Genomic DNA, 71625 nt, shown 5'->3' on the forward strand with positions numbered 1-71625 from the left:
TGTATAAACAAACCATTGCCTCTACAGGACAAACCATTGTCTCTGAGAGAGTTAACAAAAACCTGTCCAACCGGTTCGCCTTCGACAGATGGCAAATGGAATACAAGCTTATCTTACAACCCAGGACATCTGGGTATTACACTGTGCCCTTACATGCCCTTGCTGTCCACAATTACAGCATTTCGGTGGTGGTCTTAGAACTGCAGCAAGAGCTGCCATTTTGTGCTCTACTGAACCATCTTTTGAGCAAGCAGTAACCATTTCAGGCAATGTGGGCTCCCCAGGTAAGGTGTCAATAATCGTTCTGCAGTCTGGGTTTGCACTTTCTTTCACCAATTCTATACACAATCTATGTCACAAAGGTTCATTATCTACCTGTTTTTCAATAGCTGCAGCAAGCTTTTCCACAAACTGCAAAAATGGTTCTCTCATCCCTTGTTGTATAGTAACATATCTCTGTTTTGGAGCTGCCATTTCCATTGTTTTAATTAAAGCACTCATGCCTATTTGCCGAGCTTGTGTCAAAATTGAAGGATCCCACCTTGCCTGTAAATCTGGGTTAGCAAAAGGCCCAGTGCCCAATAAGGCATCAACACCCACAGCATGACGAGTCGTGTTGAGGCAGCTGCATATTTGTTAAAGCTGTGAGCTCAGCCACTCACCTCCGAGTTTCTTGAAACACACCATACTGTACTGTTTGGAATAAAACTGTAGCAAAATGCATGATATCATAAGGTACAAGCATACTGCATTAATTACATGTATTAATTGCATTACCTCTGAGGAATTAATACCAAACTGAGCCACTTTCAATTGGAGATCTTGCACAACCTTCCAGGCAAAGACATGATGACTGTCATCCTGCCCTATTCCAGGAACTGCATTAAAAACTGGAAAAGCCATAGGATTATCACAGGCAACATTTGCCTTAACACTCTCCTCCTGAGGTACTTTTGGGGCACCAAATCTTTCTATTAGGTCCCAATTTTTTTATTCAGCTGCTTTCTTCCTAAGAAATTCCCAAAACTTCTGAGGCTGTCATGGAAGCACAGTTACTTGACACAGAGGCAAAGTCCATGGGGCAGTAGGGCTAGATTTATTAGAAGCTGAACTGCCAACAGTTCCCTGCCCCACCTCAGGTGTTACTGCGGGTGACTCTTCACTTGATTTCCTGTCACTGTCCAGCAGTGGAGGATACGACCTTGCAACTGTTCATGCAGCTCAGAGGGGGGCGGGGGGCAAATGGCTGGGCTAGAGTGGAGGGGTGTAGGTCTTAGATTCAAAGAAAAACCATAAATTTCTAACCAGGTAGAAGCTTGAGAAAGTGTTGAGAAAGAATGTAAGTTCTTTATCTCTCTTGTTCACATTGTTTATAATTAGGTTTTACTACTGTACGTCATCCACTGCACACCAATAGGGTGACATGTTTTCACTTCAGGACCAATAGAGTTGGTCTGCACAAAGCTCTGTATAAAAGAGTGATGTATTTTGAAATAAATCAGTTATAGTCTCAGCCTTCTGAACAAAGTCTGTTCATTCCCATCCTGCCTCAACAGCGTCAGAGGGGAGCAGGGGGCAGACAGCTGGGTTTGTCTCTCTGCCAAAGACATTTCCGCTAACTGGCGCAGTGGTGCAGTGTATAGAGGCACCGCTGAAAGCTGCTGTGCAGGTGAGATAAAGAGGCTTAGGAGTCTGAGAAGGAGATACTCTGTCAGTCTGCCCAGAAGCCTTAGCAGCTTTCCCAAAAGCTTCAGCATCCAGCCCAGAAGCTCTGGCAACTTTCCTGGAAGCTTTGGTAGCCTGCCTGGTAACTTCCATGGGCACCTGCACTTTCTTCAAGGATGTATGCAACAAGTTCCCCATCAGAGGCCCCATCTGACTCATCCCTCCCATCAGACTCCTTTATCAACCCCAAATCTTCATCCACCTTGTACTCTGCTTGTTCCCGCTGTTTTCCATTCCTTTAATGCCTCAAAAGGCGATCTCCAAGTAACAACTAGATTGACAATAGTTTTATCTCCCGCTCAGGTGACTTCCCACAGCTTGTTCCTGACTTTTTTTCCAACCTTTAACACTAAATGCTGTGTCAGGATCAGTAGCAAAATCCTATGATCTAGCCCACAGCAATATACTACAAAGGGCATAGTCTGAAGTAGTAATTCCCTTATTTCTTAACAAAGCTTTCTATGTAGCCAAAACAGTCTCTTCCTCTTTAGATTTATCTCCCATTATCACTAGTTGGTGCCCCACCTGCTTCCAGGTGTGTTGATAGGAGAAAATCAGGTCAGGACTTGCCTGTGGCTTCCACCCGCCACTCTCAGCTGCACCAGCGCCGCCTCCCCCGCCACTCCCCAGCGGGTCAGGGCTGCCAGTCGCTGGGACCCCGCGTGGCTCCAGACCGACCACGCTGCTCAGGCTGCTGCTCCACGCGGTGGGCACCAGCTGTCACTGGTATATACACTGCATCGTGAGGCGGTCGCCACACAAAGCACAGACCACAGGCGGTCTCAGATGGCAACTCTTTATTATCGAACATGACCTTTTATAAACTTTCTAATTGTTTATACTTCTTCTACCCCAACTGTTGGCCACAAAAAATCAACATAACACCACTGGTGAACAGTAACAGTGACTTTAGTTAACTTTCTGAAAATGCTTTATCCAGCTGCAGTTCTCTCCTTATCTTTCTCCAGTTCTTCTCTCAGCCTCCTTGGTAGCAGCCTTGGAGAGAGCTCTTGATCAGCTTCTTGCCTCTCAGCTTCTTTTTGCTCCTTTAGCTAACAGGCCTGCTGTTAGCCCCTTCCACAGTAATTCATCCATGAGGGGCAGGAAACAAGAATAGGGGGCAGGAAGCAGAATAGGATTAAAAAGCCTAGTGATTAATTAGAATTGGTTAAAATCTGACAGACCTTGAGATGACACCAAAATTCATCATCCTAGAGTGTAGCCTACAGCACACTACTCGCATTTCTATATTCGGGAAACATGTTTTCTTCCTTTTACGCTGTCTTAATTTAAAAGCTGAAAGATTCAAGAGGAATTACTACATCCTCCAATGAGTCCATGAAGTTTCCTCTGAATGATCTCCTTCGTGTTACTGCAGTCTACTATTCAAGTATATAGGGACAACTGTCACAGTAATCTCATTAAAAATGTGTGCTTTGTTAAAATAACCATCACAAAAATCAGTCCTAGTAAGGCAGGTAAGACAGAATCAGTATTGATACTGAAAATCTATTATGAATGCAGAAAAAGGCAGAATCCAAAAACTTCAGAAGTATGTATATAATATACTCATTTAGTTGAAAAAAACTTACACGTTTATTAGAACAAGTTTGGGATTTTTTTTAAATCTCATTTTTTCTACTTTGGATAGCTTTACCTCAGCAGTCCATAAATTATTTTTGCTGTATTAAACTAGTGAAACAAGGATATTTAGTCTAGATTTTTAAATTCCAGAAGGAAGTATTATGCAGTGTTACAAATGAAAAGCTACGTTAGATTCCTAATTTATCAGTAAAATACCTAACTGCAGAATGATATCAGCAAGAAATTCTATTATTTTGGAAGAGCAGGGTAGTATGTTAGAGAACTCTACCTTTCCAGACACTGGAGAAGAAGGAGTAGCACAGGGGCTGGAATAGCTACTGCTTTCTGCAGGTTTTACTGAGGACTGAGCTGATCTGTCATCTGAGGATTGTCCGGAGAGCAAAATGTCTTTTTCTTTGTACTTCTTTGGCTGGTGGAGTGCAGGAGAAGAAGATTTCACTGAAACCCTACAAAGGACATACCTTGAGTTTCACAAGCAGTCACTGAACAATTTACATCGACCTGTCCACCTACAGCATGACCACATGTATTACAGCAACTACAACATCTATTAAACCTAACTAAAAACTCATACTGACCATTCATTGCTTTTTAATGCTACTGTTAAACTTCTTCTGCTACTTCTCAAACATCACAATTCATGGACAATATTCCTGACTGCTCTCTCAAACAGCAGCCCCAGGTATGAAATACTTCTCTTTGGGATTACAATGCAGCATACAACAGTATAACACCTTCCAAATGTACTTCCACTGTTTTCACCTATTACTAGCAGAAACTTAAGTGATACTTGTATACATAAACTGCAACCTACAGTAAGCAGAAGACCTCAGCATCTTACTTTTCAGCATGAGAGGAGTCAGACAATTCTGTTTCTGTTGAGCTTTTTCTGCTGCTGGTTGACTTCCATGTAGATGCCAAAGGAAGTTCTTCACAAGTCACAGGCCTTGGTCTCTGGCCAATTCCTGAAGGCTGCTGCAGACCTGCAGACTGTTCTTCAGCACTCAGAACAGCTGTAATTGCTCTTACAGTTGTTTCATCAACCTGAGACCACAGCTTAGAAGGAGCTCGCATACGACGCAGAAACAAGCTGTGCCACTTCTGCCTGAGCTGCAGCAGCATACCAGCAGCCTGCAATGAATTCCAATTCTGTTAAATACTGATGAAAATTAGATCACACAGGTAAGAGAACCCTGTCTTTTCCCTATCAAGCAACACCTGGCATTCCAATATAAAGAGAGCCCAGAATTGAAGGCAAGACTAAGGTCTTGGGGAAGGGGAATAATCCATATTTAAACTATGATGTTAATTTGCTTTCTTTTCCTTGGGTACAAGGTCATTTTGGAAACATTTCATTTAGCTCTGTACTAAACTTAGCTTTGTATTGTAATTCCACAGACTTTTTTTTTCCTTCTTATCTTTCAAGAAAACTCAATCCTTTCATGCTTTATGCCCTTCCTCTCAAATCAGTCTCTACTCATGCACTCTTCAGTATAGTTGATGGAAAAGAGCTCTAAGTGATATTTTTCTTACATCGACACCTGGTCAAATGTGATGACTAAATTCAGAAGACTATTGTCTAATTCTGCTACCAGAAACGCTTCCATTACGATAAATTTTTAAAAATCACTCTTCTGGACATGACTAGGAGAGAGAGTATTATTATTAGAGTTGGTAAAGTTGTGTGTTTCATGACCCATAAACTGCAGCCACAGCTCCTCAATGACATAAAGACTTCTATTTCAAAGAGGATTTGAAATGTATCCTTCCAAAATCTGACAGCAACTTTCTCTCAGCAACTTCAGCTTCAAGTGCTCCTTTTTTGATCTGATTTTGGTTATCCTCTCAGAGAAAGAAGAACACAATATGCCAATGTGACTGTTCTCTCAGCTCCTGTCCAGATTTTAGCTTATCCCAGCTTGTGCTATGGCCTGATGGAGCACCATGCAGGCAGGACAGGAGGCCAGAAGGAGCAGAAGGGCCCTTATGCTGTCACTGTCACCTGCAGCTTGCTGTCCCTTGCAGTCATCATTTTTTGTCTGCCAGTCTCTTCAGAATCTGCTGACTTGTGGAAAGGGACAAAACTGCCAAGCTCAGATATAAAACATCATATTACCCAGAAAGTTTTTGAAACAGACCCAACAGCATCTGGATTGCTGAGGCTTTCCTGCTCCCTTTTGTGAGAGACAGGACACCCACACCAATATGGAGGAAGAGGGATGAGCACTCTCACTGTTGACTTAGGTGACTATTCTCTTTCTTTCTGCTGACAGGTAAAAGAAGAGAAAGGTATGGGTGACAGGTGATCAAACACTGCAACTTGGATTTTGAATACACAAATTCATGCAACAGACAACTCTGTGCCAAAGGGGATTGAAGCCGTTTAATTCTTAATGAGCTTGTGAAGTAAAGGTTAAATCACAGAGTACCTAGTTCGAGAGACCTAAATGGACCATGACATTCTTGGAGAAAATTCTTGGCTACTCAAATGTTACAAAAACCTTTTCACATCTTTTTACAATTCCTCTACATGAAGCAAACCCAGGAGTAATTTCTTACTTCAGGGTCCAGTTTAAGATGGAGCCATTCATCCAGCTTCAGCAGTGCCAGATCAGCAGACGTCCTATCCTCCATCTCACTGTCGCTGCTATCATTAGATACCCCTCCCCCTGAATTAAAGACAAAAGGTTCATCAGAATTTCCATATTTTTTCTACTATTATTTCTATACAAAAACCCGCATACTACTGTATTACCAGCAATATTTTTCCTTCTAAAATTGACTTTAAATGTAAACATTTGTAAAACTACCTCTTCTTTTCTGCAAATACACTGCAAAGTCTTTGCTCCAGATAGCAGCAATCAAGTAGCCAGACCTGCTGAAGGTCCTACTATGTAAAAACGTGGATTGATATGATGTGACCCAACTCATGTACCTTCACCAGTTTTCACAGGCCACTATACAACTTTTGCCTAAAGCTGTTGGCAAAATCACACATGCCTCTATTTCCTAGTAAAACAGCAGATTTAAAGACCCAGTAAGAAAAAAAAAATATGTATGGCTATTAATTAGGATTCTTTATTTTTCTTAAGTGCAATTCAGTCAGCATGAGTACTACTCTAAGGTTCACAGTTTAAAAGCAAGACAGGAAAGCTTTAGAAATAAGTTGGACTTTTAGTTTGATTCAAACTATGACAACTAGAAGCAGTTATTTTTGCTTCCATTCCAACAGGACTCAATTTAAATGAGAAAAAAAGAAGGAAATGTAAATATATTCTCTATTACTTACAGTTAATAGTACAGTTAACTGAAATTAAAAATTATCAGTAGAACATATCTTGAAAATGTATGTGTTAGCTAGAAGCAACATGACTTGTTTGCCATACTGATTGTTTCTAAATTATTCTGTTTGAATAATCTGGTTCAATGATTCAAATAAAGTAGTCTGCAGAAAGAGAACATGCATACTACACTTCTCAGTACCAATACTACAGTTCTCATTAGATATTGTGGCTGCATTCTTTCCTTACAAACTATACTGCAGTTTCTGAGACCCTACGACTGTGTAATTTATGGACTTGAATAGGTAAGGAATCCCAAAATAGAGAGATTTGTTACAGAACCAACAAACTCTTCCTGAATAGCTACAGGAATTATAACAGCGCTGTTTCCAGAATCAGCCAATATATGTATTAAATATTACTGAAAAATAAGCTCTGCATGTCACACGCTGATGTATACCAATGGAAACATCCCAAATCCAGACTCCAGTGTACCTTGAAAGGATGAAGATGCCTGCAAGGCATTACTTTGCAGTCTGGCTGGTCCACAGAAGAGGGCCACGGTGACAGGTGTCACAACAGAGCAGCACCTGATGTTTGCTGTCTTGTGAGCTCTCGTCATTTCATCATATATAAGCCAGTCTGTGGGGAGGGCCTGGATGGCTGCAGCTTGTCCATTTGCTGGGGCAATCTGTGGAAGAGCAGGTAAAACCAGGCTATTGTACCCTCTACCTGTAATTAATGTAAATTTGAACGTATTTCTCATTTTATCCGGAGACACTGTGGGTGCCTCAACCTGGCAGTGCCCAAGGCCAGGCTGGGTGGAGCTCTGAGCAACCTGGACTAGTGGAAGGTGTCCCTGCCCATGGCAGGGGTTGGAATGAGATAAGCTTTAAGGTCCCTTCCAACACAAACCATTCTATGATTCTGTATTTTGAGAATTAAATACATGTACAATTATATACATATAAAAATATACATGCATGTTGCTATCATGCTGGCATGGTAGTGTGGAGGAAGGTTTTAGAAAGGCCTTGGGAATGGTAAACAGAGGAAAAAGATACATTTATGTATGCCCCATTGTTTTAGAAAGGCCCTGGAAATGAGAAACTGAGGGAAAAGATACATTTATGTATGGTCCATTGTTTCAGGAAAGTCCTGCTTCAGCATTCCTCTCTAAACCCCCTTTCTCCCCACCCCTGAGCAGTTCCCATTGGACCTGGCCCCTGGGGCGGTTCTGATGTGCCTAAGATGAAAACTGTCTCTATTGTTTAGACCTTAACTCTTAATTCTGCTGTATAAAACTGTATCTGGGCAATAGCCCGGGGCTTTTGGTCCCTGCAACCGTTCAGGCAATACAACCTCTCTGGACAAGCATACCATTGGTCTCTCTTGGTCTCTTTATCTCGAATCCTAGCGGCGACTGAGGCAACGCTGCCGCTCGGACCGTGCTAACCCAGCCCTGCCTGGTGAGCCCAGGGCAGCGGGACCGCGGAAAACCCCGGCCCCGAGAGGGGACAGCTAGCCGGAGGGTCCCGGGGGGCCGGGGAGGGACGGGGGACAGCAGCGAGAACCCCCCGAAAGCCGCACATGCACATAAAAAAGTGTGAGAATTCAACCAGATTAATCAATTATCCTACCATGGTAAAACAAAATATGTTGTTTTAAAAAGAAATGTTAAAAATGAGTTTCAGAGAAAAACTTGCTTTTAAGAATAGGGATCATTATATCTTTAAAACAATTTTATAGCAGGGCAGTTTTTTTGCCTTTTTGTCTTTTCCATCTAGAGAAAGGACTAACTGAAACGACAGAAAAATGAATCAACTCCAATTCTATCAGCTGGGTAGAACAGTATTTTCTAAAGCTGTAGTGTTAAATGCCTATACTGCTTTTGAAGTACTGACAAACAGGAAAAGACATTTCTAAAACACGTGACAGATTTTAGTGCCCTTTTTTTTGAACTATGAATTCAAAGTGTCTTTACCTTTTCATATTGAGACTGACCAAAAACAGAGGTAGGATGAAATCGCACTTTCTTCTCCTTTGGTTCCGTCAACACCAGGCTGTCTCTGTCTACATGCACAAGATTGGGATACATCCCAGCCACTAAGGCACCTTTAATTACAGCCCAGTTCTCAGAGTTAGTATTAACATCTCTAATATCAGCTCCTCCTCTGGCTCTCACAAAACCTGACAAATGAAAGAGACAAAACAGTGCCATGTTACCTTGTGTTTGGCTCTCAAAAGGAGTCAGAAACAAAAGGTGAAATAAATGACTTCTTTGTTGCATTTTTCACCACTGCCAACCTTAACAGCACCAAGAAGAAACCATTACACTGAAATCCTTCCTGATAAGGGGTTTCATACTGACACAGAATACCACTATTTTCTACAATATAAAGACATTTCCTATGGGAATAATTCATTAAAACATGAAACGCAGTGGCATGTGGAGATGAAGGTGCTTTCAGTTTGATCAGCCACAATTCCTCATCTGCACCATACCCTGCATGAATGTGTGCATGACAGTGTATTTCAAATTAAGGAAAATTACACCAGTGAACATGATTTTTGTTACAATTTCTATATGCTTGACTTTAAAACAACGTTAAAATTGTTTCCAACTTCTCTACCTGAGGCTCTAAGCTGGCCAAGCACCTGTGTTCTCATTCCTGCAATGATTTCCATTGTGGCTCGGGACAGAAAGTTCTTTTCACAGAAGGCTCTCTCCCAGCCGTCACTGCGTGCCTTCTGCCATGCCTGAAAATGTTTTTACATTTGCCTATTAATTTGAAGGACTTAAACTAAAAACTGCAGGTGTTTTTTTAAAGATTACATTTATGTCAATAAAATGAATGCAAAACCCACTCTAAAAGTTAATGTATCAAACCAGATTATTTTTTCTGTTCAACAATTAGATTCTCTTTATGTGCTCACTCTAGTGATGATTATGTCAAATTAAAACAATAAATAAAGATCATTACATTAAGATCATGATTCAAAGTTCAGTGTAGTAGGATGCAAAGAGGCACATTGTTGAAACATTCAAAATTTTCTAGGGTTTGAAACAAAACATACTACAAAAAGGGTTCCCTCACAAATTTATGAGTCCAGTACACAGGAAAGGCACTAGGCAAAAAGAAAGTCTTCTCTGAGGACTTAATCACAGTCCGCCACTCTACATCCAACTGGTACATCTGCATTTTGCTTGGGTGATGTGCTGTGATTAGTACTCTCTGAAATGAAAGACTACCTGGAAAGCCCTGAGCAGGGCCATGTGGTCACTGAATGTCCCGGCAGCAAAACGCTTCCTGCACAGCACGGCTGCACGCTTTTGGGAGGCCAGCGTGGGCAGCACAAAAGGGTCTTGGCAGGCAAGAGCACAGGCAATGGTCAGAACAGGATCCAGGCACTTCAGAACTACAGCATACAACACCATTTTACCGAGGTGTGGCTCTACAGGTAATTCAGTCAGCTGATAACCAAGCTCAGTGAGATCTTCCCAAGGGTCCAGGGCATCTATGGTCTGTTCATAAACAAACAAACAAACAAATAAAGGAGAGGAGGATGGGTACAGTGGACAAAATCAATTTACAGTGAAAGCAAAAAGGATGTGAATAATGGACTTTAACTAGACTTGTTTCCAAACACTGAAGAAGCAAGTCAGACTATTAACAGAGACAAGACTTTGAAGCACTCTCTTCCCTTGACATGGAAAAACACATCCCCACACACAAAATGAAAACAGACAACAAGCAAAACTTCAAAACATCCTTAAGTAATTAAAAACAGCTTCAGTACAAACTGAAGTCAGTAAACTGCTACACCACAAATTTGGGATCAAACACAATTACCATCTAAACTTATTCCTTTTCTGACCTTAAGCATATGCACAGCATTTCTCACAGTTACAGCAGGCGGAGGATCAGGAGCTTTCATAAGAAAGTCTACAATTGGACAATTAATTGGAGCCAGAATTTTTGTGTACAAACAGATCTCCTGCAAGGTAAAAGGCAGAACAAAAAAAGATTACCAAGATTTGGAAGCAGCCGCCAAACACATGATTTGTTGCAATTAGTAGTATGGTTTGAGGACATTGTATTTTTTAAAGTTATAGTTTCTAACTGAACATGCACCTGAAGCGGCAGTCTTAGAAGTTCTGGAGATTGAAATTCCAACATATTCTGAAATCGGAGCCTGCTGAAGAGATGAAAGCAGACCCCAGGCTGACAGCGCCCAGCCCTTGAAAATAAAATATGGGAAGTTGTGAAAATGAGGATTTCTTTCTAAAAACAAAACCAAAAGCCAACAAACAGACACAGAAACTCAGAATGGAAAAGAAGAGGCACTACCATGAAGAAAGTGTTGTTAGGTCACATGCAACATGAGAATTTCCTAATCATTAATTATTTTTGAGAGTGTGGCAATTTTTTACTGTAATTTTAACCCAACACTGAGAAATCTGGAGAAAGAAAAACAAGGCTTTTCTAATGTAAAGTGCTGTGGGTTTTTTGCTAACCTAAGACCAGTCCAAATCTCAATCATCCTTTGTTGTAAGGAACCAGTTGCAAACTTTCTTGCTTCCCCTCACATCCCCTAAACAGAAGTTATCCTTGGAGTAAAAGGTAGAATAAAGATGAAGTAACTTGTGAGTGAATGAGGGAGGAATGAGCAAATTCTCTCAGTCATATACATCTATGTGCATACATGCAGCTTAATGCCAATATGATTGATTAAACAGGCATTTGTTGCTACATAAACTTCTGAGCCCTCCCCCACAGTGCTGGGAAGAATATAATCATGGCCTGTTAAGTCATGGATAGCTTGGAGAAAGTGAAATAGGCAGTCCTCTGCCCATAGACATGATGTGAAAACATTGTGACTGCGGGTGCTACGTGGGAGAAAGAGGAAGGAGAACAAATTAATGGGGGGAAAACAACCCAGACCTTTGGGAAATGCCTGAGCATCACTTTTCTACAACTTGGGAGATTATTCCAAGGAAATACATGCTGACGCCTACTCGTCTGCAGAGAACCAGTGTTGGCCTCTATGCAACACAACACCGGAATAGGCCAGAAACAATTACTATGTTGTGTGGTTTATTCTAAACATAAAGGACTGTGCATATCTGCAAAATGGGAACCACTATGAGGCATTTATTACCTGCCTTTTCTCTGGATAGCACTGGCTTTTGAAATCCACCCCATTTTTAGCACTGTAGCACAACTCAGTGCATCAAAAGACTTCTAGAAAAACAAAGAAAGGAATACAAACTGAAAACTCAATAGGGTACATGAAATACAAGTTACTAGTTAGTTAGATTACCAACAGGAGTTTTCTAAAAAGTATGAAATAGTAATATATACAGCAGCTTCTGAGACAAAGGTACCTTCTCAATTTCAAGTGAATTAATGAGGGTATCTCCTTTCTAGTATCTTAATGCTCCACAAGTTTTGAAATTCAAGATTTTCAAGGTTTTTGAGACGGATAGCTTACAGTATTTGTCTTAAAACAAATTCATGTTGAAGCCTTTCAGAAAGGACTGTTGCCTGACAGGCACTAGCTCTCAGCTAGTAAAAGCTTTTTCTCACTTTACTGTAAAGTAATAAAAAAAAAAAAAAAAGTTCTCCAAAATTTATACACTGTGTGTTTTAGAATCACACTAGGAAAATTTAAGGCAGTCCTACCTCTTTCACCTTTCCTGAGTCAATGACAAACACCACATCATTGACTGTTATGCTGGTTTCTGCAATATTAGTAGAAAGAATCTGCAAAGAAAAAACCCAAAACCACCAAAACTATAATAACTGCAAAAGCAATGGCAAAATAGGTCATTGTGGCATTGGAAAAAGTCCTCTAATACTTGCAATTTTGCGGATGCCAAAAGGTGGACTTTCAAGCACTTTCTTCTGGTCCAAAGTCTGCATACTTGAATGAAGCACGAAAACTTGGTATCTAATGCAAGACAAAAGGAACATTTTAAGGATCCTTAAAAGAAGCAATGAAAAGCCACAGTAACTAAAGGTTTTACCTGTGAGCATTATCAGAAAATCTCTTGTCATCCAAAACAATGCGGTCCCTCAGGCTCACTATCTCATCATACCCAGGAAGAAATATTAAAATTGCTCCTAAAAAAGGAAGTGGGTTTGCAAAGTTAAACAGAAAATTCAAATACATGTCGAATAGCACTCAGAAGGTTTTAACATCTGTGGATTGCTGAAAAAAGAGCATGATTATCAGAAGTCAAATCCACAACCACTGGTTAGGTATTTACCTACCTGCATCAGAACTATGACAGATGCTGTGAAGTAAGTGCATTATCAGATCCAGATCCACTTTTTCATCATCAAAACTGTGATGGTAAGCTGTCAGTAGCTCTCTGTCCTCTGCACTAAGGTCACTAGCACTTTTTTGGACCAGGGAACTGGAACTTTCATCCATGTTTCCAAATCCAAATGAAGCGCTGTAACAGGAAAATACACCAGAATCAAGGCTGCCCCTTCGGGTTTGCATTGAGCCATCAAATCAAACTTAGATTGAGACCAACTCAATTCAAGACTGTTGGTCTTGAATTCTGATGTTTAAGTGTTGCAGAAGGGAATCACCATACTATTACTGTTTACTGATTCCAATGTTAACCCAATGAAGGATGCCACTTTATTTATTAGTGTTAACTTTAGTTTTCTTCAACTTCATTGAAACACAACCATAAGCAAAGGAAAGTATAAAGATACTTCTCGTTTATCTGTTCAAGTAAAAATATTTGAGAGATATGTCTTCTCCAAAAATTTCCCACTAGCAGAAACTACACTAAGAGAAATTATAGTAGAGATAATCTTTACAAAACACTACCACAAGTATGACAACTGTAAGTTAATCAGAAAATCATTCTTGAATGGCCTAGTGTACACATTACTTCTGCAAATTTTCTTTAATATGCCTATTGCATATAAAAAATATAGATAAAAACACATTACAGATTTGTTTCCAAAATAAGCATGTGAAAAGAAAATGGTACATAGTATAGAATTAGCAAGTTGTGCAAGCATAAACAATATGCTATTGAGTACAAACTTTTTTGCTGTTTATTTTTTGAAATACTCCTATTCTTAAAAAAAGGTATTGCTATTAAGTCCAGATTTTAGAGCATGAAAAGCTAAAACCTGTTCTGATTAGAAGAACACAAATCTCAAATTTCCCATCACAACTCTATGTATATCATATACAACTCATTCTGCAAAACAGTTACAGCTTACCTGTAGGATTCCAACAGATGAACAACCTCTGTCTGTCCAAAGTGCCTAGCCCAGTCCACAGCCATCCTGAAATAGTTGCACAAGTATTTTTATTAGACTTTTCACTTCAAAAGATGCATATGAAGAGCACATCAGGAGAGGCAATTGACATCAGACTTTTGTACCCATTTCTGTATTGACATCAGTACTGTTATTGCTGGATCTGCAACTTCCCATTTGAAAGTGCTTGAATAGGTGTTAACAGCTGACTTTTAGGTGACTACAGTTCTTTACCACAACAGAATGTCAGTTTTACACAGGAGCAAACATGCTCAAGGAAGTGAGGAGGAAGAAGGTGCCATTCCTTTAAAAATGGTGCAGAGATCAGACCTGCCTGTTTGCAGTATCCTTGAAGTCATCTCAAAAAGTCACACCCCAGGCATAACATCTGGCTATTTCATGTCTTTCAGAAGCTGTCCTCACTATGCAGTTCACCCTTTTAACTTTAAATTGCATTTCTTCCCCAAGTTATTCAAATGTTAGTACCAAATATCAGACCCCTGGAATCCTAATTCTTATCATTCCATACTACAATTATTTACTGTACTTCCCTGTTTATATGAAGACATACTCCATGACCACAAAACCTGAGTTTCTACAGATCCACAAATATTTTTACATGCTACAATATATTTAGAAACATAACAGAAAGATCTTCTGATATGTGTAACTCCATGAAAATAGGAATTGCCAAATATTTTGGTTCAGTTCAGTAGATTACAGTTGTTCTACTAACCAGTATCCTAAACAAGACCTACTGAAACAAAATTTATAGCTCACAATCAAGACCATGTAATTAAGAATTCAATTTAGAATTTACAGAAAACAATGTGATTATCAGGAGTTAGAAATTGTTGAGGCTGTCAAAATCTATAGTTCTTACAGCAGTGTGATAAGCTAGCAAATTAATTTAGATGTTAAAGAATTTTCTTCCTCTCTCCTATATTGACAAATAAATCTATCTTTTGGTTTCTCTGTTTTTACCAGCCATTAGATGATTTGCAGTGGATACTTGCTCCCATGCTGATCAACTGTTCTACTTGACTCAAAAAGCCTCCCCCTGAAGAAATCATCAGAGCAGTCGCACCAGTTTCACTGTGCCTATAATCAACTGAGAAATAAAAAAAAAAAAAAAAATCCAGCAAACCCAGTAGAAATGTTATTTTTTCATCTAAATATAGTACAAATACTGCTTTCAAATTCCAGCCCAAAGAGAATTTGTTTCCTCACTTTATCTCTGAAGTTAGTTCATATGAATTCTACACTGTTTTAGAAACACACTTCTGTCAATACTTCAAAACAATAACTAACTAAACAACTCATTATTTCTGCTAGCCCTATCATTTTTCAGTCAGCATCAGAATGCAAAGGTAACACCATTTGAAACTGGAGATAAAAGTAGCCATAAAAATCTAAGTACATCTGAGGTTGCTCTTTTCTTATGCAATAACACATGAAACTTACCACTGACATTTTCAGTTAAAATAAGATTTAACAGCTGAGCAAACGAATCAATATCTTTATGCAACCAGATGTCAGAAAGACAGGAATCCATTTCTTTTACTATCCACGGTTCAAGGCAATTCACATCTTTTTCAGTCTGAAGATAAAAAACAATATTGAAAGCTTAATCTTTTCCAAGAGTTGTCTTTATTCTCATACATTACCCACAAAGAATTGCAATGGTTATTTTTCCCAGCAGCCACAGAAACCCAGCACTCAGGTATCAGTTCATGCATTGATTTTGTCATACGCAAGTACGAACACAATGGCAGTCGAGCCATTTGATCTGAGGAAAAGCTGTGTGCAACCACCCGAACTGAAGAGCACACTTCAGCTAGAGCCGTTCATCCTCATCAAGTAATCTTTAAAATACGTTAATGTCCTGAAAGATTCGACAGAACTTTAGAAAACAGATTTTAAATGGCTAGTAATACAACACAAATATAAACACCTGTAACATCTCTTCCGACTAAAGAAAAAACTTACCAGTTGATTAAATACTGTGTCACCGCCATCATCCAACCGTTTGTACTCCTCATTTGTCCTTGGAACCGATTTTTGTCTCCGAGATGTCCCTTTGTTAGTGTTATCTTGAGCTGAACACCACTCAGCAAGAGTGTTCTTCTGTTTCTCTTCTAGAATGCAAAGTATTCCCCAAGAAAGTTTTAGAGTCATATTTATTATCCATTGTTTTCTACTAAAAAAGTTAGTCACAGCAGGTTTTACCAAGTTTTACCCATTCAACATCTTTTTTTAGTCTAGAATGCTACTACCAGTCCAACAGAAATGACATGTTTAAGGGTACCCAAAGTGCACTGCACCAGGGCTATAAAAACGAGGTAAAACCCAACACTTTGGTGTTTAACCCCCCAAACCTCCATTATTCCAAACTACTGCATTCAAAGTATCTTCCTTAAGTAATCACCTTCCACACAATCTCAGGCCAGATCTTTTTCCACAAATGGAATTCTGAAGACAAGTGATACAGTCCCTGCATGTAACAACTTACTTTTCTACACCAGTGGAAGAAACATCAGAAAACACCAGTGTCCTAACTGAACTTTTCTGACCCCAGTGATCAGAGATGAGCACTGTGATCAATACCCAGTTAGGACTGGATATTGAATGTTATAGCTTTGGGGTTTGCATTTTTTACTTTTCCTTTAAATAATCACTGGGATCATTACTTTCAGTTGCCAGGAAAACTTCTGAAGCAGTATCTACTTAATCAACTTAAAACCAATGATGTTTAGCTCAAGAGTGTTAACACTTAAAAAAATACATCCATGCCTGAAGAAAGCAGTGAAAAATGTTACTGAAGGGAATACCTTGTCCATTTAGTGCAAGATGTACAAAATCATGCCTGCTTTAATAGCTGCACTTTAATTTGCACCCAAAGGTACAGAGCATCCTATGCTTCTTTAGCATTCATGTGGGCAGAGCCCCCAGTTATATATAACTCTACAGCATAATAATTAGAAAAAAGATGACATTCATCAACTGAGTGAAAACAGAATGCAACCACTGAATCAAAGTGATCTTTTTTCTTTAATTGCATAAACTATTTCCATAATGTAAATATTGACAGCTTAAAGATACTTGCTGTCATCTAAATCACACTCATTTAATCTCCTGACTCTGGAATTTCAACAGAAAATAATCCTGTTAATTGTTTGTTCAATCAATGATTCTCATTGCCAACCCTTAGAATTAACAAGTCTGCTGACCTTGCTGCTTCTTTTCTTTGTACTTCACCATCTCTTTGCTTGTATACCCAGTGCTTCGTAAAATGTCCTCCAGAAACATCTCTTTAACTTCAAAAGGTCTCCCTTGGACTAAAATAGAAAAAATCCGTAAAAGATCATATATTCACCAGCTTCACTTACAGAATTAATTTTTTAAAAAACTACCTTCACTGGAGTTTATTTTTCTCGAAACTGTACAAAACAAAACATTTCCAAAATCAAATGCCACCTTGTTTCTCCTCAACCTCTTCAATTTTATGAAGTGTTCCAGCAGATGTTCGTAAGATTGACAATTATTAACTACAATTTTTTTTTAAACGAGAAAAAGAAAACAGCTGTTTTTGTTTAGGCTTACAGACAAGAACTTGCCATGTAAGTCTCCCATCTGGATTAAAAATGTAATTAAATAATAAGCAATTAATACAGCTTTTTGCAAGGTTCCACACAGAGACAGTAAATCTTTGTACTGAACTCCTTTCTTTTCATGAGAATCATGTGAGAAGGCAGCCTTATCTCCATGTCCTCTACTAATTCAGCAAAGCTGAGCTTTCTTTACTGAATACTTCTTGACAGATGAGACATCCCAGCGGCCTTTACCTTCTGATAATTTATCCTGATCTCTTTTTCAACAGGACTGTTTTCTAGACCTTATCTGTCGACATTGCAGGATGCTTTTTGCATGAAGATTAAAATCTCTACATTTTGATTTCTTGTTCCTTAACCTGACTCAGGAACACTCAGGATTTTCCTTCAGAAAGAACAATCCACAATTCACATACTTTTAGAAGCTGGTCACAGAGGAAGCCTTCCAACACTGATCACAAACTCTGTGTACTACAGCGATCCACAGCCACAAAATGTGGTTTCTGTGGTCAGGATTTTGTCAGCCGTATTGCTGAAGGAGACTCAAACCTTGTATATTAAATTAACAGACAAAGCCACTTCTTTTAATTCTTAAATTAACCAAAAAAAAAAAAAAAACCAAAAAAAAAACAACAACAACAAAAAAAAACGGGAAAAAAATATCTTTTGAATTGTTATTGGCCTGTTACATAACCAGCACAAACACTGTGGTAAACTGGAGAGATTGGGAGAGATTGCCAGCAGATTTTCCAACACAAATTGACCGATCTGAAAGAACAGGAAGCTGCAAAAAGACTAAACTGGAAAGTCATACAACAATCATAACTGAGGCACTCCCTTGCAAAAAAAATTCAAAGAACATGAAATCACGTGTAATTTCCAGATTCCTGTCTCCAACAAGCTGCAAACCTTATTCAACTGGGCAGAAATTCAAAACTGAGAACTAAACAATTCCATCTGCAAAAAAAGGAAGGAAAAAAAGGTTTCCTCCTCACAAACATTTGCTAAAATAAACCAGTAAGCAATCCCATTTCCTAAAACCATTGAGATTTTTTTTAAAAAGGCTGACATGCAGAGAGTCTACCTGATTGTCAGATAAAGCATTTCTCTTAAAAGCTACTTTTCAAAACACATTAAAGTTGGACATTACTGTTGAAAAAGTAAGAGGATTGCAAGGTGCCAGAGGAGGTCACCCATGCAGAAAACCTGCAAGCCAGGAGGGTGGGGCAAAAACCGCAAACCCACAAAAACCCGCAATCTCCCACGCATTTACATTTTGGCTTTACTAAAGATCAGTCAAATGAAATTAAACCAGCAAATAATGGTAACTTTTCTTTGCATTTGAATGTAGTCTAACTGCAGATAACTGAGTCTGCAAACAAACTAAGCAAAACTGGATGTCTTTTCTGAATATTTACCTAGATGAACAACTACTAATTTTCCTTAAATCAGAGAATCATGTGATTCTTTTTTCATGTGAAACCCAATCTGCCTAAGCCTGTATTTCTGAACTGAACTGGTACAGTTATCTGTGTTTTATTCAGTAACCAGTGACAACCTTCACAAAGCCTGAAGAGTAAGATCCTACTGGAATGCACTGATATATATCACACTCATGTAGCTCCTAAGTCCTGTATCAGCATGAAGACAGAACTTCAATAACCTCTTCCTACTTCTTCAATTAAGAGTGGAGGGGGGCAGGATGTACCTGCATTTACAGAACTCCCAGTGACTCAAACACTTCACTTTGAATGAGGTGCAAACAGTCAAGAAACAAGAAACCTGCATACAGAAAGAACAAGGATTCCTGGAATTCTCAGTGTATTAATCATGTGCCTTTACTCAGAATAATTTGCTACAGTTTAGTAAGATCTGTGAGTCTCAGGGCAGGTATACTCAGACTTAAGAGTTAAGATCAAGACTTACTATGTATTACTGGGCAGCTTCCAAAATACCTAATAAAGAGATTTGCATCTAGAGCAGCACTAGAGAGAATTAGTTTTAAATTATTCTGGTTTTGCAGCACATCTCTCAGTTTTATTAGCAAGAAGTCGCTGAACCTATCCCTCTCATGTACTTCATCCTGTAACAAAAGGGGAAAAAAAGAGATAAAAAACCATCACAGATTCACAACTTCTGACAAAAACAAACTTCTCTAAAAAAAAAATACATGTTTTGGTGGCACATTACAGAGGCCTTAAAATGTGTGAGTCTAGTTTAAGTAATAGGTTTTTTTTAAAAAAACTATCCATAAAGAAACAAAAATGCCTCAAAAAGTTTTTGTCAGCGCTGAGTGCATTGCAATGCTGAAGCTGTAAGCACCTTAACTTTAGAGGCTAAAGTGAGTATCTGAAACCTCTCTGGTTTTGTATTTGAAGCCAAATTTCAAGAAAACACCACAAACTACAAATCTTATTTTAATAAATTCTCACTTCACCACTGATAAGCATTTAAAAAAATGTATGACACCACATAATCAGAAAAACAGACAAATTGCTTAGACAAGTCATACACAAAGCCTATAAGTTAAGGTACATAACTGATTAATCATCTTTTTCATTCTTCTGTTTTGATTTATATTATGAATGAAGGAAACAAGGACTCAAAATACAAAGTTTGTAGGCTGACATCAAGAATGTATAAATCATTCTCATGCTTTTTTAACTCTGATAAACAGGCAGGCACCTAAACTTACCTTTTCATCTTCAGTACTTAAGTCTTGCCAAAAACATTCTAGTTCCCTTTACTTATTCAGTTCCATCATAGGAATATTGACATAATCACAAATGAACAATCTGAATAGTTTGCTAGCAATTAGACTCCACATTATCTAGAAAACTCTGGGCAAACAAATGGACTGAAAACCTGTATTGCTAAAACAAATGGTAAGAGAAAATCTGACACAATCACATTGAACCACATCAAGGTAAGCCTCCCTAAGGATTTTCTGCTGACCATGGAAGTTCAGAAATATTTACACTTCTGTCCCTCTCCACTCCTCCTGATTCCACACTTAACCATTGGCATGAAAATAAGATATTTTTACAGGAAAAACGCAAACACACAGAAAAACACCAAACTGCACGAAACATGCATTCTACTCTGAGGACTCAGAAAGTCTTTGAAGTTGATTCAGATTCTACCAAACAAAAACACCTAAAGTGCTCAGCAAATTTCAGTAAAACAAATGAGGACCTCATTTTCCAAAGCAATACATATTGCTCCACCCCACATGAAAGACCACAGGATGCTCACCACAATAACATGGGTCACGGTGGAGAGAGTGCTGTCTCCTGCCATCAGCGTGCCAAGGAGCATGTCATTAGTGCAGAATGTTACCAGCGTCTTTGGAGAAACCCTATGGATCACATCACAGAGACAACTCAGGGGTTTGCACCATTTAAAGCTTTCCATGGATCAAAAATTAAAGCAGCTGCTGACCAGAAGAGAAATTACAGTTCTCTCCTCAAAAGATTCATGCACACCACTTGTTTTTAAACTATGCCTTTTCCCAGACATTTCCTAACAATTTGTAGTGCTTGCGCCTCAAAACTCTGGACAACGTATTAATTGAAAGAATAAGATTCAATATTAATAACTAAGGAAATAAAAGAAAACTGTGAAGAAACCCTGCACGTCATTCATTTTACTAGAAAATTCCATGTGGAAAACCAGGTTCCAATTCCTCAGCCTGTGCTTGGATATAGCCTTTGTACTTGTCTACACGTGGTGGGATGAGCCTGTCTGGACGCCAAGTGCCTACCCAAGCCACTCTATCTGTCCTCTCCACGGGCAAGGGAGAAGAAACATAACAAAAAGACTCCCAGGCCCCAGAGAAAGATAAGGAGAATGTGGGTCTCTCCCACGGGAAAGTGGGCTCTCCACGAGCTTCTCCAATATGGGTCCTTCCCATGGGCTGCAGTTCTCCAGGAACTGCTGCAGCACAGGTCCTTTTCCACAGGGTGCAGTGCTTCAGGAACAGTTTGCTCCAGTGTGGGACCCCACAGGGTCACAATCCTGACAGCAAACCTGCTTCTGTGTGGCTCCCTCCCCGGGGCCGCAGCTTCTGCCAGGAGCCTGTTTCAGCACAGACTTCCCAGAGGATCACAGTCTCCTTCAAGCATCTACCTGCTCCAACACAGAATCCTTCACAGGAGGATCCCTGCTGCACCACGGACCTCCACGGCCTGCTGGGCCACAGCTGCCTCACCATGGGCTGCACCATGGGCTGCTCTGGCACCTGGAGAATCTCCTCCCCTCCTGCACTGACCTTCCTGTGTGCAGAGCTGCTTCTCTCACATGCTTTCACCACTCTTCATGAACTGCTGCCTCTGTTGTGCAGGTTTTCCTCCCCCATTCCCCACTGTCCCAGAGGCACTATCACCATCGCAGATAGGCTCAGCCTTGGCCAGAGGCAGGTCTGTCTTGGCTGGCACCGGCTCTGTCACACACGGGAGAGGCTTCTGGCACGTCCTCACAGAAGCCTCCCCACAGCTCCCAAAGCCTTGCCTTGAAGACACAACTCATTACAGCTGACTAAATCACAGAGGCATCTGCTTGATCCTCTGGTTTTTCAGGAGGTGAAAATACTGAAATGTTACAATTCCATACCTGGGGCACAGTTAGCTGTCCCAATAAAAACAGCAATTCTCACTACTCCCTCTGCTACTGCCATCCTAAAAGAGCTGAAAAGTTCCTCTGTACTGTACTCTACAGCTTTTCTCTGGAAGACAGTTGAGAAAACCTTAAAAATTATGTTTCTGTCTTACTAGAAACACCTCTCAACATCTCCACTCCAAATTTCTTTTGTCCACAGCTCAAAATATTGTTATCTCCCCCTTTCAGTGTTTCCCTGGAGTAATTGTATTGATTTTTCTCAAGCTGGATTTTCTGCACTGCTCCCAGTAATTCTACCATTTTCACCTGACTTTGCTCTTCTTCTGCCAGCATAGTACTTCCATATATTAATCATTCGGCTTATTTGTGACACATCTTCACCAGCTCTTCTAATCTCTTAATATCCTTGTGAGCTTTCATACACATATTTGAATTCTTATTGTGGCTTCATTGTTCAAGTGCATTCATTTTCACCAGCTATGTGTTATCTTTGTTCACTCAAGCAACACAACCTTTAGCCATCTTCTGGTCACTCATATCTCAACTGCTGGCCTTTCCCTGAAATGTCATTTCGCTACACGGTGCAAAGATGTAAAAACCCCAAACAATCCATTCATGCTCTGATTTACAGACAAATTCATCAAGTGATACTGAAACCTCTACTTTTACATCACTTCATGTTTTAAACACAGCAGCTGAAGAAGAATACATTTAATCCAGGCTAGACTGATAAATAATGCTCAGCTTCATCAGTCACATTCCAATTTTTCTGTTTTCCCTTTTATGGCTCCTATCAACTCTCACTACATAACATTTGTTACAGCATGCTGGTTTTCACACCTACCTTCAAAGCTTGCAGACGTTTTGAATCCACACATGTTAAAAGCAGAGAGGACGGGGAAAAAAAGAAGAAAGTGTAGACTTGATCTGAAAATCAGACAAGGATTTCCATGCAGAAGAAATCAACAGAAAATACCTGAGATTCAGTTCTGTAAGACAGCCTTCTACATGAAACTGCAAAACACAGGAAGAAAGCCATCCTTTTCACTCTTACGTATTCCTTACCTGCAGTAACGTATCCCATCTGTGAGGCTGCAACACAAACATACTGCAGTTTCAATGTACACAAGATTCACAAGACCAACACAAGATCAACCGACACTTAGAAATATCATTGGTACCTGCTCTCTAACCGGATCTGGTAACCAATTGTCTGGCCAATCTTCTCTCTTCTTTCTGCTGCCACTCTTTCAGCCACTGCAACAGCTGCTAAGCGTCTTGGCTGAGTACAAAACACACGACAGGGAGTTCCATTCTTGTAGCAGTCATCAAGGATAAATTGAGGGATCTGTAAAGAAGTGGTTCAAATTTGCTATTTGAGAAAGTCACAGCTTTGTTAGCACAGGGAAACCATTAACTGCATATCAATATTGCACACTGCAAAAGACTTTTCATTACAATTATCACAGCAAGCATATCTGAATCAGCAGAAAGTGAATTTCTAAGTATAACCTATTTAGGTTTTTTTTAAAGAAAAACCTTACAGTGCCTCCCTCCTGCTTCAGAGAAATCTAAAAAAAAAACAAAGCCCTGCAGATAATCTCACATTTTAACACAAAAAATAGATTACTCTGGATACTAAGAACAGAACTAGCCTTAGAAGAAAAAGGGTTATACAAACATCACAGCCACTTTCCCTTCAATATTTTGTATTATTTTAATGAAAAAATGGTATCTACCAGAAAATTGTAAGGAATCATTTTTGCTTCTAGTACCTATCTAGAGGCTTAGTGTTTCAAAAGCAAGAAAATAAATTGGAACAACATTTTCAATCATACAGGAAAAGGAAAGCCTTGAAATAGCATCAAAGTACCCCATATCACAAATTTTACACAACTGGCATTAGTTTAGAATAAATACTGTTATAGTTTTTATTTCATTGAAGCAACATACCTGCGTCGTTTTTCCTGATCCAGTCTCTCCTATAATCAGAACGATTTTATTGTCCTTTATGGTTTGGACAATTTCTTCCTGTTTTTCAAGAACTGGTAGTGACTGCCTGAAGGAATCAAACTCTGATTCCCCTCTTTTCCCTGGGACCTGGGGGATACCATCATTAAGTCGACCACTTGTCTTGTTTACTTCTTTCTTTTCTGTGAAGACAAGTTAAAAGGTCATTTATGCAGACACAGAGGAAGGTCACAAAAACACTGCTTAAAAATTACTTAAAAATGTACTTAAAAATTAACATTGATGGCTTTTTATGCATCCCTGTGGGTAAAGTGACAAACCCATCACACATTTAGACGTCATATTTATAGCATGTCCTGCAGTGCTTGCAATAGGTATTTTTCAAAACAGTTATTACTTTCATAGGTATTTTGAAGAAAACCAGACTCTTCCAGATCATTGCTCCAAGTCAAAAAAGCCTACAAAGAGCAAAAGGAGAAACAAACTAAACCAGAGAATATCAGCCTGGCGTATTTTGGTGGCCTTTGTATCTGCGCCCACATTTCACACCTGCAGTTCCCCCTAGAAATACACACTGACAGAGTTAAACCTTTAAGCTATTCCACACGTTTGCCTGAAATCATACCAATGCAAGCATGCTGTATCAAGAGCCCTGGCCCCCACGCAGCAGTGCGATGTGTTAGAAAGCAGTGCATAAGTAGCCAAAAAACAGGCACATCTTCTGAGGGAGCTACTTCACATCCATCATTGCAAGTGCTACTCTATATTTCGTTGAGAATTATTCTCTGGCAGAATGAAAAGTTTGCTGTAAACTCAGTTATACATATGTAATGCCATTAACAGATTCACATACTAAATTTCAAGCTCTGTTGTACCAAGACAAACGACTAAGAGATCAGGAGAACTAAAAATACATTCTTGAGATGCAGAGAAAGGCAAATATTAGACTGTTCATTAACTTATCCCTTACATTCCTAAGACATTGCATTTCAGTACTTTTATTACAGCTTCCCTCTGGTTCATATAACAATCCTATTAAACAACTAAAACAATTGGAAATAACAGCAAAGAAAGCACGTCAAGAAGAGACACCACGTATCAAAACCATGCAATTAAACAAGGCATACTGGTACAAATGTTTTCTGTTCACTACACCCATCTCTGCACACAGAAACACAGTGCAACTCTTCCACTTGTAGCTGCTAAAGCAATAATTTAGATGAAAACCTTGCTTTTAAAAAGAACCCCAACATTTCGACAGAAGTTTGTCTTTCCGTGAACTCTTCCATATTCAAGAAATCAAGAAGTCTGGACAGTAGTCTCTTAAGGACCAAATCTATTTTGTAGAGATGAAGAAGTAAAAACTGAAATTTTTGATTTATCAAGGACATTAATTTCTATAAGCAGAACAGACAACCTCATTTTCTAATATAGGCGTTCTTATGGCATCACAGTAACACTGACTCTTCAACCCCACCTCATAGTTACTTCTGTGAAGCCACATTTCAAAATGTGCTTCCAAAAAGATTTGGCTGGACTGGCTCAAAGATTCTAAATTAACACAACACAAGGTGGACATCTCAATGTGCATGATATGACTTCCCAAGTTCCTCACAGCACCAGTTATAAAAGACCTTAAAAGTAAGGAAAATTAATGCATTTGTTTGAAGGTGTCTGTTAGGACACCAGAGGGGACAGAGCAGGAAGAGGTTTGTTTTGTCACTGGGTTGCAGGTGGTTTCGAGTGGTGTCGATGGACAAGTCCAAATCAGAACACATGCTGAACGTACCAGATTCAACAGCACAGGCACTTCCTCGCTCTGTCCTTGGCAGGAGCTCCGCGCGTTCCTTATTTGTGACGGGAAAGCGCTGAATTAGGCTCCGAACGGCGTGTTTCGTACAGAGAGCCAAGTCACAAGTCATGACTGCGTGTGCCTCTGACACATCCTTCTTCCTTACAGTCAGGTATCGATTGGCTCCTTTTCTGTCAGGGGGAGGGAAAACTTATTTTAGGAAAAAGGAACCTACTCTAGGTTAACTTTTATCTGTCAGGGTATGAGATGCTAAGCAAAATCTTTGGAAAAAAAACAGAAATCACAGTGAGAACCTTTTTTAATGGAGCCATTAAATCCACAAAGTATAAAATCAAGCTGTCCCAAAATGCATACAGCAATGAACAAAGATGCTCATTTCTGTAGTTACTTTTACACTTTTTTTTCTAATACTATTCCTTGCAACACAGTTGAGGATGTTGAAAACATCAATCAGGTTATCATTAGTCTTGAAATTCTATCATCTGCACCAAAGAACTGAAAACTGTACCCCGACTCACCCTTTGCTTTTAGATACCAGTCCAAGAGACTGACAGAGCCGGTGAACAAATGCTCTTTCAGTACTAGTGAAACTAGAAGGAAATTCCATCTCTAGAATGATAAATAATAATGAAAAGACAGTAACAATGCAACAGGCAGTAATCTTGACAACTCAATGTTACAGAACACAGAATTGTTAGGATTGGAAGGGAGACCACCCAGTGCAACCCCCCTGCAGGGTCACCTGGAGCAGGTGACAGAGGAACACATCTAGGGTTTGGGATGTTTCCAGAGGGGGAAATTCAATGCTTTCCCTGGGCAGCAGTTTCAGTGCTCTGCCACTCTCAAAGGAAAGAAGCTCTCCCTCATGTTCAGGTGGAACTTCTTCTCTTTGAATTTATGGCCATTGCTCCTTGTCCTGTCACCAAAAAGCCTGCACCGCCTTCCTGGGACTCATCTCGGAGATATTCATATGCATTAGTGAGATCCCCTCTCAGTCTCCTCTGGGCCAAACAGGACCAACTCCCACAGCTCTCCTGATGAGAGACCTCCATCTCAGTGGTCTCTGCCGGACCCGCTCTATCAGCTCCCTGTCTCCGTGCTGGGGAGCCCAGAGATGGACACAGCACCCCAGCCGTGCCTCACCAGGGCCGGGCAGAGGGGCAGGATCCCCTCCCTGACCCGCTGCCAGCGCCCTCCCCACACCCGCAGCTGCCCCGGGCCGGGCCGTGCCGCGCACCCGCCTCGTCCCCGCTCCGGAACCGCTCCAGGGCCAGCTGCGCCGCTATTGCCACCACCTCGTCCACGCCGGCGGCCCCGAGGGGCTCGGCCCGGGCGCGCACCGCGGCGGCGGCAGCCCCGTCCCCCGCAGCCCCGCCGGGCTGCCGCCGCGGGACCCGCCCGTGTCGCGACATGGCCCCGACACGGCCCCGCGCGGCCCCGCACGGCCCCGACACCGCCCGGACCCGGGGCCGCAGCCGCTCGGCCCGAGGGCGCCGCCGGGGTGGGGCGGGGCCGGCTGGAGCCGCCCGCAGCCGAGCCGGCCCCGGCGGGAGGAAATTGGCGCTTGTGCCGCCGCTCGGGGGGCACGGCTGCCCGAGGAGCGCGCTGCGCGTGTGGCTGCGGGCAGAACGCGGCCCTGCTCCCTGTCCCGTCATGAATTACCTGCTTTCATGGCATGGTGTGAAACGTAGCTGCGGCGAGGGTCATCTCGGGCCTCAGCCTCCTCACTCGGTAAAGTGTTGCTTGCCCTGCTTTTCCTGCTGTCCTTGGACTCCACGCTGAAGACACGAGCTAGAAACTTAACCAAATCCACTTGGGCCTGACACAGGCCTCGGTACTGAAGGCTGCTGCTTCGGAAACATCATTAGGTCAGAAGGAGAGTACTTGGAAGAAGAATAAGCTACTACTCCTCAGTTGAAATGGGCAATTAAATAAATAGAAAATAAACACTCACTGTCTGATGTAGCTAGCTGAAAAGTAGCTCTTAAGCGACCTCCAGCAAGGCTTTTACAAAGCTAACTTCAGCATAATTCTGCACTGAGAGATTACACTGGAGCGGAACAATTGATCTGTTCTAAGGTTACTTTAATTTTTTTTTCAGTTTTTCAGTTCAGGTATCTGACTATGTATCTTCAATCAAAGTACAAAATGCTAGTTCCTCATAGCTGTTCCTGTGACATTCAGTACTGCCACCTCAAAGCACATCACAGTTATGGAAAATTAAACACGCCAGCTGAATAAGATGAGCATTCCTCTTATCATCCTTGGTATCAACAAGGAAAAATGAGAGTTCATAACTAATTTGAAAGAGTCACATCTTTACTTAAGCACCCAGATCTCTTAACAGTTTCTACCTCTTAACAGCATCAGCTTGCCTTCCTACAGACAAAAAGCCCCATGATTCTGAAAAAAGATTCCTCGGCTCAATTCTGCTCTCAGTTTGCAATCCTGTAAATACAGCAGTGCACAGAGATAACTGTTGGGTTAGGGCTCATCTGTATGGCTAAATGGTGTGAAGCCTGAGTGCATCCTGCATAACAAATTCCTTAATACATGCCCTTCTCTTTTCATTGCTTTTTTGACTCTCCAATGCTATTAGAAGGGTGAAAAAATAGGAGAGTGTGGTCAGGCATGCACTGCCTGCTGCAGCCCTGCTGAATACTGAGTCACAGTCTGCACTCAGCATATGAATGAGCAAAGAATTGTGCTTGACCAAGCTCTTAGACATGGAGATTGTATTCTTTATAGGTATTCTCCTAGTAAAAATTACTAGCTGTGGATTTTCGTATTAGAAATAACAACCTGTAAGTATTTAAAAATTCTGCTTTCATGATTGGCCTCAGAGATACCTTCTGGCTAATGTTTACTCAAAACAAATAACCCCTGGAATAAGAATTATTTTCTTGTATTAACATACGTCAAATGCCCATGTATTTTTTATAAGAAGAATTAAGAGGCAGCACAGTTTTACGCAAAAAATACATCTGCATGTTTAAATACAATTAGGCATTCTTATTTTACCTTCCCTAGAGTCACTTTTGCTGACTTCTTTTCAGTTTGCAGAACATTTTCTCTCTTGTAAACACTCTTATGTTCCACAAAATATGCCAGTTCTAAGAGAAAAAGAACTGCAAAGGATGTTAGTGAAACAGTAGTATTATGCACTGTGTTAGACTGTGTCAGGCTTGACTGTAAAATAATTAGTCTTTCTGGTTTTTGTTTGTTTGGGATTTTTGAAATATTTTAAGTGGTGTAAGACTTGCTAGCTGTTGAAATATGATGCAAGGATCACTGGTAAGCCAATTCTTCAAGATCAAGTTAATGAAAGAGCACAAGATATATTTATCTTTTCAGTTCCTTGAATAATAATAAAAAAAAAAAAAACAAAAAACAAAAAACAAAAAGAAGCAGAAAACCCATAAAAAACCCAAAACAAACAAACAAACAAAACCCCCAAACAACCCAAACAAAAAAGGAATTCCAGTATGCAGGGGTTTAAGCATTATGGTACATTTGTAACCAGACAGCTGTTTGCTGCTGTGATCATTAATGATCCCATGAAGTAAGTTATGTATTTATACAGATTTAGGGAAGTAAGGCTGATGTCAAATTATATTGAGAGATATTTGTTTAATAAATTAACTGCAGTGAAAATGGGCATTTCTTGCTTTACTGCACACTACTGGATACACTCCTACGTTGATAGTTCCCCAGACCTTTGGCTGCTGATCCGGGTGATTGCCACTGCCCCCTTTCTGTAACCTCTGCTATCATCCGCTGACGCATCATTTCTTACTTTTCTGTCTTTTCCACTTCCACTTCCCTTACTTCACTTCTATTTATTTTTGAGACATCAAAGAAAAGGCCTTTTGATCAGTTCTGTCTTGTTCTGTCTTTGTAAAACAATCTCTCTCAGGTCCTCACTTGCCATGGTCCAGAACTTGAGCTTTGTCTCTACAAATCCATTTCCCACATCACTGTTGAACTGAACTGAACTGCAGCCCTTCAGTGCCCTCAAGGCATCCATAGTATTCAGCAATTAATCCAGAATGAAGGCTGGGAAGAGCACGATTCCAACAGACATTGTGTCTCTCACTGCTTCCATTCAGGCATTCGCAGGGCCACTCTGGCTGCAGCCTGAACTCTACTGAGCGAGAGGCCACGGCCGAGAGGATCAAGCCAGGCCTCTCTGGTGCTGGGCACAGCCTGTTCCTGGCAGACCTTGGTGCCAGGCACGGAGAGGATGTGACTTGTGCACTGCTTTGTCACCACCGCTTCTGCCTGGGCTGCATCCAGCGGTGGGCACACAGGAATCCCTCGTGCCCACTCTGCAGGACACCCATAGAGACCGTCAGGCTTTCTGAGCACGCAGACGAGCATCAGGACACAGCCGGGACTGCCCCGGAGCAGCTGCCAGTGGCCACCGGCCGGGCAGGGAGAGCTCCCGGCTGCCTGGATGAGAACAGCCCCATGGCCCTGTGGTGTCCTGTGCAGCTGTGCCACAGGGGACACTGTCCCCAGCTGAGCAGGGCCCCTCAGGGCCGGAGTTCCCGGGTGGCCTCCTGCCCGAGGTGTGGGCCCGACTTTTCCGTGGACAGCCGCAGCTGCTGGAGCCCCTGCAGCGCTGGCTGCGCCGCAGGCTGGAGGGGATATTCCGGCTCTGGTGGTGGCTGGTTGAGGCCGCAGAGAGCTCCATCCTGCACGACCTGTGCCTCAAGGGGCTGTACACCGAGGTGTTGGTGCAGGGGCTGCAGCCTGTCCTCGAGCAGCACACGGCTCCACTGGTGCATGGCACCATCAGCATCATGGTGGGCCAGTGCAGCGAGGAGGCCCAGAGGCTGCTGTGCTCTGGTGCCTTCAGGGATGACAACAACAGCCCTGTGGCCAGTGCCAGCTCCACCACCTCCAGCAGCTCCCAGAGCAGCAGCTCCTGGATGGGGGCTCCTGTCCATGGCCCCGAAGTCTGTCATGTGGAGGAGGAAGCTGGTACATCGGAGGCTGCTTTCCCTGGGGGTCCCAGCTGCCCCCCACCTGTGCCAGTCTCCGTGGAGTGGGACTGGCCCCAGGAGGAGCCATGGCAGGAGGTGGTGACAGTGGCAGATCCCTCTGCCCAGGGCAGCAGCTTCCGCCCCTCCACCCCTCTCCTGGGCTACAACCGATTGCCATGGGCACCCTTGCACCCCATTAAGAGAAGGGACTCAGCCCCTAGGACTCTCCCCAGCCCTGCAAGAGGCCAACCCACTGGCAACTCTAGCAGGGCTCTCACAAATCTTTACTGAAGGAAAAGGGAATAAATGGTTATTTCCCACACATGCTTTCTCCCTGTAGGGCAGGAGTGACAGGAGTGCTGGGTCAACTTCTAGCTAGCCCCTTCCCTGACCATGCCGAGAGTGGCCGCCCCTTGCCTGGATTGGCCTGGTGGCAGTATAGCAGGGCTGCTAGAAAGCTGCAGCAGTGAGGCTGCTCCCCCAGAGCACGAGCTGTATCTGCAAAAGGGTCGGGACAAAGAACAGGGAGGGGTCTTCCAATGGTTTCTCAGGAAGGTTTATTCCAGGAGAAGGGTCAGGGAAGGAAAGACACAGAACAAAGGTGTGCACCAATTTATATACAGGGGAGGGTACAAGGGGAGGTTACAGACTTTCTCAAATTTCAAGGAACCTGGGGAGGAGCAGCTGGTAGGGATTACAATGCTCAAACCCATAGGGAATAACAGGGGAAGAGTACAGTTTGAATGAACCAGTTAGGTTTTAGGGGGATACAAGATTGACAGGGAAGGATCTGGAAGTAAAGACGGGATTATACTGACAGACAAAGGAGGAGGGCAGAGTTACAGTGATGGACATGGAAGGTACTGGAACAAAGAGCATCTTTGGGGAGATGGACAAGGGAGGTGAGAGGATAGGCTTCAAGGACAAACCATCTGCACAGGGATAACAGAACCAACTTATGGAAGAAAAACACACTACCACCCCGGAGAAGCTAAAGGCAGAATGGACAGCTCAGGCAGCTGATCTTGATGCAGGACCACGCTCTCAGACCAGGGTGGGATTAAAGATAATTTTAATGACCATACAATGCTTGATGAGGGAGAATATGTGTTAAATGGAGTAGGCGAATTGGGAATCTGTACTTTCTCACTAACTCAGCGAATGAGGAAACAAAGAGGGCAAGATGAAATTGTGAGTTTAGGATAAAAGAGAGACTGCGACTTCCAAAAACTCAAGACACATCCCACAGAGTTATGGCCCAGTGGATTCTCTCCCCTTATTCATATCCTTATTTTTCTATTGACTTTGGCATTGCCATGTTGTTTTCCCTCACATGTCCTCACTTCTTCCTCTTCTCTGACTAGAAGAAAAAGTGCTCCTATGGGGTACCATTGCCAAAAAGTTTGACTAATTCAAAGTTTCTTGCAGGATGTCACAGCACCAAAATGTTGATCTCATCTAGGCTCTGCTCCGGGGAACCGCTCATTACGTTTCTGCTCCCAGCCACGTGGCCCTGCCACCACCATGGGGGCAGTGGTGGCCACTTCAGGGCTGGCACTATTGAACACCTCTCTTTATGTGGATGCTGTGAAGGAGAAGCTGCTGCCATCGCCCCCCTGCCCTTCTGTCCACAGTGCGGCTGGCCAGGAGCAGCCAGGCAGAGAAGGCTCACCACAGGTCGTGCCAGGATGGCAGCAGCCGTGGCAGCTCATCGCCACGTGCTGCACCTGGATGGCCCCTGGCAGCAGTGCCTCGCCACCCCTGGGAAAGAACCACACATGGGCTGTTTTGCTTTTGTTCTTCAATATGTCATCACAGAGATGTTACAACCTCTCTAATTTGCCCAGCAGCATGTCCCTCTTCAGAGCCATCCCAGACCAGCTCTGTCGGACATGGTGGAAGCTTCTAGCAGCCTTCCAGAGAAGCTACCCACATGGCCCTCCCCTGCTACCAAAAACCAAGCTCTGCCAAATCCAACACACCCAGGTGCCTTTTTCCAGCTCTGTCTTGTTCCTTCTTTACTTCCTGGGATATTCCTAAAAACAAAATCTTCAACAAAGTGATTACAGCCCATTGCTCAATCAAAAGCTTAGCAGATCTTGAGGGCTGAGGGCCCAGGTTGGACAGTCATGAGCATCATAAACTGAAATGAAGAGTCATCACCATCTCAGCAGAAAATGACTTCAGTAGCCAAAGCAGCTGCCAAAGGGCTGTTCTTTACTGATCTCCTTAGGATCCATTGTGGAAACAGCCTGAAAGATTGTTCAGCACATTTAGGATTCCTAGGAAAAGCAGGCAAAAGCTGTACACGCTGGGAGCAATAGAGTCCTTTTGAGAGGAGACACCAGGTCAAACACTGGGAAATAACGACCATGAGGAAGAAATGAGCAGCTGGATCTCAGGGGAGGCAGTGCCACAGCCTGGCTTCATTAGTGTGTGTGTAGATCAATTTTACAGCCCATACTTGAATGTATGTACATATCAATTAAAATAAATACTTTTTAAGAAGAAGAAATCCAAATTCCAAATCGCTTCAGAATTTGAATACACTTCTGGAATAGAGTTTTCTATGTGTTTCCTGTGATGTTTGAGCCAAGGCAGGATTAGAGCTCTGCATCCCAAAGCCCCATTCAGAAGCCTAACCAAAGTGTTTGGATTCTTGCAGCCACAGCAGACGCTTCAGCCCCCAGCGCTCCACCCGGCAGTGCTGGTTGTGCAGCGCTGAGGGCATCCAGCTCAGCACAGAATGCACCTGGGGAAGGGGAATCACCACCAGTAGATCTGGGCCTTGCTGCTGAGAAAATGATTTGGGAGAGCAGGAGATCCCTGCCTGAGAAGTCTCCTTCTGTTCAGGAACCTGCATTGGACAGGGATGAAAGAGGCTGGACTGAGAGCGTTTGAATGCTGTTGCACGGCTGAGAAGCAAAGGCTTCTTCAGTTCAGCTGTGAATGGACAGGGCAGGATTTGCTTGGTAAAAGAAGATTTCCTAAAGAAGAGGGAATGAAAAGGGGGATAGCCCTTAAGTGAGGATGAGAGGTGTTGGCCAGGTTTGCGTGCTCATTTTCCTGGGGAGAATCCCTTCTGCAGGGGCCTTTGTGGTAAGGAAGTGGAAGCTCTGTAGGTTCTAAGAGGCTTTGTTTGATAGGAAAGAAGAGAAGAGTGCCTGGAGAATTGCCACTGAAGGCAAAGTGTCCTGTGCAGGGAGGGGCATGCGAGAGGTGCCTCTGTTCCAGAAGCAGATGTGGAGATGTGGACTCTGCCTCTTTTGGGTGGGAAGGCCAAGGCAAAGCAGGGCTGGGCTGCAGCTGCTGCTGCTGTGAGAGCTCTGCTGTACCTGTAGGTGCTCCCAGAGCCATGGGTGGGGCTGGGCTGGAGCTGCAGCTTTCCTGTCCTCTCAGTAACCTGGTGCCTGCAGTCCAGTTTCCATCTGGGAAATCCTCAGCTGGGCAAACTGGCCCGTCTTGCTGTCCATGTTGCAGAGCTCAGTCGCCTTGCTCTTGGGCATCTCTGTGGGAAGAGATGTATGTTCCCATGCAGTCCCTGCCAAGCTGTAGCCTGGATGAGACTGCTGTGCTCAGGGCTGTGGAGGGAGGAGCACATCCCTGTGCCAGGAGCTGGCAGGACTCCTTCCTTAGAAGCCATCTGTTGCCTTCATGGGAGACAACGGCGACCTGGTTGCAAGGAACAGCACGGCAGCCCAGTCTCCCCTGGGCCACTCGGGCTAACGACACACGCAGGACACCAATGTGGTGGACGGTCGAAAAGCATTTATTATCTTATCTCATGGGTTTAAATAGTCTTGGGGGACTCTGCTACGTCAGGGGGGGTTGGCAGGGTCTCTAGGGTTAGTCAGGAGTGGAAAACTACTTGGTTAGGTGTGGTTACATTCTTTGGGGTAATGGATAACATGTTGCAGGGTGAGAGGGGGATGGGGGTCTTTCTTTCCGTCACATCCCGAAATCTTCCGTTCGCCTGTCCCTATCTACTACACCATCCCATGTGTTCAGTGTCACACCCATGTCCAACACTGTCAGCTTTGACAGTTTTTGGACTGTGTTTGAGGAGTCAAATCTTTTTGACTATTGAAGGGCTTTGGTGCCCAGACTTCTTGTTAGGAGCAAGGGATTAAGAGTGTGAGCCACAGAGTTTTTGGACCAGGTGTTCTGTGTAACTGCTGAGAAGGGTTTCTTTCTTTCTGTTTCTGTTTCAAGGGGAGTGTTATTGTTGCCCCTGAGTGTTCAGGAGAGGAGCCTGTGGACAGAGCTGCAGCAGAGGGAGCTTTGCCTGGCACCCAGAGCTGCTGGAACAATTCCCACAAGCCTGGTGAGGACAGAGCCCCTGAAGGAGTCAGAAGGAGGGTAATCTTCGAAATGGGCTGATGTTTCAGAAACTTTGTTTATTGAAAATCCTCCTCTATAATCCATTCTAGGAAACTCATCAACAATCCTACTCCATAATCCTACTCTACAATGCTATTCTACAACTCTTCAACAACCCTACTCTACAATGCTATTCTACGAAACTCTTCAACAACTATACTTTACAATGCCACTCCACAACCCTCCTCTACAATCCTATTCTACAAAACTCAACATTCCTACTCCACAATCATACTCTACAATCGTAATCTACAAAACTCTTCAACAATCCTACTCTACAAGCTGTCTCTACAATTCTATTCAACAGAACTCTTAAATAATCCTATGTTACAATGCTACTCCACAATTCTCCCATACAATCCTATTCTACAAAACTCAATATTCCTACTCCACAATCCTACTCTTCAATTCTATTCTACAAAACTCTTCAACAATCCTACCCTACAATCCTATTCTACAAACTCTTCAACAATCCTACTTTACAATGCTACTCCACAATCTGCCCATACAATCATATTCTACAAAACTCAAAATTCCTACTCCACAATCCTACTCTACAATCCTATTCTACAAAACTTTTCAACAACCCTACTCTACAAAACTATTCTACAAAACTCTTCAACAATCCTACTTTACAATGCTACTCCACAGTCCGACCATACAATCATATTATACAAAACTCTTTAACAATCCTACTCTAAAATCCTACTCTACAATACTATTCTACAAAACTCTTCAACAATCCTACTCTACAATACTACTCCAGAATCCTATTCTACAAAACTCTTTAACACCCCTACACCACAATCCTCTACAATCCTATTCTACAAGACTCTTCTACAATCCTATTCTACAATCCTACTCAAAACTGGTTGTGGAGATGACACCTTGTCTTGGTTATACATTCTTCCCTCCTGCATCCTCTTCAGGACAGTGATGAGTGGTGCCAGGATGGACACTGGCTTGGCTGATGTTACAAATGGATGCTGGCCAAAGGGAAAAAAAAAAAAAAACAAACAAAGAACAGTGAACCATCTCCTTCCAAGTTTAGTGCTTCAAATACTCAATCACGATTCCTCTGGTTCCTAGAAAGACCTGAAAAGTAAAACAATGGGACCATCAGCTGCTAAATTGTCATGTGCAGGATCTTGCCATCACAGGCAAACCCGGCCCAGAATCCCACTCATCCATTTATTCTGGTTTCTCCATCTCGCTGGGATTTTTGCCCTGCCAGTGCTCTAGAAATGGTGCTTTCTGTCCCTGGAGTTTCTTCCTTTCAAGAAGCTCCAATGACTCCCATAGGTCCCTGTCTTGTGCTAGTTTCCACAGGCACACAGAGCAGTGTCTGCCTTTCCATGCCCTGCCCCTCCTGTGCTGCATGGCACCTTCCTTCCCAGCAGGGCCAGCCGAGTGGCGCTGGGTCCTGCAGTTCCCTCTCTGCCACACAGCCTGGCAGTCAGCCTGGGCCAGTTCCCCTCTGCCTGAGTGTTCCAGGCAGCAGATGGGGCTGGGACAAGTCCCTCTCAGCTCTCCCTGTTTGTGTGCCAGAAACCTCTAAGGGTGGGGTGGGGGGCACAAACCAGGGCCCCTCAGAGGCTCACAGTGAGTCCCCCACAGCCCCTCCTGCCCACAGCCAAATCTCTCCAGAGTGCTCTGCCAGGACTGGCAGCCGTGGCTTCCTCCACCACCATTTCATGTCTCTCTACAATGCTCTACGTCAATTCTTTTGCTGTTAGGTAAAACAGGACATTACAGAGCCCTGCCAGCCCAGCCCAGTCTAGCACTCCTCAGCATTTTTATTTGAAGAGCACCAAGAGTGGAGGTGAGGAGGAAGGGGGCTCATCTGAGGCCTCGGACCTTGGTGGAGGAGGAGCCCATCCCTCGCACACTGTTTCACCTCAGCCCCTTGGCATTTTACCTGCAGCAGCTCGTTGGCAGACCAGCGCCGCTCCTCGTCTCTCTGCAGGCAGCAGCTCAGGAAGTCACGCAGCCAAGCCGAGAGGAGCTTGGGCTGCCGCAGCTGTGGCGTCCCTGCTGTGGCTATCAGGAATTTAGTCTGGAGAAACAGGAAACACAAGGCTACACCTGCTTCTTTCCCATCTGTAACTGCCCTCCCAGAACCCATTGTTTAACCTCTCTTCTTCAGTGGCAGTTTCTGCCCTGGCAGAGACCCAGAGATTACTTTTCTTTACCAACAAAAAAACAAATTCTGATGCAGCCACAGCTTTTCCATCATCCCGCAGATCTTGCCTTGGCAGCCAATTTCATTGACTGACCTAGTTAGTTGGGAACTACATCAGAAAAAGCACATTTGCTTCTCTGAGGATTCACACCAGCTTGGCAGCCTTTTTGGAAGGGGGACTTTGCTATGTTAACTCTTTCCAAGGATTAGGACATGAAAGGCATCTCTGCAGTGCTTGTGGGTCCCTTCAGCCCAGTTGCCATACAACAAAACTTTAAAAGTTTTTTGTCCTGTTCTTGAAAACAATGGTAATTGGAAGAAGAGAAAGGAAATCCATCAGTTAATCCCCAGCTAAGGAAACAAACATTTATAATCTCATATTCAACACAGACACATTAAGGTGCATGCACTAATGTATGGGGATGAAAATGCCTGCTTGGGCACACAGGAGCCACTGCAGCTCTGTCTCTCAGCAGCCTGAAAATTTCAGCTTCCTTACGCAGCAACAGAAAAGCTTTTCCTGCTCCGAAGATGGAGAGGTGCCATCCCTGTGGACACCCTCTGCTCATTTAGCTACACAAGTCAATGCATGAATGGAAGGCCCATCCCAGAAAATGCCAGGAAACAAACAGGAGGTTTTGGCAGGCTCTCCCTCTCACCAGGCCCTGGCTTGGTGATGTGGAGAAGATGGCTTGGGTTATGAGAGAAACAGTCACTAAGTGTTTCAGCAACACTGCACAAGAAGCAGAAGAGACTCTGTGGCCCTTGCAGCCTCATGTTCAGGTTCCAGGCATGTTTCTCAGTGTGCAGAAACTGCACAGGGGATGCAGTTCCTCACTAAAACCACTCTTTTAGAAACTCTGTTAGGTTTGGCTTTCTTTCCTTCATTTCTGGAAGTATAGCACCAATTCTAAGATGCTTGTTTCCTGTTATTGTGGCCATCTACACAGACCAAAGAACTGGAACAACTTACAGCCCAAAGGAAAGTATTGCCTGAGCACGCGGTTTGTTTGCATGTGGTATAGCTTGAGTTCCACACTGATGCAACCAAAACTACAGCAGATGCTGATGTGTTGCAGGGACATTTTAAGGACGGGACCTTGGTGGCAGTAGTTCCAGCAGATGGCAATGGGATTTTGTCCAATGGCATGCAGAACACAGGGCAGGTGAGAAAGACAAGCGGGATCAGTGAGTATTTGCTCCTTACCGTGGCAGGACTTCGGCTCCTGTAGGGAACTTTCCGTTCTATCATTTCGATCCCCACAATTCCAAAAGACCATATGTCCACTTTGGGGCCATATGGTTGACGCATCACCACTTCAGGCGCCATCCACCAAGGAGTCCCGGCCACCGAGGACGGTCTATTCTTCCCAGGGCTGAGCTCAACAGAGATGCCAAAATCAGCTAAGGGGAAAGCAAAATACTGCTTTTATTTGAATTCTGTGCAATTAGGAAACCAAGCAAAAGAATTGCCCAGTAGAACTTTGAGAATGTGCTGTTGAATCTCCTGGACAACTGTCCCTGCTCTGTTTCCTCAGGATTTTAGCCAAATCCCCACATTTTGTATACTGCCTTCAGCAGTGGCTTTTGTTCTATGGAAGCTTTAGACTTGTTGCTCCCTCCCTCTGCAATGGACACACACAGAGCAACACCACTCTTGAGTGCTTGTGCATTGTCATACCTCTGTGCACCTTGCAACCATGTCATCAGCTCAGAGCAGGGGGTCCCCGCACTGCCACCAGCACCATTCCTGGGGAGCTGGCAGCCACTCAAAGCAGCCCCTCACCCCACATCCCTGAACGCTGCACCTGACCAGGAATATACTGACCCAGCTTGACAGAGCCGTCAGTTCTGAGAAGGATGTTGTTGCTCTTCACGTCTCTGTGGATCACTTGGTTTGAGTGAAGAAAAGCCAATCCTTGCAAGCACTGAGAGAGTCAACAGAACCAGGAGGGACAAAACCAGTGATTTCATCACACCAGAAAAGAAACAGAGACTCTAAAAGGTTCCCATTCCCTAGGAGAATGGCGAGTAATGGCAGAACACAGTGCCACTGAGAGGAAGAGCTGCTGCTCCAACACTTGCAGAGCAGGACCTTTCTAAGGAAAGGCATGTCACCTTTTGAAAGAGCAACAGCACCTGCTGTTGTAGACTGTCCCCCTGCAAACCAGCCAGGATGACTGCTGCTGCAGTGGATGTGCTCAGAAGCAAAGAGCATTTTGGCTGCACTAGTATCCTTTTTAGCTGAGGACTGAAAGTAATTAGTCTCTCTTTTTTCCTTTTCTGTACATTTCAAATCCCGCTACCAGCACCTTGCTTCTACAAGTGAGGAATGCAGTGAAGACAGGCAAAAGTTTAGGGAGGCAAGATGGAGAACAGCAGATACAAGAGGCAGAGTGAGAATACAACAGCAGGAGATAAGAGTACAAGAACTGAGTAGAGTGAGTGCAGGGGCACTCCAGGCATTTCACTGGAGATGCTTTTACGTGCCCATAGCATACCAGCAACGCAGAAGCAAAGTTTGGCACGTGAAACCTCTCCTGTTCTGAGCCCCTATTTCTCAGATAATCCTGCCCAAACCCTTGGAAGCACAGGTGGGCTTGCTGACCTCCCGACTGATGACTGCTATCTCGATTTCAGTCAGGAAGGTCTTCCTGATGACATCGCTCAGAGCGCCTCCATCCATGTACTCCATGACCAGCCAGAGTTCCTCACCCAGAAGGTGGCTGAAGGAAAGAAACAAGGGCGTGAAGATAAACATGTATGGCTAGGTTGATTTTTTGCTTCCAGGCTTCTTGTTTCCAAGGCCCTTTGTGACAAGGACAGAATAAAAGGAATAGACATTCCCTCTTGGCTGTGCTTTGTTTGCAATCTGTGCAGTCTCAGGGAGAAAGGCACAGCTGTGAAAAAGGAGATGTCTTAGATGGCCAGCAAGTGAAAAGTGTGGTTTAGTAAGAGCCCAGATCAAAAGCCTGTCACGCGTGGTGTTTCTGGAAATAAGCACCTAGTCTTCTTGGCATGCATAGCAAAGAAAAGGAGGGGCGACAATCCAAGGGAAATCCACTTTAGGATGGTTCATCATTCAGCATTGAAGAAACTTTAAAAAATCAATCCCAAAAGAATGTGGAGATAGTGAACATAGAATGTATTAACTTCGTATGATACAGCTGATCCAGGTTTTGAATAATTTTGGAATAATTTTCAAACTATGTGTGCCAGGGAAGACTCATGCAGACAAGATGCACTCTCTTCTCATCCATTGCAGAGGAGTAGAGAAATATTAATACAAATTAATTAACAGCTCTACTTTCGAGATGTGACCAAAGTGGATTTTTAACCTCTCGTGTTTGCAGTATGTACATGCATATTCACAGGATAAGACCATGGCCACTCACCTGTCTAAATAATTCACAACACTGGGACTCCTCTGCTTCTTCATGATTGTGATTTCATTAATGGTTAGTTGCTTCCTCTGCCGTCCCTTAAGGCTTATTTTCTTTATGGCCACCTAAAATGACACTGAAAATAAGTAACTTGAGAAGCTGGTGGCACAAGGCCACAAGGCACATGGAGCAAGTGATTTTGCAATGACACAGTTGAGCTGTGCCAAACTGCCTTGTGATTAGGCATTGCAGTAATTAGGAAATGACATTGCAATAGCCCATTTCTCCACTCCCTTGGGGGCCAGTTACAGGACACGTGGCCACTGAGGTTTTGCCGTGAACACTTGGTGACACTGGTGTCTCAACTATCACCCACAAACCTCTGAGCCCACTCCCTGCTGCTTTGTATGGGATTCAGAAGAAGCAATCCATGCCTTAATACTCTGTGGCTACATCTTGGGCTATGGGCAGGGCTTCGAGTTTCTAGGGACGCCTCTTAGATCTCTCCCTATGTGCAGTTCCCAAGTGCAGCACTGCAGGTGGCTAAAGAACTACCAGTAACTTTCAGATGTATTTGCTGGCAACCAGAAGTGAGAATTCAGGACTCTGAAGCTGTAGCCCCAAAGAGCAGTGAGATGCTCTAAGGCACCACCTTTGTTTTAGCAATTGAGAGCGAGTGAGCACATCCTTCTCTGAAATGAACTGCTGCCCTGCGTGACTTCCTTCTGGCAGCTGAAAAGGACAAAGACTGTCCCCAATGTATTTTGCAGGCTGGTACCAGTCTGTGTTTCTTGTGCCTCTTCAGCACAGCTCGACCCAAAGCTCCAGCCACAGCTGCTCACACCAGAGGGGAAAGCCCTTGAGTGCAGCAGAGTCTGTGGGGGATGTTGACATTTACCTCTCCTCCTGTGGCTTGGTTGAGTGCTCTAACCACAGATCCAAAATGCCTAGAAACAAAACAGAAGCAGAGAAAGGAGAAGCTGTTTATTTCTTAGAGTGAAAGCTGGCCCACACAGGAGATCTCTGCTGTAAATGCCTAAAACCTGCAGGATGCAGGAGGGCTCTGCCAGAAGGCAGATGATGCATTTTCCTCTCAAGTGCATGGGCAGTGCCTGGGCTGGTTGCAGAAGCGCTGGGGTTTACTGACTCAGCTCCTAAAGGGAATTTATTCTTTCATCTTGCGTTTCAGTTTCTAAACTCTGTGGTTCCTATTATGAGCATGGAGCATTTCCTTCCAAGAACAATGGATTGAATTAAAAGCTCCTGGTACCTGTTATCTCACAGCTTTGAGAGGGGCTAGGTTGCCCTTTAAGGCAAGCAAGATTCTTCTTTATTCATTAGTGTGGCAGTGTGGTTTTGAGACATACAAAAATACTGAAGAAATTAACACAGAGCTGTCCCACACTTGAGAGACAAGGAGATCTTCCAGGTCCTGCTCCTTGATGTAGGCAGACTTTGGCAGCATGGAGATGTCTCTGACAATGCCTTCTGAGCACACTCACAAGTTCTGAGCAGCACTGAAGAGATAGGACAATCTATCTCCAGTGTCTGAACGTGTTTGCAGCTGACCTGCCTTCACACTGGATAGATATTCCAGTGGAACTCCTGATATACCAGTGATATAGCAGAAGAACCCCTGGCCCATGGTTGTGTAGAAGTAAGTGTGGCTGGACTCACCCCTTGCCAATATATTCCATTTCAGTGTATTTCATCTTGGGATTTTCCACGTTCACCATTTTCCCTGAGGGAAACAAAATGCAAGATGCTCACTTTAAAGCAGAGATCCCAGCTTCCAGGAGATACAAAAGGCAGCCCCAGTGTCTGGAGGCAGTCAGCTAGTTGCAACAACAGCAACAACATCAACAGGACAGGCAGCCCTGCAGTGCAGATGGCTGGCACAGAGACTGATTGTGTAGAGCCCTTGGAAGAGTTCTCTTGACAGGAAACAAAGCACAGGGAGATGCATTCCCAGGAGAGGAGCACATCTTCTCCAGCTTTCAGCCAAAACATTGCCCAAACAATGCCTTTCCAGTTGTAATCCAGAGCAGCTCATGCTATAACCAATGTCGACAGTGCTTTCAGCATCGGGACCCTCACCCTTCATGAGCAGGCTGAGCTCACAGACACCCATCTTGGGGCTAAGGAAGGCTCCAGCCCTGTCCCACCAGCCCTCAGGGACAGGGCAGCGACCACAACAAGGCTGGCAAAGCCCAAGCATGTGTACTGACAAGCAATGGGAAGAAGCCACAGGCAGCCTGGGCCCCGTACAAAGTGTTGCCCCCATTCATGCCACAACAGGATGGGCTTTGAGATCAGACACACCGAGGTGCAGATCAATGCCATTTTTGTCCCAACAGGTGATGGTAGACACAGAATCCACTGGGCTCTCCACTGGGCTTTCCTCTCAGCCCCACCAGGTCTTATCTGAGAGTTCAGCACTGGCAGCTGTTACGGGCAAGAAGCAGATTCATTGGGCTGTGCTGCAGAATCCCAGAGGACTTGATGTGTTTTCCTAGAGACGGATCTGAGCAGGGCTCGGGCCAATGGGTAGGATTCTAAGAGTCATGGGAAAGAGTGGGGAAGGTACGAAAAAGTGCCATGGATCTGAGGAATATACCATGGATGGGCTGGAGGCTGTCTCCTGAGAAATGCCTGCAGTACAGATTTATCTGATCAAACCACTTTGATGTGTCTCTCTTGGACACATCTTTAGAAGCATAAAACTAGGATATGAAATACAGATTGTTATAAAAGTATCTGTTTTTTTCTTTGGGGGCACACGGGAAACACCTCCTGCTCTCTATTTCTCCTGTAACCTGATATTCTTTCACAGTAGTTTTTATTGACAAAAATATAGCATTCTCATGAAAAGAAACTGTATATGTAGTAGTGGCAACATAAAATTGTCATAAAAATGACATCAATAAGACATGTGGGGCAGAAGGGCTCCTTCAGGATGGAGATAAACCAACTCCACCAAAAAAAAACCCTACAAAGAAACAAACAAAACCAAAAAACCCAGCAAAAAGAAAACCAAAAAAACAACCCCATAAAAAAATAAACAGGGAAAAAGCAAAAAGCTCCAAACCACCAGCCCCCTAAAAAAAAATCCCCAACCAAAAAGACAAAACTCCAAAACCAGTAAATTTTTGTGAAGATTTTTAGCTCTGATGACTGGTTGGAAGTCAGGAGTCTAAGGGGAAATTAGGAAGCTAAAAATTCTCTTTGGTTTGGCCACTAGCATGCAGGACTTGCCTAGCCTTCTGCTGATGCAAGAAAAATCCCTGCTTCAGCCTTTAGCCGAGAGGGAAGCTCAGGCAAACCCAGGCCAGTCCCAGCTGTCTTCAGAGGCAGCAGGAGCACCCAGAGCTCTCTCTCGCTGCCTCAGAGCACAGCACTTCCTCTCGGGAGTCCTAAATGGCCCTGTGACACCAAACTCAGGAGGAACATTTGGTACAGCTCTGCTGACACCTGCACACAATCCACTGACCCTGAGACAAGAAATACACCAGACGTACAGAGCATACGCAGGTACTGCTCCTCAGTCTCCTGGTTCTCAGAAGCCACGTGGAGGGAGATGAAGGAGCTGAGAAGAAGGAGATCACCAAAGGCTGAGATTGAGTTCACAGGTTCCACATCATAGGTTCCTTTAAGTAATGCTGCTGCAGAGCGAGGATTGGGACCAGAGCCCGTGCAGATGTGCTGAAACTGCAGCACTTTTCGAGGAGGGGGAAATTCCAGTGGTCCGGGACAAATTTGGTGATCTTCACGGCCAGTGTGTTCTTGGAGGTTTTTGGAGGCTGCCTGGTGAGATATCAACACATGCACCTCAAGTCAAACAGAATATAGCAGTCAGAGACAACAGCTTATCCCTCTCAGACAAGAGTGACTGACTGTGAGGAAAGGGAAAGAACAGATTAAGAAGGAATACAGACAGCTTGGAAAAGAATGGGGCCTCACAGATTCCTGGAAAACACAATCACCTTCTTCCAGCTTAGCAAAAGCCAAAAGAGACTGTACAAGTGAAGAAGTGCTCCGGAAAACTGCAGAACACTTCCACAAGCCAAACACACTTGTCCACAATAGGAAAACATACATAAAAAGCCCTGCCACCTGCAGCACTGCCATGTGTGCCCTTGGCCATGACGCTGCAGAAGCCCAGAGATCAACCTTCCCTGAGCCGAGCAGCCAGAAGCTCAGCCAGAGCCCCCATATCTTCAGTGCCTCAAAGTGACAGGTCAAAGGCCAATTTCTAGCTGGAGGCCACTGCCTGCAGGAAATGGCTACGCCCACAGGATTGCAGCACTTGGCATCCTCAGCAAGCAACATGAAGTGCTGCCTGGTCAGAAACTTGCAGCTCTGCCTTGCACTAAAGACAGCACCACCCACAACTGGCACTTACTGGCTCCGAAGATTCAGGCTCTGCTCTGACCACTGATGGAGACTCGCGGTCATTCTGCTGAATTTGCTCCCCTTCATCTTCTCCAGGAGCAGAGGGAGCTGGGGCAGACACCGATGCTGGTTTTGTGCTCTGGGACAAGACAGAAGCGTGTGGGACAAGCTATTACCTATCACGTATAACCTCCTTCCTTCTCACATCTACGACCGTATCTTCCAAGGAGAAATCATAAAATTCCAGAGTAAAAGGATAGTAAAAGGATTCTAAGCCACACAGATCAAATTAAACCAGGCCAATTCAACAGAACTGCATATGGATATGAAGCTGATATTCCTCCCTGGCTGCCATCAGCAAGCAACATTGTCTCTGCAATGCAGAGTTTTAGCTTTTGAAAGCTCTGCAATGGAAAAGAAAGAAAGAGACAGCTACACCTTTGCTATTACTGCTGCAGACATGGAAGCCTACAACTGGATCTGAATCCCATCCAGTGCTGGAAAAGGGCAGGAAACGTTGTGCAGAAGCATATTTGCTTGTTGGAAAATGAGAAAATCAACAGGACTTTTCCTCTACTAAACCAGCAAAACAAAAATGCAACTAAACAACAAGCAGGGAGTGTCTCTGACACCAGCGTCTAAAGCACTTGGAGGCAGTGAGGGCATGTTTGGCAGGGGAACAGCCCTGGTGGTGAGCACTGTCACGTATGGAACCATGGAAGTTTGCCTGAATGTGCCTCAGGAGGCTCCCGTTGTCCAGGCTGAAACTCCCTCCGCACCTCCTCCTTGGCCTTGCCCTCCACAGCCCTCCCTAGCTCTCGTGTCCTTCTCTGCACACGCTCCAGCCCCTCAAGGACTTTCAGCTTCAGATGGGCCAACAAGTGTTTATGTATATAGAAAGGTAAAAATCTTTCTAAATTGTAAGATGTCTTTAGAATGTAGACATAATTTTGACTCCATAATAACTCCATCTCCTTCTCCTGCTCAGTGGATTTTTGGGAATCCAAGTATGTATTACTTGCTACTGCAACTAATGGAATAGATTTGCCTGGCAAGCCTAGTTGTGTCTTTGATTCTTTTGTTCATGAGTCTCCTCCTGAACCTGTGGCAATGACCACCAGGGACCTTCAGGATACTCCTACCCCTATGCCAATAAATTCTGAGAAATTATTTAAATATGTCAAATAATTTGGAGTAGTGTTTAGCCTGTGAATTTCAGCAAAGTATCGAATATGTCTTCATTCCATGGATACAAAGTAGTAAGTGAGATTGGTGGGTGTACAGGTGTCAGAGGAGTGATTCCCTAGGCACCGAATACTGAAATCAATGAATGCCTCCTTTGCAAGCCTGAGCTGGCTGCAGGGATCAGGCCCTGCTCTGTAACTTTCATTTTGGCCACTTCTGTGAACAGGTAAGAAAGGTCAAAATGAAACCTTTCCCAGCTATTTCCGTCTGCTTTATCTTTTTAGGCACCAGAACTCTGGGTCACAGATGGCCTGGGTGTGTGCTGAGCAGTGCAGTCCCCATGAAGTCCTTGGTTTCCCCACAAGTTGCCATGCCTTGTTCCCAGGTGTGCCCAGCTCTGACAGGAGCAAGAGTCTGCAGCGCCGTGCCCTGCTCAGCCAGGGCTGTCTGGCACAGAGCAGCAGCAGTGCCAGCACCTTTCAATCCACTCCTTCCTTATCTTCTCCTGGGACACAGAATCCTCTGGGAATCAGCACCACCAGTCGTCTTCCAAGCTTGGAGCAGCTCCTGCTGGCAGATGCTGCCAGTTTGACTGCTTCCAAAGGGGAATAAAGGCAGAGATGTACATGCTCAGGAGCCCTGGGCATATCCAATAAATGTGCAAATATGTGGGAGATTAGGAATTGTTTCAGCTGTTATGCCAACAGTGCCTTCTCTCCTGGTTCTGTGTGTTATAGATGAGTCATGTAACAGTTGGCTCTCACTGTTAAGAGGTAGATATTATGGGGATGTAAAAATGTATAGTGATGTTATTGTAATACATCCTCCCAGAGTCCTATTTCCCCTGCCCCTTGCAATGGCTTTGGTAGTCAGGGGTTTTGGGGAGGGCTGGCTTGTGACCAGGAGGTGTGGGTGGTATAGCAACATCTGACCTCCAATAAGAATGTAGAAAAAGGAATCTCCACCAGTGGATGGCAAAACTTTGACAAAACTTTGGAGGGGTTAAGGGTATAAAAGGCAGAGCATCCATTCTATAGATGTGCTGCTTGTAATGGTCAGAGACTCCCAGTGCTGCAAATTTTCCTTATTCAGTCCTTTGTTAAGATTTAATAAACATTTAAATTTTTTAAAAGTAAGCGTTGTTTCTCAGAAGTGCAATGCTTTGGGCCATTTTCTTGGTCTGGTTTCCTTTGCTTGGGTCCCGAGTGCTCAGTTGGGGTACAGGTTGTAGTTGTTTTGTGCACTTCTGGAGTTACTCTTGGATCCCTTGAACAACAGGGTTTGGCCACAAAGTGAATTTGTGCTGCTTTGTGACAGAGAAGAACTTCCCCGGTTATTTTGCGTTTGCTGTACGGAAGGGTGGTTATTGCTCTGCATAAATTCACAGGCCAATATAGAGTGCTTGCACTGTGATGTCAGGGCATGGTTGCCATGTGGTCATGGTGACAGCAGAAGGTTGTCTTGGTGCACGGAAGGCCTCAGTGTCAGAGCAACCCTAGGGCTTGCTCAGTGCAGGAGCATCCTCCTGGTTGAGGCGCTTGTCAGTGAGAGCTGCCTACTGACAAGAGCCTTGTTTTTTCTAGTGTTGGACAAATCTGCACAGCAGTGCTACAATGATTGAGCAACTTGCTGCTGCAGCTTTCACAGCTTATGGCGTTGTTTATTCTGGCTATTACCTCACTAACCTGGCACGTAAGTACAGGTTTTCCCTGGGTGTACCCGAACCTGGCTTCTGTATGTCTTCCTACTCTTTGTTAGTGCCTGAGTTATTTTAAAACAGAAAGAACACTAGGGTGCCACTGGTTTGGTAAAGCTCCTGTCAAGGCATTCAGGTACAAGGGGATTTCTGCAGCCACAGGGGCAGCATTTGCAAGGGAACCTGCAGGGGTTCTTTTCCCTCCACGGGAGAGTCTGAGGCAGCAGAGTCTGTCTTTTCCTCAGTTTGCTGGGACATGCAAGACAGCTTTGAAAATGTAAACTGGAGACCTTCTTGGAAGGCCTTCTAACAACTGTGCAGTATTTCCCAGAATTCAGGGAAAGCTTCTTTCTTTCTACATTTTGTCATGAAAGGATTTGACTGTCTAACTTGAGCCTTGACTGAGTGTTAAATAGTGATTCCCTTTGCAAGGAAGAGCAAACTCCAAAGCAGTGAGTGTCTGCTCCTGGAACTTGGAGCTGCTGCTGTGTTGTGTCACAATAGAGCCTGCCCCATCAGAGTGGAATTTTGGAAAAGCTTTTCTGGGCAACTGTTTCCAGCAAGTTAATGAGAAGTTGTGCATGCATCTGATTAAAAAAAACCCTAGGTACCAGAAGGAGAGGATTTTTAAAAGAGGTGTTATGTGTTTGGTAGAACAGGAGCATTGAGTGTTAGAGAACAATTTGCATTTTCTTCATCATGTTTGTGTTCATTTAATGGCTAAACAGGCCAAAGGGTAGGCATGCCCAAGAATATTATCTGGATCTCTTGCTGATTGTATGAATGAAATGTGTCTGCTGAAGGGATGTTGTGAAAGGGAAAACTCTCTGTTCGTGGTGCTTGTTCTGTGGGTTTCACCAGCCCAGACAATTTTCTCACAGCATCTGGTTCATTTTCCCTTGCCTACTACAGGTCACCTGAAGCATGTATTCAGCGGTGCTGGTCCTAAGGTGAGTAAGAAAGGAACATTTCATGTTTGTGCTGTTTGGCAATTGCAGAGTAAGCTGTGTGCTTAGCCAGAACCAGTAGGCTGTAGAGGGCCAGGCATGCAGGCTGAAAGAAAATGCATTTTCAGGCATTCCACAACAAATACAAAGGCATAGCTGGATATTTCCTAATTTCCAACTCAGAGCCTTGAAGACCTACAAACTCAGTTTTGCAGAGAGTTGAATAAGCCCATTTTAATGAAGTCACAGCAACTTAGATTCCTATCCCTATAAAACTTCATGATACTTCCTTAGAAGATGTGGTTGTAGAATTAGAAGGACAATTTAATGCGGTATTTGCAGTCAAACGGGCAATTTTGTGGCTGGGCAGCTGCGTGGGCCAAAGGAGCCCAGGGTGCTGGTCAAGAGCAGCTGAAGGTGGCCAGCGCCTGGCCAGGTAGCCAAGAAGGCCAAGGGCATCCTGGCCTGTGTCAGCAGCAGTGGGGCAGCAGGAGCAGGGCAGTGACCGTCCCCCTGGGCTGGGCAGCGCTGCGGCCAGAGCTGGGAGTGTGTGTCCACTTTCTGCCCGGTCGGTCTGCATCTCACAAAACAGGATGGGACCCGGACTGGTTGCAGACTTAGCATTTATTATGTCTGTATCCTCCAAGCAAAAAGCCAGAGACACAGAGAAATGAACATCCATGCAAATCTAGATCAAAGGCAAGATGGCAGTTGATGCAAAGCCTTTTTCTACATATTCTTTGAACCTATAACATAAAAGAAAAGGTGCAGAGTCATTATACCCTAACCAATAAGAAAAGGACCCATGTGGGTTTAACATTACCAGAAGGACTTCTATGAACCTCAAACGATATAGAGTAATTCATTATATAAGACTGAAACTTTTTCTATTTTTGCAAAGCATATATCTAGGACTTTTGACATCTCAAACTATCACTAAGTTCTTGTTCTTTCTTGCTCCTTATGATAAATATAAATGAATTCACTTGGTTCTTATTTTCCTAGCTTCCCATGAGAAGGTTTTGAAATTTCCCAGCCTTTTTCAGCTTTATGTCTACTTTCTGGGGCCTTTTTGCACTTTCTAAAGTTTTTTACCTTTTATATATTCCTACAATTCCCCCTCTCTTTTTAAATAAACTATTTTTGACTTGTCACTTATTTATTACTTTGTGTTCCATAGCTTTACTACTGCATATATTTATTCATGTAGGAAAAAAGTTATAAACTTTTTACATGAAGGTACTTTTTTGTTTGTTTTAAGCTCTATAATTCTAAGTTAAACCATTCTTAATGTTGGGTAAAGTTAGGTTTAATATCTGTATTAGGTTCTGATAAATTTTGACTTTTTTAAGGTCTCAATGTAAAGGTTAAATTTGTGAGTGACTTTAATTGTTTTTGCTGAGGTTTTGTGAATTGTCTATAATTTTTTAAAATTTTTTTTTTTTGGAAAATAAAAACTTTTTTGATGAGTTTGTAATTTGTTGTGAATAATGAAGTGTATGTGGTATTAATATTAATATTCTAATAACAAGATTTTACTGAACTTGTAAAGTTCTTTTGATTAAGGAGTTAAGCTCTACTTCCTGAATAAATTGTTTAACTATGTTTCTTTATTTTTAATTGTAGATTGTAAAGTTTTTAAGTTTTTGTATATTTTTGTGAATGGATTTAGAATGATTAGACAAATTTATGTAGCACATTCTTTTGAATTCTTTTCAACTCTGTTTATGTGTTAGAAAAGAAAATTAACTGTTGTTTGATTTTGGAATTTGTTGGACACTGCTGATGTCAGTCTGCGTGTTACTGAGCGCACTGGATGTGGTATTTGTTTGTTTAGTTAATATTTAATCTTGTCTATTTGTCTTAATGTTTTTTCTGAAGCAATTGTAGGTAAGAAGAAGCTTGTTGAAATATTTTGTGGTTTTTTTTGAAAGACTGAATTTACTGTTGTAATTTTTTGGGTATATATGAATAGATCTTTTGTCTTTTCTTGTCTTTTTTGAAACTGTTTTAGTACTAGGTGTTATTACAGTGAGTGTGCTAATGTTACATGGTTTGTCTTTAGGGTATGATAGAATGTTTTGCTATGTTTTATTTCTACAAATGAACTAATAACATTTTGGTAATTTCCGTGGATATTTGTTAACTTTAGATTTTTATCTACAGTGTATGAGTAATTGCACTAAAGCCTTAAATTTTTGTATTCATAGTAAGAGTGAATAGCACTGTATTTTGGAGAATTATTTTTTTTCTAATTGTTTCTTGAAAATGTGACACGGAAATTTATTGCTAAGGAACTACGGATCTTTAATTCTTGGGGTTCTGAACTTGTTTTGAGGAGTTGTTTGGTCTAGAGGCTTTAATCCCTTGTGCGATTGTTTCTATTAGTAATTTCACTTAGCTTGTTGTTAAATCACTTTTTTGTTAAAAGATCATGTTATATAGGTATTGGCTAATTTTTAGTGGTACACTAACTAAACAGGTTGAAAAAGGCTTTTTTGGATTTGAGTGAGACATACATATGGTATCTGATCTTGTAGCTTTGGTTAATGTGACTTAGACATTTGGTTTTGGTGTTGTATAGGAAAATTTGCATGATAAAAAGTAAGCAAAGTTAGAAAATACAAAGTGAACTGATTTTCTTTCATATCTTTTTTGTTGAGTTACTCTTTGTTAAAAGAATTTTCGATAATATTTTAACTTTTAAACTGCATTTTTTGGAGAGTTTAGAATATTAATTTTTTAGAATCTAATGATAAGAAATCTTTCTTTTCATGTTTTTGTTAAAAGAGCTCTACGAAACAAGCTCTACACATGTATCATTATCATTAGATTGAAGTTTGCAGATTCTACAGGTGACATAGGAACACTGGGCGTGACTTGTAGTCTCTGTTTAGCTTACGTTTGTGTGATTGCTTTTTTACTTTTGGGTTTGTTAGTGTGTTTTGGTGTGTTGTATGGTTTGATGCTCTTTATTGGAATTCACTTTGCTTTTCTAGTACTTGGAGAAATACAAGTATACTCTTTGCTTTAAGTTATTAATTGGCGAGGACTTTTAATTTGTCTTCTTTCAGGTCTTTTAATTAAAACAAGAGAATTTTTTTTTAGTTTTGTTTGTGTGTTATTTGTAAAATGCTTAAGAATTGGTGGATCTGGTTCTGCAAAAGAACTGTTTAAAAAATTATAAACATATAAAGCTTGACTCAATTTTATCTGTAGTATTACTTCTGCTCCCCTCTTCTGTTGATCTAAATGTGTTTTAATATGTGATATGTCTTTTTAACAGTTGTTTGATTTGTGGGGGAGTGGGGAATACTACAGGTGTGATGAACATTTTAATTTATTAGGAATGTTGTTACTTTTTGAGATAGATATGTGGGGCTATTGTTTGTTTTCATTTCCTGGAGTACACTTAATGAAGTAAATGTTTGTAAAAAATGTTGATAGGTACGATTACTTGTTCTCTTGTGTGGATAGAGGTAAAAACTGTACTTGATAGTGAATCTACTGAAACATTAATATTTTTAAATCTCCCCAAAGAAGGGTATTTAGTGATGTTTGTTATAATTGTACTCTTTATAAACTTTGTGGATTAACAGTTCCTGTAGAAACAGGGGTTTGCACAAGGTGACAATCAGGGTAACTGTTAATAATAGCTTTAGCTTGGGATTTAGAGATACAAAACGTCTGTACAAGTACTTGTGTATATTGAGGAAAAAGGTATGACTAAATTTTGCATGCTGAAAAATGTTTGCTAATGTGTTTGAGATAACTATGGCCAGTTTTTTTGTTCTTGTATTTCTTTTTGCTAAACATCTTGGTAAAGATGAATGAGTTGTAATATGAGAAATAAAATATAGGTTAGTTCTGTGTTGTAAATTTTTATGAAGACATGAGAGCTAGCAATATAAATTATTATTACTAATATTTTTTAAAACGATATTTTTACCTACATTAGTAACAGAGGTAGAATCTGTAATTAAACTGAAAGGCTTTGAAAATAGCTGAAGAGCTTTAACAACAGCAGCTATTTTAACTACTTGAGGAGAACTTTCAACTATTTGGATATTTGATTTCTAATTTTTTGTAGTTTGATTTAACTATACAATTACTGATTTATGTGTTTTTCTTGACTTATTAGCGAAGAGCGTTGTATTACTTAAAGGCCCTTCACTTAGCAAGGGCTATTTTTTGAAACTCAATTTTGTTTGTAATAATTTGTGACTTGGATAATGAATAGCACAAACACTTGCAAAATTTAAGAATGCATTTTGTAAATCATCTGAATTTTGTAATGCCTAATCGAAATAATCTTTATTTAAAGGTAATTAGAGAACTGTAAAATCTTTACCTATTAAGGTTAATATTCTTGATTTGGCCTTAATTACAATTTGTGCTACTATCTCTAGGTTTGTAGAAATTGTTTTTGGAGACCTGTAGGGAAGAAAAACTTATTATTCTACTATTAATAATGGATCTTTCTCAGATGGATCTCATGGAAAAATGAGGCTATAAAGTTGTAGCTTCTGTCTCAAAGCAGTCAGGAAGAAAGGTTTCTTGGGAGCATAATGATGGGCTTGTCTTCTTTGGAAAGTTTTTGTGACTTTTTATGGTGAGTTGAGCTTCAGGTGTTAAAATCTTGGGAGATTTAATGTCACAGTTTTCTCTCAGTAGATCAAAAAGTGGAGCAAGTTCATCGTTGGCAATTTTCAAAATAGGTTTCATCTAGTTCATTTCTCTTAAAAGTTGCTGTAAATCTTGCAAAGTGTTGATGTTGACTTGAAGGTGTATCTTTTGTAGTGAAATTGTTTGTTTTGCTATCTTCTATCTTAGATATTTTTAGAGTGGGATTTCTTGTATCTTAGATGTAGAAGTTCTAGTTCAGTCTTTTGGATTTCAGTGACAGCACTGTCATGAGTTTGTTTCATCTTTGTCTGTGTCAGTGCTGCAATGAGGAGATCATCTATGTAGTGTAGAATTGTGGATTGTGGATGCTTCTGTCAAGTTGGGCACAGTACTTGTGTGACAAAATATTGTTAAATTGTTAGAGAAGTCTTCATCCCTTGTGGTAAAGATTTCTAGTGATATCTTTGCATTGGCTTTCTTTGATTGATGACTGGAACTGAGAAGGCAAATCTTGGGGCATCTTCAGGATGAAGTGGTGGTATGTTGAAGAAACAGTCTTTTATAGCGATAATGACAAGAGGCCAGTTTCTAGATATTATTGATAGAGAGGGATGTGCAGCAGCTGTCTTCCTTTCAGGACTTGTACTAGTAATTATGGATTCACTTTGTAAGCAAACAGTAGTTCTTCTGATCCTTGTGAGTGTTCTCATAGGTGATACTAAGTGTTAGCTACTGGGCTAAAACAGGAGAGAAATTACAGAGACATCTGCACCGTATCTGGTATGCCTGTAACATCAATTGTTCTACCACGATGAGTTAGGGCACAAGTCAGTTCTGGTTGGTTTAGAACATACTTCTAAGTATGTTCTACTTAGAAGACACCTAGCATTGGAGTAGAAATCACATCTGGAACACCTTGGTACACCGTTTGATTGGTTAACAAAGCATCTTGTTGAGATACATTTTGTTTGAGTATGTCTATAGGTAAAGCAATTGTAAAAGCAAGAGGCGTCTTAGGTTGAATTATTGTTGGGGCTTTGAGGAGAAGAGCTAAAACTATTAGCTCTTCATTGTAGTTTACTGAAATGATAACTGGAAAAATTAATAGTCCAAGACTTGTATTGTTGTCTTAACCTATAAGAATTTAAAATTCTTGTCTTTGTTGTGATTTCTTAATCACACCTGTAGGTATACATTCGTAACAGAAATTTTTTAAAAACCGTATTAATTTTGAGTTGGCCAAGTCCAGTTTTGTCCTTGGAGGTAATAAGAAGGAACATCTTGTGGTACTGGTGGTAAAGGTGTTTGGCTTTGAGGTCTCCTAGTTAAGGCTAAGGGGGCAAAATTCCCTGGATTCTGGGTTACTAATGCTTGTTTCACTGCGTGGTGGGTCGCGCTTTGCTTGGAGTTTAACGGTAGGGGATTACTATCTATATCAAATTTAGAATGACAATTTTTTGCATAATGTTTCCCTTTTTGATATTGAGGACTAAGAGAAGGTATTCTTCAGATTTTATTATTGGATCAAGGTAAGTCTTTATCACATGACTAGTCTTCTCACATCTGAAGCACGACTTTTTAGTAGAATTTCATTGAACAGCAGCAAGAGTTTTTTCAAAAAGTTTTATTTGTTCTTCCATTGCTTTTTAAACTTTGTTTTTTAGTGAATCATGAGATTTAGTAATTTGCTCTCTAAAGGCACTAGCTTGTGCTGTAGCAAGATACCTTGGAGTGCTAATTTTACTGTAAGTTGAAAGCATTTGAGTAACAGTTGGAGGCTGTTTGGGTAATGTAGAAATAATTTTTTTGCAATCATCATTTGCATTTACAAATGCTAGGTTTTGGAGAATATAAGAATGAGCTGCTTTATCAGGGCGTTGTTATTCAACAGCTTGTGTTAACTTAATTAAAAATGTACGATATGATTCATTTGTTCTTTGTGTCATGGTCGAATATGCTTTAAGAGGAGTACCTGTTGATTTGACAGAAATGAAAGTTTTTCTTGCAGCTTGTTTAATATCTCTCAGCACTGACCTAGGAAAAAAGTTTCTGTGTCTGGTTTATCATATGGCAGTTTGCTAGACAATTTAGCTTCTGAAAATGTTTCATATGTACTACTAACATATTTTTCCCTTAAAACCTTAGTAAGTATTTTCTGCTGGAGTTTTCATAAATAACATAAATTGTGAATTAGTTAAAATCAGTCTTGCCACAATGCGATAATCAGTTGGCATGAGTTCATAAGAGTAAAAAAAATACTTTTTAACACATAATTAAAAATAAAGAGAGTTAATTCTGCTTTCTTTCAAAGTTTGATTTCACTCTTTGATGTTCTTGTCATGGTTTGACACTGGCACAATGCCAGTGCCCCCATGAAAATTCAATCTCTCAATTGAATGCTGTAATGCAATCGAGGACAGAGCAAAGCAAGCCAAAGCTTTTTAACAAGGAAAAAACTTTATTAAGCTACTACTATAAAAGGGAAAAAAAAGAGAGAAAAAAACCACACAAATATCAAAATGAAAACCTTGCAAAGTATTCTTCCTCCCACCACCAACTCCAACAAACCACAGTGAGACACAATCTGGACCCCAATCAGGTTTCCACCCTGCAGACAATCGATACTCAGTCCATCAAGGGAGAACAGGAGTCTCCTCTGTGCCACAGACCCCCCCAAGAAACACACTGCCACATCCTGTGTTTCCATGTCACACATGGCACCGCCCGGAGAAAAAGTTTGCCATGGTGACCCTGCTCCTTTCCATGCACAGTGCTCTCACCACCAATGCCTGGATGGACCGACTGCTTTTAGGATTTTTTCTTTCAAGGATGCTTTCCAAGAGGGGGAAAACAACAGCTCAGTTTTTTCATTTTTTGGGACGACAGTTCCCCCCATTTTCCCCTGGGGCCGAGGGTCCAAGAACAGAGATCTTCTTCTCTTCTTCTTCTTTGAGGTCAGGGGACACCACCACAAACCCCCTAACTCTTCTCTGTTTGCTCCACTTCTGTCTTTTCCCAGCTGAAGCAGGTCTCTTGGCTCACTGGCATCCTCCTAAAATACAGTCTCTCTTGAAAGAGAAAAATCGGTTCAGTCTATGGCCAACAAGGAAAAGTCCAGCCAAAAAAAACACTCCTCATCTCCTCCCACCTAGAATTCCTCCTTCTAACATCCCAGGGTCCAAGCTGTCTCTCTTCCTCTCTTTCAAACCGAGGAGGAGTGAAATTTCACCAAGCTTTCATTTCTCAAGGAAGGGTTAAAAGTCCTGACTCCCAGGGCTGGCTCGATGCTCAGGCTCTGGCTCCCACAGGCAGCTGGGCACCTTGTGGCCCCTCGCTCTTCTCCTTTCCTGCGGCGTACTGCTGATGCTGATAAAACCACCGCTGTCTCTTCACTCTCTCTCTCTCTCTCTCTCGACTCTGGGGGGAAATGGAGACATCCCAGATTTCTCCACCCTTCTACCTGCAGTGGCCAGCCCAGTTCCAGTCCCTCCACCCCTGGGCCCACCTCAGTCAGGCCATGGGCCTCCCCCTCCCCACCCAGCCACGGCCGGGCAGGGGAGAGTCCTGCACTGCACGCTGACCGGAACCAAAGAGAGCCAGTTCTCCTGGGAATTCTGATTTTAACCCCTCTGTGTTCTCAGAGGCGTGTCCACCTTCAATTGGTCAATATCCAAATTGACCTCTGCCTTCCGAGAAAATTCTTTTTCCATGTCAAAAAACAAGAGTTATAATGTGAGAGTGATTAATACATAGGCCTACTATTATCCCTCCCATAAGAGACTGGCATGGATAAAATTTGTTTGTTTAAAAACTTAAAACCTCTTTTTTTTCCAAAAGATATAACCCTATTTTTTTCTAATCAGATGTTGCTACATCATGTTCTGAACTAGGCAGATTATTGTTGTAGCAACTGAGCTCTGAGAGAAATCTGTCTTGGTTTCTAGACACAGTTCTGGGCTTTCTGCTGAAAGAAGTCTCAGCTTGGTTCCTTACTAAATTCTTACTATAGCAACTCGCAGTCTCAGCTTTATAAATTTTAATTTTCCTTAATGATTTAGATCCCGATTTTATGGTCCTGATTGTGCTTATTAATTTCAAATTTCCCAACATTTCCCAAAATTATGTCTACATTCTAAAGTCATCTTACACTTTAGAAAGATTTTTATCTTTTTATTAACGTAAACACTTGTGAGCCCATCTGAAGCAGAAAGCCCTGGAGGGGCTGGAGCGTGTGCAGAGAAGGACACAAGAGCTGGGGAATGCTGTGGAGCACAAGGCCAAGGAGGAGGTGCTGAGGAAGCTTTAGGGTGGAAAACGGGAGCCTCTAGAGGGACAATCAGGCAAACTTCCATGGTTCCATAGGTGACAGTGCTCACCACCAGGGCTGTTCCCCTGCCAAACATGCCCTCACTGCATCCCAGTGCTTTAGACACTGGTGTCAGAGACACTCCCTGCTTGTTGCTGGTTGCATTTTTGTTTTGCTGGTTTAGTAGATGAAAAGTCGTGTTGATTTTCTCATTTTCCAACAAGCAAATATGCTTCTGCACAACGTTTCCTGCCCTTTTCCAGCACTGGATGGGATTCAGATCCAGTTGTAGGCTTCCATGTCTGCAGCAGTAATAGCAAAGGTGTAGCTGTCTCTTTCTTTCTTTTCCATTGCAGAGCTTTCAAAAGCTAAAACTCTGCATTGCAGAGACAATGTTGCTTGCTGATGGCAGCCAGGGAGGAATATCAGCTTCATATCCATATGCAGTTCTGTCGAATTGGCCTGGTTTAATTTGATCGGTGTGGCTTAGAATCCTTTTACTATCCTTTTACTCTGGAATTTTATGATTTCTCCTTGGAAGATACGGTCGTAGATGTGAGAAGGAAGGAGGTTATACGTGATAGGTAATAGCTTGTCGCACACGCTTCTCTCTTGTCCCAGAGCACAAAACCAGCATCGGTGTCTGCCCCAGCTCCCTCTGCTCCTGGAGAAGATGAAGAGGAGCAAATTGAGCAGAATGACCGCGAGTCTCCATCAGTGGTCAGAGCAGAGCCTGAATCTTCTGATCCAGTAAGTGCCAGTTGTGGGTGGTGCTGTCTTTAGTGCAAGGCAGAGCTGCAAGTTTCGCTTTTGCATTTCAGAGCTTTCAAGATTCAAAAGATCAGAAAAACAAGTAGATCATTGCTACCTCATAGTAGGCAGGGTGGAATATTTACATCAGAGCAATTTGCATTACAGATGGATCTGCCAATTTTAATACCATGAGACCACCATAGAATCCCATTGCAATAAAAGTTTCTTAATATTCCTCGGAAGATTTAGTGTTATATGGGAGAAGAAAGATTCTTATAAATGAGAGGTAATGGCTCATCCCTCATGGTTCTCTCTTGCTACAGCTGAGAGAGGCAACAGCAGTGTCTGCCCCGGCTCCCTCTGCTCCTGGAGAAGAAGCCAAAGAGGAGCAAATTGAGCAGCATGACCGCGAGGCTCTATCAGTGGTCACAGCAGAGCCTGACACTTCTGTAAGTGCCAGTTGTGGGTGGTGCTGTCTATCGTGCAACACAGAGCAGCAAGATTTCCTTTTGCATTTCAGAGCTTTCAAGAATTAAAAAGTCAGTTACAAAGAGATCATTGCTCCATGATAGTAGGGAGGGTGGAATATTTATTTCAGAGGAATTTGCATTACAGGTGGATTAGACAATTTTAATGCCATAAGAGCGCATTGGAATCCCATTGCAATTAAAGTTTCCCAATTTTCCTTGGAAGAAATGGTGGTAGATGTGAGAATATAGAAGGTTATAAATTATAGGTAACGGCCCGTCCCTAATAATTCTTTCTTGTCACAGATGACAGAGGAAAGAGCAGTGTCTGCCCCAGCTCCCTCTCCTCCTGGAGAAGAAGCCAAAGAGGAGCAAATTGAGGAGTATGACTGCAAGGCTCCATCAGTGGTCACAGCAGAGCCTGAATTTTCTGAGCCAGTAAGTGCCAGTTGTGGGTGGTGCTGTCTGTAGTGCAAGGCAGAGCTGCAAGTTTCTGACCAGCCAGCTCTTGCTGCTGCTTGGCTGAGGATGCTGAGTGCTGGAGTCCTGCCAGGACCCGGCGATTTCCTGCAGGCAGTGACCACCAGCCAGAAATTGGCCTTGGACCTGTCATGTTGAGGCACCAAAGCCTGTTTGCCTCAGGGTGACCATCTGTCTGCTCGGCTCATTGAAGCTCTGTCTCTTGGTTTTTGAAGTGCTCTTGCCAAGTGCACATGAGGTGGTGCTGGAGCTTCATTTGTTTGCTTTGTTTGCTTTCTCTTTGTGGAAACATGTGTTTGGCTGGTGAAATTGCTCTTCAGCTTTCTTGAGAATTTATTCAGTTCTACAAAGTGTGTGGCCCAGCTGTCTTGTGACTTTTAATAAGATGGAAGGAGACGAGTGTGTTGTCCATGAATCTGTGGGGAACAAGACCTGTGGCCACAGAAACAAAGTGTGTAGATGTGAAGCCCTGTTGTGAGGCAAAAAGCTCAAGGAGCAAGGTTCTGTAGATGCAATTTTAGGGGTAGTGTGCAGCTTTGGAAATGTCATTGGAGCCTGGAGGCGGGGGTGAAGCTGCAAGTCCTTGACTGGTGTCTTGTTGCTGAGAAGAGGCAGGACATCTTGGAACAGGGGATGCTGTATTTGAAGTCAAAGGGACAATTTTGTGGTGGGGGAGCTGCGTGGGCCCAAAGGATGAAGGCGTGCCGGTCAAGAGCAGTGGAACAAGAGCCAGGGTGTGGCCACATAGCCAAGAAGGCCAAGGGCATCCTGGCCTGTGTCAGCAGCAGTGGGGCAGCAGGAGCAGGGCAGTGGCCGTCCCCCTGGGCTGGGCAGCGCTGCGGCCAGAGCTGGGAGTGTGTGTCCACTTGTTGGCCCCTCTGAAGCTGAAAGTCCTTGAGGGGCTGGAGCGTGTGCAGAGAAGGACACGAGAGCTAGGGAGGGGTTTCAGCCTGGACAACGGGAGCCTCCTGAGGGACCTTCAAGCACACTTCCATAGATCCATATGTGACAGTGCTCACCACCAGGGCTGTTTCCCTGCCAAACATGCCCTCACTGCCTCCAAGTGCTTTAGCCACCTGAGGAGGGAACACTTTTGTCTTGTGGCTTGTTGGCTTGCTAGGAGGTGAAGCCCTGCCCATTTTCTCTCTTTTACAACAAGCACAGATGCTTCTGCACAAACGTTCCTGCCCTTTTCACGCACTGGATGGCATTCTGATCCAGTTTGACTTTTCCATATCTGCCGCAGCAATAGCAATGGCCTTGCTGGCTATTTCCTCTTTTTCCATTTCAGGGCAATAAATTAAAGTGCTCAAAGCTCCATTGTTGTGCAGGGGCACCATTGCTTGCTGATGGCAGCCGGGGAAGACTATCAAATTCATAGAGTGCATCAAATAGAGTTCTGTTGAGTTGGCCCATTTTCATCTGGTTGGAGTGACTTAGAATCCCATTGCTAACAAAGTTGAGGATTTCTCCTTTGAAAAGGTGGTTGTGGATCTGAGGAGAAACGAGGTCATAAATGAGAGGTAACGGCCTGTCCCTCATGCTTCTCTCTTGCCGCAGATGGCAGAAGGAACAGCGGTCTCTGCCCCGGCTCCCTCTGCTCCTGGAGAAGGAGCCAAAAAGGAGCAAAAGGAGCAAGATGACCACAAGCCTGCAGCTGTGGCCGATCGATCCAAGACAGTAAGTGCCAGTTGTGGGTGGTGCTGTCTTTAGTGCAAGGCAGAGCTGCAAGTTTCTGACCAGCCAGCACTTGCATGTTGCTTGCTGAGGATGCCGAGTGCTGCAATCCTGTGGGACGTAGCCATTTCCTGCAGGCAGTGGCCTCCAGCTAGAAATTGGCCTTTGACCTGTCACTTTGAAGCACTGAAGGTCTGGGGACTCTGGCTGAGCTTCTGGCTGCTCGGCTCAGGGAAGGTCGATCTCTGGGCTTCTGCAGCGTCGTGGCCAAGGGCACACGTGGCAGTGCTGCAGGTGGCAGGGCTTTTTTTGTCTGTTTTCCCTTTGTGGAAAGGTGTGTTTGGTTTGTGGAAGTGTTCTGCAGTTTTCTGGAGCACTTCTTCACTTGTACAGTCTCTTTTGGCTTTTGCTAAGCTGCAAGGAGATGATTGAGTTGTCTAGGAATCTGTGGGTGCCATTCTTGTTGAGTGTGGCCAAAGAAACGAATCGCCTCGTTGGGAAGACTTCTTGTGTGGCAGAAAGAAGAAGCGGCAAGTTACTGTGGACGCCTTTTGCGATGAAGCCTGCAGCTTTGGAAATGGCATTAGGGCCTAGGGTGGGGGTGAAGCTGCAAGTCCTTGACTGCTGTCTTGTTTGGCTGAGAAGAGGCAGGACATCTTGGAACCGGGGATGCTGTATTTGAAGTCAAAGGGGCAATTTTGTGGTGAGGGACCTGAGTAGGTTAAAAGGACCCAGTGGTGCCAGTCAAGAGCAGCTGAATGTGGGCCAGCGCTTGGCCACATAGCCAAGAAGGCCAAGGCCATCCTGGCCTGTGTCAGCAGCAGTGGGGCAGCAGGAGCAGGGCAGTGGCCGTCCCCCTGGGCTGGGCAGCGCTGCGGCCAGAGCTGGGAGTGTGTGTCCACTTGTTGGCCCCTCTGAAGCTGAAAGTCCTTGAGGGGCTGGAGCGTGTGCAGAGAAGGACACGAGAGCCAGGGAGGGGTTTCAGCCTGGACAACGGGAGCCTCCTGAGGGACCTTCAGGCACACTTCCATAGATCCATATGTGACAGTGCTCACCACCAGGGCTGTTTCCCTGCCAAACATGCCCTCACTGCCTCCAAGTGCTTTAGCCACCTGAGGAGGGAACACTTTTGTCTTGTGGCTTGATGGCTTGCTAGGAGGTGAAGCCCTGCCCATTTTCTCTCTTTTACAACAAGCACAGATGCTTCTGCACAAACGTTCCTGCCCTTTTCACGCACTGGATGGCATTCTGATCCAGTTTGACTTTTCCATATCTGCCGCAGCAATAGCAATGGCCTTGCTGGCTATTTCCTCCTTTTCCATTTCAGGCCAATAAATAAAAGAGCTCAAAGCTCCATTGTTGTGCAGGGGCACCATTGCTTGCTGATGGCAGCCGGGGAGGACTATCAAATTCATAGAGTGCATCAAATAGAGTTCTGTTGAGTTGGCCCATTTTCATCTGGTTGGAGTGACTTAGAATCCCATTGCTAACAAAGTTGAGGATTTCTCCTTTGAAAAGGTGGTTGTGGATCTGAGGAGAAACGAGGTCATAAATGAGAGGTAACGGCCTGTCCCTCATGCTTCTCTCTTGCCGCAGATGGCAGAAGGAACAGCGGTCTCTGCCCCGGCTCCCTCTGCTCCTGGAGAAGGAGCCAAAAAGGAGCAAAAGGAGCAAGATGACCACAAGCCTGCAGCTGTGGCCGATCGATCCAAGACAGTAAGTGCCAGTTGTGGGTGGTGCTGTCTTTAGTGCAAGGCAGAGCTGCAAGTTTCTGACCAGCCAGCACTTGCATGTTGCTTGCTGAGGATGCCGAGTGCTGCAATCCTGTGGGACGTAGCCATTTCCTGCAGGCAGTGGCCTCCAGCTAGAAATTGGCCTTTGACCTGTCACTTTGAGGCCCTGAAGGTCTGGGGACTCTGGCTGAGCTTCTGGCTGCTCGGCTCAGGGAAGGTCGATCTCTGGGCTTCTGCAGCGTCGTGGCCAAGGGCACACGTGGCAGTGCTGCAGGTGGCAGGGCTTTTTTTGTCTGTTTTCCCTTTGTGGAAAGGTGTGTTTGGTTTGTGGAAGTGTTCTGCAGTTTTCTGGAGCACTTCTTCACTTGTACAGTCTCTTTTGGCTTTTGCTAAGCTGCAAGGAGATGATTGAGTTGTCTAGGAATCTGTGGGTGCCATTCTTGTTGAGTGTGGCCAAAGAAACCAAGTGCCTCGTTGGGAAGACTTCTTGTGTGGCAGAAAGAAGAAGCAGCAAGTTTCTGTGGACGCCTTTTGCGATGAAGCCTGCAGCTTTGGAAATGGCATTAGGGCCTAGGGTGGGGGTGAAGCTGCAAGTCCTTGACTGCTGTCTTGTTTGGCTGAGAAGAGGCAGGACATCTTGGAACCGGGGATGCTGTATTTGAAGTCAAAGGGGCAATTTTGTGGTGAGGGACCTGAGTAGGTTAAAAGGACCCAGTGGTGCCAGTCAAGAGCAGCTGAATGTGGGCCAGAGCTTGGCCACATAGCCAAGAAGGCCAAGGGCATCCTGGCCTGTGTCAGCAGCAGTGGGGCAGCAGGAGCAGGGCAGTGGCCGTCCCCCTGGGCTGGGCAGCGCTGCGGCCAGAGCTGGGAGTGTGTGTCCACTTGTTGGCCCCTCTGAAGCTGAAAGTCCTTGAGGGGCTGGAGCGTGTGCAGAGAAGGACACGAGAGCTAGGGAGGGGTTTCAGCCTGGACAACGGGAGCCTCCTGAGGGACCTTCAAGCACACTTCCATAGATCCATATGTGACAGTGCTCACCACCAGGGCTGTTTCCCTGCCAAACATGCCCTCACTGCCTCCAAGTGCTTTAGCCACCTGAGGAGGGAACACTTTTGTCTTGTGGCTTGTTGGCTTGCTAGGAGGTGAAGCCCTGCCCATTTTCTCTCTTTTACAACAAGCACAGATGCTTCTGCACAAACGTTCCTGCCCTTTTCACGCACTGGATGGCATTCTGATCCAGTTTGACTTTTCCATATCTGCCGCAGCAATAGCAATGGCCTTGCTGGCTATTTCCTCTTTTTCCATTTCAGGGCAATAAATTAAAGTGCTCAAAGCTCCATTGTTGTGCAGGGGCACCATTGCTTGCTGATGGCAGCCGGGGAAGACTATCAAATTCATAGAGTGCATCAAATAGAGTTCTGTTGAGTTGGCCCATTTTCATCTGGTTGGAGTGACTTAGAATCCCATTGCTAACAAAGTTGAGGATTTCTCCTTTGAAAAGGTGGTTGTGGATCTGAGGAGAAACGAGGTCATAAATGAGAGGTAACGGCCTGTCCCTCATGCTTCTCTCTTGCCGCAGATGGCAGAAGGAACAGTGGTCTCTGCCCCGGCTCCCTCTGCTCCTGGAGAAGGAGCCAAAAAGGAGCAAAAGGAGCAAGATGACCACAAGCCTGCAGCTGTGGCCGATCGATCCAAGACAGTAAGTGCCAGTTGTGGGTGGTGCTGTCTTTAGTGCAAGGCAGAGCTGCAAGTTTCTGACCAGCCAGCACTTGCATGTTGCTTGCTGAGGATGCCGAGTGCTGCAATCCTGTGGGACGTAGCCATTTCCTGCAGGCAGTGGCCTCCAGCTAGAAATTGGCCTTTGACCTGTCACTTTGAAGCACTGAAGGTCTGGGGACTCTGGCTGAGCTTCTGGCTGCTCGGCTCAGGGAAGGTCGATCTCTGGGCTTCTGCAGCGTCGTGGCCAAGGGCACACGTGGCAGTGCTGCAGGTGGCAGGGCTTTTTTTGTCTGTTTTCCCTTTGTGGAAAGGTGTGTTTGGTTTGTGGAAGTGTTCTGCAGTTTTCTGGAGCACTTCTTCACTTGTACAGTCTCTTTTGGCTTTTGCTAAGCTGCAAGGAGATGATTGAGTTGTCTAGGAATCTGTGGGTGCCATTCTTGTTGAGTGTGGCCAAAGAAACCAAGTGCCTCGTTGGGAAGACTTCTTGTGTGGCAGAAAGAAGAAGCAGCAAGTTTCTGTGGACGCCTTTTGCGATGAAGCCTGCAGCTTTGGAAATGGCATTAGGGCCTAGGGTGGGGGTGAAGCTGCAAGTCCTTGACTGCTGTCTTGTTTGGCTGAGAAGAGGCAGGACATCTTGGAACCGGGGATGCTGTATTTGAAGTCAAAGGGGCAATTTTGTGGTGAGGGACCTGAGTAGGTTAAAAGGACCCAGTGGTGCCAGTCAAGAGCAGCTGAATGTGGGCCAGCGCTTGGCCACATAGCCAAGAAGGCCAAGGGCATCCTGGCCTGTGTCAGCAGCAGTGGGGCAGCAGGAGCAGGGCAGTGGCCGTCCCCCTGGGCTGGGCAGCGCTGCGGCCAGAGCTGGGAGTGTGTGTCCACTTGTTGGCCCCTCTGAAGCTGAAAGTCCTTGAGGGGCTGGAGCGTGTGCAGAGAAGGACACGAGAGCTAGGGAGGGGTTTCAGCCTGGACAACGGGAGCCTCCTGAGGGACCTTCAGGCACACTTCCATAGATCCATATGTGACAGTGCTCACCACCAGGGCTGTTTCCCTGCCAAACATGCCCTCACTGCCTCCAAGTGCTTTAGCCACCTGAGGAGGGGACGCTTTTGTCTTTTGGCTTGTTGGCTTGCTAGGAGGTGAAGCCCTGCCCATTTTCTCTCTTTTACAACAAGCACAGATGCTTCTGCACAAACGTTCCTGCCCTTTTCACGCACTGGATGGCATTCTGATCCAGTTTGACTTTTCCATATCTGCCGCAGCAATAGCAATGGCCTTGCTGGCTATTTCCTCCTTTTCCATTTCAGGCCAATAAATAAAAGAGCTCAAAGCTCCATTGTTGTGCAGGGGCACCATTGCTTGCTGATGGCAGCCGGGGAGGACTATCAAATTCATAGAGTGCATCAAATAGAGTTCTGTTGAGTTGGCCCATTTTCATCTGGTTGGAGTGACTTAGAATCCCATTGCTAACAAAGTTGAGGATTTCTCCTTTGAAAAGGTGGTTGTGGATCTGAGGAGAAACGAGGTCATAAATGAGAGGTAACGGCCTGTCCCTCATGCTTCTCTCTTGCCGCAGATGGCAGAAGGAACAGCGGTCTCTGCCCCGGCTCCCTCTGCTCCTGGAGAAGGAGCCAAAAAGGAGCAAAAGGAGCAAGATGACCACAAGCCTGCAGCTGTGGCCGATCGATCCAAGACAGTAAGTGCCAGTTGTGGGTGGTGCTGTCTTTAGTGCAAGGCAGAGCTGCAAGTTTCTGACCAGCCAGCACTTGCATGTTGCTTGCTGAGGATGCCGAGTGCTGCAATCCTGTGGGACGTAGCCATTTCCTGCAGGCAGTGGCCTCCAGCTAGAAATTGGCCTTTGACCTGTCACTTTGAGGCCCTGAAGGTCTGGGGACTCTGGCTGAGCTTCTGGCTGCTTGGCTCAGGGAAGGTCGATCTCTGGGCTTCTGCAGCGTCGTGGCCAAGGGCACACGTGGCAGTGCTGCAGGTGGCAGGGCTTTTTTTGTCTGTTTTCCCTTTGTGGAAAGGTGTGTTTGGTTTGTGGAAGTGTTCTGCAGTTTTCTGGAGCACTTCTTCACTTGTACAGTCTCTTTTGGCTTTTGCTAAGCTGCAAGGAGATGATTGAGTTGTCTAGGAATCTGTGGGTGCCATTCTTGTTGAGTGTGGCCAAAGAAACGAATCGCCTCGTTGGGAAGACTTCTTGTGTGGCAGAAAGAAGAAGCGGCAAGTTACTGTGGACGCCTTTTGCGATGAAGCCTGCAGCTTTGGAAATGGCATTAGGGCCTAGGCTGGGGGTGAAGCTGCAAGTCCTTGACTGCTGTCTTGTTTGGCTGAGAAGAGGCAGGACATCTTGGAACCGGGGATGCTGTATTTGAAGTCAAAGGGGCAATTTTGTGGTGAGGGACCTGAGTAGGTTAAAAGGACCCAGTGGTGCCAGTCAAGAGCAGCTGAATGTGGGCCAGCGCTTGGCCACATAGCCAAGAAGGCCAAGGGCATCCTGGCCTGTGTCAGCAGCAGTGGGGCAGCAGGAGCAGGGCAGTGGCCGTCCCCCTGGGCTGGGCAGCGCTGCGGCCAGAGCTGGGAGTGTGTGTCCACTTGTTGGCCCCTCTGAAGCTGAAAGTCCTTGAGGGGCTGGAGCGTGTGCAGAGAAGGACACGAGAGCTAGGGAGGGGTTTCAGCCTGGACAACGGGAGCCTCCTGAGGGACCTTCAGGCACACTTCCATAGATCCATATGTGACAGTGCTCACCACCAGGGCTGTTTCCCTGCCAAACATGCCCTCACTGCCTCCAAGTGCTTTAGCCACCTGAGGAGGGAACACTTTTGTCTTGTGGCTTGTTGGCTTGCTAGGAGGTGAAGCCCTGCCCATTTTCTCTCTTTTACAACAAGCACAGATGCTTCTGCACAAACGTTCCTGCCCTTTTCACGCACTGGATGGCATTCTGATCCAGTTTGACTTTTCCATATCTGCCGCAGCAATAGCAATGGCCTTGCTGGCTATTTCCTCTTTTTCCATTTCAGGGCAATAAATAAAAGAGCTCAAAGCTCCATTGTTGTGCAGGGGCACCATTGCTTGCTGATGGCAGCCGGGGAGGACTATCAAATTTATAGAGTGCATCAAATAGAGTTCTGTTGAGTTGGCCCATTTTCATCTGGTTGGAGTGACTTAGAATCCCATTGCTAACAAAGTTGAGGATTTCTCCTTTGAAAAGGTGGTTGTGGATCTGAGGAGAAACGAGGTCATAAATGAGAGGTAACGGCCTGTCCCTCATGCTTCTCTCTTGCCGCAGATGGCAGAAGGAACAGCGGTCTCTGCCCCGGCTCCCTCTGCTCCTGGAGAAGGAGCCAAAAAGGAGCAAAAGGAGCAAGATGACCACAAGCCTGCAGCTGTGGCCGATCGATCCAAGACAGTAAGTGCCAGTTGTGGGTGGTGCTGTCTTTAGTGCAAGGCAGAGCTGCAAGTTTCTGACCAGCCAGCACTTGCATGTTGCTTGCTGAGGATGCCGAGTGCTGCAATCCTGTGGGACGTAGCCATTTCCTGCAGGCAGTGGCCTCCAGCTAGAAATTGGCCTTTGACCTGTCACTTTGAAGCACTGAAGGTCTGGGGACTCTGGCTGAGCTTCTGGCTGCTCGGCTCAGGGAAGGTCGATCTCTGGACTTCTGCAGCGTCGTGGCCAAGGGCACACGTGGCAGTGCTGCAGGTGGCAGGGCTTTTTTTGTCTGTTTTCCCTTTGTGGAAAGGTGTGTTTGGTTTGTGGAAGTGTTCTGCAGTTTTCTGGAGCATTTCTTCACTTGTACAGTCTCTTTTGGCTTTTGCTAAGCTGCAAGGAGATGATTGAGTTGTCTAGGAATCTGTGGGTGCCATTCTTGTTGAGTGTGGCCAAAGAAACGAATCGCCTCGTTGGGAAGACTTCTTGTGTGGCAGAAAGAAGAAGCGGCAAGTTTCTGTGGACGCCCTTTGCGATGAAGCCTGCAGCTTTGGAAATGGCATTAGGGCCTAGGGTGGGGGTGAAGCTGCAAGTCCTTGACTGCTGTCTTGTTTGGCTGAGAAGAGGCAGGACATCTTGGAACCGGGGATGCTGTATTTGAAGTCAAAGGGGCAATTTTGTGGTGAGGGACCTGAGTAGGTTAAAAGGACCCAGTGGTGCCAGTCAAGAGCAGCTGAATGTGGGCCAGCGCTTGGCCACATAGCCAAGAAGGCCAAGGCCATCCTGGCCTGTGTCAGCAGCAGTGGGGCAGCAGGAGCAGGGCAGTGGCCGTCCCCCTGGGCTGGGCAGCGCTGCGGCCAGAGCTGGGAGTGTGTGTCCACTTGTTGGCCCCTCTGAAGCTGAAAGTCCTTGAGGGGCTGGAGCGTGTGCAGAGAAGGACACGAGAGCTAGGGAGGGGTTTCAGCCTGGACAACGGGAGCCTCCTGAGGGACCTTCAGGCACACTTCCATAGATCCATATGTGACAGTGCTCACCACCAGGGCTGTTTCCCTGCCAAACATGCCCTCACTGCCTCCAAGTGCTTTAGCCACCTGAGGAGGGGACGCTTTTGTCTTTTGGCTTGTTGGCTTGCTAGGAGGTGAAGCCCTGCCCATTTTCTCTCTCTTACAACAAGCACAGATGCTTCTGCACAAACGTTCCTGCCCTTTTCACGCACTGGATGGCATTCTGATCCAGTTTGACTTTTCCATATCTGCCGCAGCAATAGCAATGGCCTTGCTGGCTATTTCCTCCTTTTCCATTTCAGGGCAATAAATTAAAGTGCTCAAAGCTCCATTGTTGTGCAGGGGCACCATTGCTTGCTGATGGCAGCCGGGGAAGACTATCAAATTCATAGAGTGCATCAAATAGAGTTCTGTTGAGTTGGCCCATTTTCATCTGGTTGGAGTGACTTAGAATCCCATTGCTAACAAAGTTGAGGATTTCTCCTTTGAAAAGGTGGTTGTGGATCTGAGGAGAAACGAGGTCATAAATGAGAGGTAACGGCCTGTCCCTCATGCTTCTCTCTTGCCGCAGATGGCAGAAGGAACAGCGGTCTCTGCCCCGGCTCCCTCTGCTCCTGGAGAAGGAGCCAAAAAGGAGCAAAAGGAGCAAGATGACCACAAGCCTGCAGCTGTGGCCGATCGATCCAAGACAGTAAGTGCCAGTTGTGGGTGGTGGTGTCTTTAGTGCAAGGCAGAGCTGCAAGTTTCTGACCAGCCAGCACTTGCATGTTGCTTGCTGAGGATGCCGAGTGCTGCAATCCTGTGGGACGTAGCCATTTCCTGCAGGCAGTGGCCTCCAGCTAGAAATTGGCCTTTGACCTGTCACTTTGAAGCACTGAAGGTCTGGGGACTCTGGCTGAGCTTCTGGCTGCTCGGCTCAGGGAAGGTCGATCTCTGGGCTTCTGCAGCGTCGTGGCCAAGGGCACACGTGGCAGTGCTGCAGGTGGCAGGGCTTTTTTTGTCTGTTTTCCCTTTGTGGAAAGGTGTGTTTGGTTTGTGGAAGTGTTCTGCAGTTTTCTGGAGCACTTCTTCACTTGTACAGTCTCTTTTGGCTTTTGCTAAGCTGCAAGGAGATGATTGAGTTGTCTAGGAATCTGTGGGTGCCATTCTTGTTGAGTGTGGCCAAAGAAACGAATCGCCTCGTTGGGAAGACTTCTTGTGTGGCAGAAAGAAGAAGCGGCAAGTTTCTGTGGACGCCCTTTGCGATGAAGCCTGCAGCTTTGGAAATGGCATTAGGGCCTAGGGTGGGGGTGAAGCTGCAAGTCCTTGACTGCTGTCTTGTTTGGCTGAGAAGAGGCAGGACATCTTGGAACCGGGGATGCTGTATTTGAAGTCAAAGGGGCAATTTTGTGGTGAGGGACCTGAGTAGGTTAAAAGGACCCAGTGGTGCCAGTCAAGAGCAGCTGAATGTGGGCCAGCGCTTGGCCACATAGCCAAGAAGGCCAAGGCCATCCTGGCCTGTGTCAGCAGTAGTGGGGCAGCAGGAGCAGGGCAGTGGCCGTCCCCCTGGGCTGGGCAGCGCTGCGGCCAGAGCTGGGAGTGTGTGTCCACTTGTTGGCCCCTCTGAAGCTGAAAGTCCTTGAGGGGCTGGAGCGTGTGCAGAGAAGGACACGAGAGCTAGGGAGGGGTTTCAGCCTGGACAACGGGAGCCTCCTGAGGGACCTTCAGGCACACTTCCATAGATCCATATGTGACAGTGCTCACCACCAGGGCTGTTTCCCTGCCAAACATGCCCTCACTGCCTCCAAGTGCTTTAGCCACCTGAGGAGGGGACGCTTTTGTCTTTTGGCTTGTTGGCTTGCTAGGAGGTGAAGCCCTGCCCATTTTCTCTCTCTTACAACAAGCACAGATGCTTCTGCACAAACGTTCCTGCCCTTTTCACGCACTGGATGGCATTCTGATCCAGTTTGACTTTTCCATATCTGCCGCAGCAATAGCAATGGCCTTGCTGGCTATTTCCTCCTTTTCCATTTCAGGGCAATAAATTAAAGTGCTCAAAGCTCCATTGTTGTGCAGGGGCACCATTGCTTGCTGATGGCAGCCGGGGAAGACTATCAAATTCATAGAGTGCATCAAATAGAGTTCTGTTGAGTTGGCCCATTTTCATCTGGTTGGAGTGACTTAGAATCCCATTGCTAACAAAGTTGAGGATTTCTCCTTTGAAAAGGTGGTTGTGGATCTGAGGAGAAACGAGGTCATAAATGAGAGGTAACGGCCTGTCCCTCATGCTTCTCTCTTGCCGCAGATGGCAGAAGGAACAGCGGTCTCTGCCCCGGCTCCCTCTGCTCCTGGAGAAGGAGCCAAAAAGGAGCAAAAGGAGCAAGATGAC

General features: G+C 44.2%; 1 protein-coding gene across 1 annotated transcript; it reads right to left on the minus strand.

Moving 5' to 3' along the window:
• Positions 1-2514: 2514 nt before the first annotated feature.
• Positions 2515-27330, minus strand: LOC144248188 (3'-5' RNA helicase YTHDC2-like). The gene is made up of 27 exons (XM_077790068.1): positions 27156-27330; positions 26437-26527; positions 25895-26088; positions 24088-24287; positions 23316-23482; positions 20773-20875; positions 19444-19600; positions 17137-17244; positions 15896-16044; positions 15371-15506; positions 14891-15017; positions 13868-13933; positions 12890-13074; positions 12643-12739; positions 12479-12566; positions 12299-12379; positions 11775-11857; positions 10748-10853; positions 10491-10610; positions 9865-10137; positions 9245-9371; positions 8596-8801; positions 7107-7302; positions 5890-5999; positions 4172-4461; positions 3599-3776; positions 2515-2799 (listed from the first exon to the last, which is right to left on the minus strand). The coding sequence occupies exons 1-27, from the start codon at positions 27328-27330 to the stop codon at positions 2755-2757; spliced, it is 3858 nt and encodes a 1285-aa protein (XP_077646194.1). The 3' UTR covers positions 2515-2754.
• Positions 27331-71625: the final 44295 nt, after the last annotated feature.

The sequence above is a fragment of the Lonchura striata genome, chromosome Z (genome assembly GCF_046129695.1).
Source record: "Lonchura striata isolate bLonStr1 chromosome Z, bLonStr1.mat, whole genome shotgun sequence".
NCBI lineage: Eukaryota > Metazoa > Chordata > Aves > Passeriformes > Estrildidae > Lonchura > Lonchura striata.

Coding starts and splice junctions, on each gene's coding strand:
- LOC144248188 (XM_077790068.1), bottom strand. CDS start 27,330: ATGTCGCGACACGGGCGGGTCCCGCGGCGGCAGCCCGGCGGGGCTGCG. Junction 26,089..26,436: donor CTGGTATCTAAAAGCAAAGG/GTGAGTCGGGGT, acceptor TCCCCCTGACAG/AAAAGGAGCCAATCGATACC. Junction 7,303..8,595: donor GTCAGTCTCAATATGAAAAG/GTAAAGACACTT, acceptor GCTCTTCCACAG/ATTGCCCCAGCAAATGGACA.